Source organism: Microcaecilia unicolor, chromosome 1, assembly GCF_901765095.1.
Source record: "Microcaecilia unicolor chromosome 1, aMicUni1.1, whole genome shotgun sequence".
NCBI lineage: Eukaryota > Metazoa > Chordata > Amphibia > Gymnophiona > Siphonopidae > Microcaecilia > Microcaecilia unicolor.
The window spans coordinates 748,067,709-748,139,797 of NC_044031.1; the positions used below are offsets into that span (position 1 = coordinate 748,067,709).

The window sequence follows — 72,089 nt, forward strand, 5'->3', positions numbered from 1 at the left end:
TGGTTAGGGCTGATATTCAGTGCCACACCAGCATAGCTAACCAGGCAAAAGTAAGGCTGTCTTCTGGGTGGTCCTACATGCCCAATTAGCATAACTCCCAGTTCCTCCTCAACTCCAACCCCAAACCATTCTGGCACTATCCATCACACCAGATTTTCAGTGTTACTGTACGGTTAAGTGCCACTGAAAATCCACAAGGGGGCCTGCTCACCTTAATTTAACTGGACAGGAGTCTAAAAATGGGTGGCAACAAGGGCAGATTTAGGGGCAGGGAAAAAATTAGGAGCTTAGCAATGATTTTCACCGCTAGGTTCGTAAATTAGGCACATGAACGGAAGTCCTAAATTAAAAAAAAAAAAACTTTTATGCTCTTAAATGCAGATGAATTTTCAGCTGAACAACTTAGGTTCCTAAGTCTGGCTGAAAATAGGGCACAAATTTAAGAACGCAACCTTTATTTTCAATATCGAACCAATGTTTTTAGCAACATATGGTCCTTCTCTCTATCCCAGGAGAGCAGTGACTTTCCAAACGATCCCACTCATTTTCATATATAAATTCCTCTCTTCCCCAGACTCAAAGAGGCTAAGTAGAATTCTAATCTGGTAGAATACAATACAGATGGAATGTTTTGCCTTTTTGAATTCTTTTCCAGACAATCCGGATGACAGAATTAAGATCTAAAACCAGTGGCTGTGTCCACATCATTTTTTATACTACTACTAAACATTTCTAGAGCGCTACTAGGGTTACGCAGCGCTGTACAGTTTAACAAAGAAGGACGGTCCCTGCTCAAAGGAGCTTACAATCTAAATATGGAATGTTGCTAGTGGAATAGCAACATTCCATGTAGAATGTCAAATAGTAGCAACATTCCATGTAGAATCTCAAGTAATAGCAACATTCCATGTTCCACTGCACTAACCACTAGGCTGCTACTCCTCCACTACTACTACTACTACTACTTAACATTTCTAGAGCGCTACTAGGGTTACGCAGCGCTGTACAGTTTAACAAAGAAGACCAGTCCCTGCTCGAAGGAGCTTACAATCTATACCTAGCTATTCTCTGTCCATGTTTAACCCATCATGTTTTGCCTTTAAAAGGTACCATCTGATTGATGAGGAATACATACTAACACAGCTACATTTTTTGGCTTGGGCAAAAATTGATAAAGAGAATTGTAGCCAGATGTACCCTTAAGTCAGATTTCACTCCTGGTGACCACACGGTGAGGGACTCCCCTTGTGGTTTCCTTGGGATGATACAGAAATGGTTTGCCATTGCCTTCTACAGAAGCATGGAGGGTTAAGTGACTTCCCAAGGTCACAGGGAGCCTTGATGGGATTTGAACTGGCTACTCCTCTGCTCCAGGCCCTGGCCTACACTTCCATAATCATATGCATTAGGGATATCCCGAAAACATGATCTGTTGACAGGACTTAGATCTGAACTCCTGCATCCCTGCACTATGCAAAACAACGTATCCATCAAAGTAGAGGTCAAGAACTCTTCATATTTACTGAGAAAGAAATTAAGGAGCACAAGGACCACTAGAAAGGGAAAATTCATAGACAGATTAACAAGCCTTATGTCTTCAATATAAAGTGGAATGAAGTGAAGCACCCCTCTGCTCAAAGTAGTTTTGTCCACTCTGCTCATTAGAGCAAGACTAAAAACATGCAGCACTTAATACTGTCCTGGACGCTTTCCAGACCCTATTGGAGGGTACATGCATGAGGCAAGAAGTCTTTGAAAAAGAACAGTGGTACAGCCACATGGAATGGTCCCAATCAGAACGCAAGAGAGACTTTCAAGAGGTCTTTATGAAATAGCAACACTTAAAATCCATCAGCCCCTAACACTCCACCCAACATTTTAACACCGTGGTCAGTGTTAATATCAAACCTTGACTGCGGGATTTATATTTATACCTGGACATTCGGCTCTGGGATGCACCCAGTACACCTGGATAACTATCCAAATAACTTGGGAGGGCGCTGAATAAATCGACAAGACCTGGATAACTTCTGGTTCTCCCTTGGCTCCACCCCCAGACCGTTCCGATATTATCTAGACATGATCGAGGTATATAAAATAATGAGTGGAGTGGAACAGGTGGATATGAAGCGTCTGTTCACGCTTTCCAAAAATACTAGGACTAGGGGGCATGCGATGAAACTACAGTGTAGTAAATTTAAAACAAATCGGAGAAAATTTTTCTTCACCCAACGTATAATTAAACTCTGGAATTTGTTGCCAGAGAAAGTGGTGAAGGTGGTTAGCTTAGCAGAGTTTAAAAAGGGGTTGGACGGTTTCTTAAAGGACAAGTCCATAAACCGCTACTAAATGGACTTGGGAAAAATCCACAATTCCAGGAATAACATGTATAGAATGTTTGTACGTTTGGGAAGCTTGCCAGGTGCCCTTGGCCTGGATTGGCCGCTGTCGTGGACAGGATGCTGGGCTCGATGGACCCTTGGTCTTTTCCCAGTATGTAGATACTGTGGGGGGGGGGGGGGGGGGGGGGGGGGTCGGTCAGTGAAGATTTTCAGCAGCAAATGATCTGGATAACGCGTTTGAAAATCGGCACCTGGCCACAGTGAGCAGTATTTATACAGGCAGGAGTCAACTCTACCTAGAAAAGCACCATTGAATATCGACCCCACTGTTGATTAAGGACTGTATTCTAAACAAGACAGCCAGTGTAAAAGAGAGGACTAAATAAACACCGCAGTTGTTGAATATTATGACCTCCAGAATGGCAAAACTCCAATGACTTGGGCTAACTCTCTTTTCCAAATCCAGCTTTCAAAAAAAGCCACGGAACAAACATTAATAGAGCTGCCAATGCACCCACCTCCCATTACACGGGGTAAACTACTACTATTAAACATTTCTATAGCGCTACTAGACTTACGCAGCGCTGTACAAATCAACATGAAAAAGACAGTCCCTGCTCAACAGAGCTTACAATCTAAATTGGACAGACGAACAGACAGCTAGGGGTGGGGAAATTGTAGTGGTAGGGGTGATAAGTGAGGGTGTTGAGTAAGAGAATCATGGTTAGGAGTCGAAAGCAGTAGCAAAGAGGTGGGCTTTAAGCCTAGACTTGAAGACAGGCAGAGACTGAGCCTGACGTACTGGCTCAGGGAGTCTATTCCAGGCATAGGGAGCAGCGAGATAGAAGGAACGGAGCCGGGAGTTAGCAGTGGGGGAGAAGGGGGACGACAGGAGACATTTACCCAGCGAACAGAGTTCACGGGGAGGAGTGTAGGGAGAGATGAGAGCGGAAAGGTACTGAGGAGCTGCGGAGTGGATGCACTTGTAGGTCAAAAGGATAAAATTAAACCCTACTCCCCCTCCAAGGTAAACCCTACTCCCCCCTCTGAGGTCTCCAAGTCTATGAGAAATGCGTTTATGAAGTGCATTATTGCTACTGTAAACCATCAAAATGCCAAAAGTCTTGTAACGGTATCTTTGTTGGTTCAGAACATCAGCGGAAACATAGGATGCTCATGGAAACCCCTGTTTGTAGCCAATCTGGAAGTTCAAATGTGTCACAAATATTCAATGTGATTTACAGAGCTATAACAGCTTTTCAAACCATAGGATATATCCAGTTCATATAGAATATCCTCCACCCAGTATAGGAAGAGTGGAAAAAAGCCATTCCCGAGGTGAGATTTTATTAAAGCTTTTCTCCCAATGCAAGCGTATGAGGGACAATAAGCTTCGTAAATCAGGCCCACGGGCTTTCCAGTTTTATAAAGAGAAAATATCACCACAAGAAAGAACATTTTCATTCTCCGTCCCTTAGTTTTTTTTTTTTTGGTTGTTACCTTTCTTTTTTAATACCACTTAAAAATTGCGGGCCCGATATTCAGCCTGCAGCAGTCAACAGTTTTTAAACCCACCGACAACCAAAGGCTGAATTAAACCCAGATATTTAATGCCAGCCATGTCCGGGCTCCGACACTGAGCATCCAGGTCAGTGCAGTCACCTGGAAGTTAACCATGTACCGGCCGATATGCAGACCAGAACCTGATTACCCTCAGTGGATAAAGTTAGGAAGTCCGTTTCTGGTCTAACTTTATATACACTTAACTTAATCAGTTAGCGGGTCTGAATATCACAATTAATAGATGAAGTTTGGCTCCACCCAAGATCTGCCCCCAGAACGTCCCGGCACTAACTGAAAAGCGCTGCAACAGTCAGAGGCAATATTCGGCAGGCCTACCCATTTCCATGCTGCTGAATATTAACAGATGACCCACTCAGCAGGAGCCTCTCCTGCCTGCTTTAATCCATTAGAATATCGGGCCCTACTTATATAAGCATTCAAATATTAGGGAACAGGTACTACAGAGCAGCCTTGTCCTTTTTTGCACTGGACTTCTAGGCCTCGCCTCGCTCTCCTCTCTGCCAGGGGCGTAGCCAGACAACAGATTTTGGGTGGGCCTGGGCAAGAAGTGGGTGGGCACCAAGTGTTATCCCCCCCCCCCCCAACCACCACCAAAAAAGCGTGAAAACGCTTCTTTCCACCTTGGCAGTCTGCAGCAGGTATGCGCTGAAAAATGAGCATGCTCAGGCGCCGGTATCATGGAGAGTAGCGTTTTCGTTACCATCTAGGGGAAAGTCTTCAGCTGGCCGAGCTTGGGATCCCCACCAGCCACCACTAAACAGGTGCTACTGTTGGGTGGGCCTAGTGGTTAGGGTGGTGGACTTTGGTCCTGGGGAACTGAGTTGGATTCCCACTTCAGGCACAGGCAGCTCCTTGTGACTCTGGGCAAGTCACTTAACCCTCCATTGCCCCATGTAAGCCGCATTGAGCCTGCCATGAGTGGGAAAGCGCAGGGTACAAATGTAACAAAAATAAAATAGATACTATTGAAGATTCTACACGGAATGTTGCTACTATTGGAGATTCTACATGGAATGTTGCTATTCCACTAGCAACATTCCATGTAGAAGGCTGTGCAGGCTTCTGTTTCTGTGAGTCTGATGTCCTGCACGTACGTGCAGGACGTCAGACTCACAGAAGCAGAAGCCTCCGCGGCCACATTGGTGATCTGCAAGGGCCGACTTCTAGTGGAATAGCAACATTCCATGCAGAATCTCCAATAGTAGCAACAGTGGAGGAGTGGCCTAGTGGTTAGGGTGGTGGACTTTGGTCCTGGGGAACTGAGGAACTGAGTTTGATTCCCACTTCAGGCACAGGCAGCTCCTTGTGACTCTGGGCAAGTCACTTAACCCTCCATTGCCTCATGTAAGCCGCATTGAGCCTGCCATGAGTGGGAAAGCACGGGGTACAAATGTAACAAAAAAAATAATATGGGTGGGCCCCGGCCCACCCAGGCCCACCTGTGGCTACGCCACTGCTCTCTGCTGCGCAATAATACCTTGTTTTAATTTTAAACTTCCTCACTAGCAGAGGGTGAGGAACGTAAGCTCAGAAAATAACAATATTTGTGTAAATGTTAAATTCTCTATGTTCTCCCTGAAGCATCTTGAAAGTAAAATATAATTCAACATCTTATCTATTTAGTACAAAGCTTAGACATTTAAATAGGAGCTCATCTCCCTAGATGCACATACATTAAAAAAAAACAGAAACAAAAACTCAAAAATATGAGGTCCAGTTTAAGAGGAACAATGCTGATCCAGAGACCACAGCAATTACACTGTGGTAGTCTGCAAACAAGGCGGTTAACGATGAGATTTTCAGCTGCTGCCAAACGCTGTACAAGTAACACAGTGCACACAAACAGGTCGGTTTTGGTTTCATATGCTACAGAGATGACGGGCTCCACCTTCTCTTCACTCGTGAGGCTTCAAAATGACTCTCAATGTGGAGTGACTTTGTCTCGGTTCACTCACAGTCCAAGATATGTTTACCTAGAAAGAGAATAAAAATTATCTTTTTTTTTTCCTTTCTATCTATTTTCTTTCAAAGGTTTCTGCAGCACATTTTATTCACAAAAACTTAAGTCAACCTCTTTTGCAAACCATTTTCCCCATAACATTTTTGGGGGCTCTGAAGGTGCAGAATGCCCATGAGAAAAATACTTCCCCCTCGTTCTGTAACGCAAGCTAAGCGATATTCTAACATCTTAGCATGCACAACGCAAGGGGCATTCACATGGGCGTCTCCTGCAATTACATGCCCATGTTATAAAACAGTGTCATTTACGTGCTACAGCATCACCTTTAAGTGCACGCATTTATGCCCGCTATAGACATGGCGGAAGTGGGCATGCCTAAATGCCAGCTCAAAAATGGCAGCTTACGCGAATAAATGTTATAGAACTCGCCCTTAGCATTTTGGCACACTTCATAGAATTTCCCTTCGCAACTTTGAGCCTCCACTGAATCTGAGAAAGGTAAAAGGAAATGGGACTTGATATTACCACCTTTCTGAGGTTTTTGCAACTACATTCAAAGCGGTTTACAGATATTCAGGTAACTTATTTTGTACCAGGGGCAATGGAGGGTTAAGTGACTTGCCCAGAGTCACAAGGAGCTGCAGTGGGAATTGAACTCAGTTCCCCAGGAGCAAAGCCCGCTGCATTAACCATTGGGCTACTCCTCCACTCCTTGATATGTTGCTTTTCTGCTGTTTTTGCAACTGCATTCAAAGTGGTTTACATAGTATATACTGGTACTTGATTGTACCTGGGGCAATGGAGGGTTAAGTGACTTGCCCAGAGTCACAAGGAGCTGCAGTGGGAATCGAACTCAATTCCCCAGGATCAAAGTCCGCTGCACTAACCACTAGGCTACTCCTCCACTAGCAACATTCCATGAAGAAGCCTGCCCTTGCAGATCAGCAACGCGGCCGCGCAGGCTTCTGTTTCTGTGAAAAACAGAAGCCTGCCCTTGCAGATCAGCAACGCGGCTGCGCAGGCCTCTGTTTCTGTGAAAAACAGAAGCCTGCCCTTGCAGATCAGTGACGTGGCTGCGCAGGCTTCTGTTTCTGTGAGTCTGACGTCCTGCACATATGTGCAGGACATCAGACTCACAGGAACAGAAGCCTACGGCGGCCGTGTTGCTGATCTGCAAGGGCAGGCTTCTACATGGAGTGTTGCTAGTGGAGGAGTAGCCTAGTGGCTAGTGCAGTAGACTTTGATTCTGGGGAACTGAGTTCAATTCCCACTGCAGCTCCTTGTGACTCTGGGCAAGTCGCTTAACCCTCCATTGCCCCAGGTACAAATAAGTACCTGTATATACTATGTAAACTGCTTTGAATGTAATTGCAAAAACCACTGAAAGGCAGTATATCAAGTCCCATTCCTTTCCCTATTGCATTGCGGCTCTCAAGGACCGAGATTGCCCTCCCCCCATTCTAGAATATACTATTTCTATGGAATAACCAGCACTGCGCATCCCTTTTTCTGTCCATGAGCTGCAAGAAAAGTGTCAGTGGAACTCCAGTGAGGATTGGGTTGGGCTCTAAATAGGGAGACAAACCATTTGTTTGTAACTTTCCTCAGGTGCTGGACCTAAACCAAACTCCTGCAAAAGTAAAGTAAATTCTGACCTTTTAAATTCCAAACTTCTCAACTTTCTGGCTATAGGTGAGATACCTGATATTCTGTTTAATTTAATGCTTATTGCTTAATTAATTAATTTGCCCTGTGAAACCTCTTATTTTCTTTCTTTCTCTTCCTGCCAAGCTCTGATAGAGAGGAGAGGCTGTTTAAACTGCATTGCATTGAGGCTCTAAAGTAGAGAGTTGCACGGGGACAGAAATCTTACCCATCCCCGCCCGTCCCTGCTGGAATCTTACCCATCCCCACCCATCCCCACTGGAATCTTACCCATCCCCACTCATCCCCGCAAAAATTTAAACCATCCCAACCCGTCCCCACCCATCCCCGCAAGAATTTACCCCATCCCCACCCATCCCCATAAGAATTTAATAGTACATAAAAGAAAGTTCCAGTCAGCTCCCTCAGTCTCTTTCTGGATTTGAGCCACAGCACTGTAGGCAAGGAAGGAACGGAAGTTGGAACTTGGAACTCTGGTGCGCACATGTAAGATTTGTCTCTGATTCACTGGCAGTGTGTGCTGAGAGGCCGCCACATGCACGCGCCAGTAGGTCAGGTGACATCTGATTCTCGTGCCTGTGTCAGAGCTGAGGTCTGTGCACCAGCCTGGGAGCAAAGAGGATTAATAGTAACATAGTAAGTGACAGCAAATAGACCTGAATGGTCCATCCACTCTGCCCAATAGTCACACTCATGATCAATTCATCATTAAATCAACGAGTGTGATATTATATACTTGATTATGGTTTTTCTTTCGTGTTTCTGGAACAAAGACCACAGAAGTCTATCTGGCCCCATCCTTATGCTCCAACTGCTGGAGTTGCCATCAAAGCCCACTCCAGCCTATTCATGTTCTCATTTGTGAGACACAGACCGTAAAAGTCTGTCCAGCACTGTCCTCATGTTCCAGCCACTGAAGTTGCTGTCTAAGCCCTTTCCAGCCCATCCTACACCAGATTGCCATGTATGAGACACAGACCATACAAGTCTGCCAGGTATCAGCTCTTGTTCATCACAGCCAGAGTTGCCATCTAAGTGTCACTTGACATATCCACACACATGCAGCCATTTAAGGTTAGCACGCCTTTTTGAATTCCATCATCATTTGTGACTCTACCACCTCCTTAATGGAAGACTTTCCACATTTATGCTGTTAAAGCAAGGAAGAAGAGGAGGAGGAGGAGACAGCACTCAAATAAATTGGTATTCGGTAGATGAGAGGCTGGTGCAAGTGCAGCTTACACTTCCACGGGAAGCCCACAGAACTGGTTCTATCCCCGCGGGAACCCCACAGGAACTGCCTCCATCCCCGCAGGAACCCCGCAGAACTGGTTCCATCCCCGCAGGAACCCCGCAGGGGAATATTTAGATTTATATTACAAAAAGGAAAGTTATATTCTAGGGCAATTTTGAAAGTTAAATCAATTGAAAATTTGTTGATGAGACTGTACCATTTCTGGTCCCATCTACAGAATTGCCTTGATAACAGCATTTTAGCTGACACATTGAGACTTATAATCCCACCCACCCACCCCAGGGTTTTCCAATCATTTATAGACAAACCAAACCTCATTAACTTTACTCCTCAATCATACACAGACAGTCTTGTAGACTGTTAACCCCAACATAGTACACCTGTTCATACCCATTTCAACCAATCAGGATGACTTTTATTCTCTGCAATAATTGTGGTGCTTTTGTTTCAAGGCCAATCATCTGGAGACTTAAAGCGTGTCCTGTCTTCAGCTATCCAGTTTAAAACAAGAGCTCAGTAAAGTAATGCAAGAATTGGATGCAATTAAAGCAGCTTCTAGGACTGCACAGAATAATAACTTCTCACCACTGCCTCAAAGAATAAAACCACATAAGAACAGATGGTTCACAGTAGGCTCAGGCAGACTTCGTCAGGTGACACAGAAGCATCCACCCGCACAAGTGTTGCCACTAAAGAACTCTTTTGCTCCATTACAGCACTGTGATGCTCCTGAAAATAAAAAATTACAGCACTGTGATGCTCCTGAAAATAAAACTGAGGCAGAGGAAAAAGCAATAAAAAGTTGAAACAAAAAGATACGAAGGTACCCAAAGTGAAAAGACACCCCCAAATCACAGATGTTGAAACACATACCAGGAAATATAGATGGAAAGCGATGGCCACAAATGCTCGTAGTCTAAGCAATAAAGTTCATGCCCTGATGTTGGAGGCAGACTTAGATGTTGTTGCAATCACGGAGACGTGGCTCAATGGTTCCCATGAATGGGATGCAAACATACCAGGCTATAATCTATTTAGGAAGGATAGAGAGGGTCGAAAAGGTGGAGGAGTAGCTCTGTATGTGAGGAATGATATCATGGCGACTGAAATGACAGGGACCTGGGGAAAAGAAGAAGCGATATGGATCACCTTAAAAAGAGAGGATAGAACCTCTGTCTACGTGGGTGTTGTCTACAGACTCCCGACACAATTGGAGGAACTAGATAAAGATCTGATCGCAGATATTCAAAAATTAGGAAAGAAAAAAAAAGAGGTTCTGTTGATGGGAGATTTCAATCTGCCAGTTGTGGATTGGAAGGTTCCATCTGCGAAATCAGAAAGAAGTAGAGAGATCGTGGATGCCTTCCAAAGTGCTCTGCTCAGACAAATTGTGACGGAACCCACGAGGGAGGGAGCGATGCTGGATCTGGTGCTCACAAATGGGGACAGTGTGTCAAATGTCTGAGTGGGTGCACACCTGGGAAGCAGTGACCATCAAACGGTTTGGTTTGATATGACGGCTGAAGTGGAGGGCGGCCACTCTAAACTCAAAGTCCTGGATTTCAAGCGTGCTGACTTTAGTAAAATGGAGGAATACCTGAGGAAGGAGCTGATGGGCTGGGAGGACATACAAGAAGTGGAAGGACAGTGGTCCAGGCTGAAAGAAGTAATAAACAGGGCCACAGACCTTTATGTAAGGAGAGTAAATAAAAGCAAGAGAAAAAGGAAACCGATATGGTTCTCCAAGCAAGTGGCTGAGAAAATAAAGGCTAAAGAGTTAGCGTTCCAGAAATATAGAAAATCTCAAGAAGAGGAACACAGGGAGGAATACCGGATGAAACTGAAAGAAGCCAAGAGAGAGGTACGTCTGGCGAAAGCTGAAGCGGAAGAACAAATGGCTAGAAATGTAAGGAGGGGAGACAAAAATTTCTTCAGGTATATTAGTGAAAGGAGAATGACTAAAAAGGGAATTGTGAGACTAAAAGATACAGCGAACCGCTATGTAGATAATGATGAAGAAAAAGCCAATTTGCTAAATAGATACTTTTGTTCTGTTTTCACTGAAGAAAATCCTGGAGAAGGACCACGAGGGACTGGCAAAAGTACACCTGAGAATGGAGTGGATAGAGCACCATTCACGGAAGAGAGTGTGTATCAACAACTTGGAAAGCTAAAGGTGGACAAAGCCATGGGACCGTACGGGATCCACCCCAGAATATTGAGGGAGCTCAGAGAGGTTCTGGCGGGTCCTCTTAAAGATTTGTTTAATAAATCCTTGGAGACGGGAGAGGTTCCGAGGGATTGGAGAACGGCAGAGGTGGTCCCTCTTCACAAAAGTGGTGATAGGGAAGAAGCTGGAAACTACAGGCCGGTAAGCCTCACTTCGGTTATTGGAAAAGTAATGGAAGCCATGCTGAAGGAAAGGATAGTGAATTTCCTGGAAGCCAATAAGTTGCAAGATCCGAGACAACATGGTTTTACCAGAGGGAAATCGTGCCAAACGAATCTCATTGAATTCTTTGATTGAGTAACTGGAGAATTGAATCATCGACATGCTATAGACGTAATCTACTTAGATTTTAGCAAAGCTTTTGACACGGCTCCCCACAGGAGGCTCTCAATGGGCTGAAGATAGGTCCCGAAGTGGTGAACTGGATTAGGAACTGGTTGACGGACAGACGACAGAGGGTGGTGGTAAATGAAGTTCACTCGGAGGAGGGAAAGGTGAGTAGTGGAGTGCCTCAGGGATCAGTGCTGAGGCCGATTCTGTTCAATATATTTGTGAGTGACATTGCCGTAGGGTTAGAAGGTAAAGTTTGCCTATTTGCAGATGATACTAAGATTTGCAACAGAATGGACACCCGGGAGGGAGTGGAAAGCATGAAAAAGGATCTGAGGAAGCTAGAAGAATGGTCTAAGGTTTGGCAATTAAAATTCAATGCAAAGAAATGCAAAGTGATGCACTTAGAGAGTAGAAACCCAAGAGCGACTTATGTGTTAGGCGGTGAGAGTCTGATAGGTACTGAGGGGGAGAGGGATCTTGGGGTGATAGTATCCGAGGATCTGAAGGCAACGAAACAGTGTGACAAGGCGGTGGCCTTAGCGAGAAGGTTGCTAGGCTGTATAGAGAGAGGTGTGATCAGCAGAAGAAAGGAAGTATTGATGCCCCTGTACAAGTCGTTGGTGAGGCCCCACCTGGCGTATTGTGTTCAGTTTTGGAGGCCGTACCTTGCGAAGGATGTTAAAAAAATGGAAGCGGTGCAAAGAAAAGCTACAAGAATGGTACGGGATTTGCGTTCCAAGACGTATGAAGAGAGACTTGCTGACCTGAACATGTATACCCTGGAGTAAAGGAGGAACAGGGGTGATATGATACAGACATTCAAATATTTGAAATATTTAATCCGCAAACAAATCTTTTCCGGAGATGGGAAGGCGGTAGAACGAGAGGACATGAAATGAGGTTGAAGGGGGGCAGCCTCAGGAAAGATGTCAGGAAGTATTTTTTCACAGAGAGGGTGTTGGATGCTTGGAATGCTCTCCCGCAGGAGGTGGTGGAGATGAAAACGGTAACGGAATTCAAACATGCGTGGGATATGCATAAAGGAATCCTGTGCAGAAGGAATGGATCCTCAGAAGCTTAGCCGAAATTGGGTGGCGGAGCAGGTGGGGGGAAGAGGGGTTGGTGGTTGGGAGGCAAGGATAGTGGAGGGCAGACTTGTACGGTCTGTGCCCTGAATAAGGCAGGTATAAATCAAGGTAAGGTAGACACATATGTTTGTCTTGTTGGGCAGACTGGATGGACGGTGCAGGTCTTTTTCTGCTGTCATCTACTATGTTACTATGTATAGCCTTGTATTTAATTTAGGAGAGGCACTGAACATGTCTGTATTTGCTTCATACAAGTGGATGGTAATTTCCTGTGTCAGGAATAATTTTATACATTGTACATTGGTATTTATTATGCTTTTATTTTATTAAAATATAGACACTTATTAATCTATTACCCTTGAGCAAGGGTTGCTGTGTAATATTTTACAGCCATTCAAGGATTCTCAGAACTAGAGGAAGAAAACACAAAGTTGTGATAACGTATCCACTACTATAGTGAGCACTGGTGGTAACACTCCTGTAACCACACTCTTCCCATCTCTACCACTGGGTCAGCCTTTGATAGTGAACAGATATCAAGTGCTCCCTCCAGCTGACGCATTTCCATGCATTATCCTAGTCAAAGTTAACACGCTGTCTGTGGCAAATTAAAAATTAAAGGCAATGAAAGCAAGGCTTGCCTGGGTTGATCTTTCCTTTTCCCACACAGCGTACACAAACGCTGCAGGATCTCGAGTGCAAAGCTCAACCTTTTCTGCAAAATCTCTACTGTTTCACAGAATATCTTCTTTAGAAAACATCCGAACAAACCCAGCATCTGGCCTCTGGGCCTCACCCGTGTGACTCCACTGCACAGAATCCAGTTTCATCAATGGTATGCACCATATGCCTGAAAGTCAGCTGGCACGACATCTGTTGGAAATAAAAACCAGTCCAGTATCTACGGAAAAAGGTCACAAACCAGCCAAAACAAAAGCAGCATCGGTTTCTGAAAAAAATGAGTAAACACCTTAAACCAATGAATGCTTGGGCATGAAAACGCATTTAACTAATGCACACAGCTTAGTCTCCACCACCCAGAGACATCAAGCCCGTTCTGGTTTCACTCCCATTGGATCTAAGAACATAAGCTTTGCCACACTGGAATAGACCAAAGGACCATCAAGCCCAGCATCCTGTTTCCAACGGTGGCCAATCCAGGTCGCAAGTACTTGGCAAGATCCCAACCGTACAAAGATTTTATGCTGCTTATCCCAGATATGTAAGCCACATTGAGCCTACAAATATGTGGGAAAATGTGGGATATAAATGTAACAAACAAATAAATAAAAAAAAAGTGGATTTTCCCAAGTCCACCTTAATAATGGTTTATGGACTTTTCTTTTAGGAAATTGTCCATAAATTGTTTGCAACATGAAAACGGTAATGGAATTCAAACATGCGTGGGATAAACATAAAGGAATCCTGTTCAGAAAGAATGGATCCTCAGACGCTTAGCGGAGATTGGGTGGCAGAGCCGGTGGGGGGGAGGCGGGGCTAGTGCTGGGCAAGACTTCTACGGTCTGTGCCCTGAAAATGGCAGATACAAATCAAGGTAAGGTATACACAAAAAGTAGCACATGAGTTTATCTTGTTGGGCAGACTGGATTGACCGTGCAGGTCTTTTTCTGCTGTCATCTACTATGTTACTATGTCCAAATCTTTTTAAAATCCTACTAAGCTAACTGCTTTTACCATATTCTCTGGAAATAAATTCCAACATGTAATTACATGTTGAGTGTAGAAATATTTTCTCCAATTCGTTTAAAATATACTGCTTAGTAATTCATTGTGTGCATGTGCGACATGAGGGGAAAAGCAGCCGCAGGCCAGGCAATGCGGCGGAGAACAGCACTGGCGGAAGGCTTCTGTTGGCAGGGCTTAGGGACCCCCACCAGCCAAGGTACATGGAGTTGTGGCAGGAGGCAAAGAGGTCACACACACACTTTGGGCTCCGGCTACACGGCAGTCCTGGGAGGGAGAGGCCCAGCAGTGGCGGCCATGCCCCAGGTCCAGCTCAGTCTCTCGGCGGCCCTGCCTCCAAGATGCCAAGATGTGCCTTTGTTCAGCTGTCAAGAGTTTACATACACTGTAGGTTGAACTGGTCCGTGCCTTTTCTTTGCATTAAGCCAATGGGCTTTGATGTTACAGAAGTTCCACACAGAACCAATGGAGTCTGCTTTCTTTAAAGCTCACACCCGATTGTGTACATGGATCCCCTCAACAAAAGTATCACGGCCGGTATTCTCATGGACCTACTGACATGTCCTTACAACGTGCTGTGGGTAGGCCAACAAACACAAAACTTTATCTGGGGGAGGGGGTTAACACAATATACATACACTCAGATAAAGTGATCTCAAAGCCTTCTTCATGGTCAGAAATTAAGATTTAAATCAGACTCAGGTTTTTATCTATTTATTTATTTGCTTATAACTAGCTCCCAGGTATTTGGTCTCGGCCTTGACTCGCGGACTCTTACTATCTATTAGAGTTCATTAAGGTGGGTTTCCCTACTGTTCATTTATATAATGGAATGTTTCGTTATATTACGAGGCATTTACAACCTTCTTTTACCCACCAGATTCAAGGCAGACAACACGAAGTAAAAGGGTTACCACATCCCAGTTTCTAGTTCTACACAAGATATACCCGTTTAATTCTGAAATGAAACGCAAACAAAAATCAGACTAATATTTCCATTAATAAAACCTAACGGGGCACTGGAAAGAACCAGCGGCTTATGCCATGCTCATCTTTTTTTTTTTTTCTTTTTTTTATTGATTTTCAAAAATATACAACAGCGCAATATCACCAACCAAGTGCAGACATAATCCAACAATATTTCAGCAACATACAGAATAATTATCTCCTTTTACCTTTTCTTTTCCTCCCTCCCTCCCTCCCCCATCCTTCCCTCCCTCTCCTCAGTCATACTTTAGTTTATTATTATTATTTTGTTTTTATTTGTTTTTTTTTATTTGTTTTTTGTTGTTTTTGGTTTTTCTTTTCACAGTCCTCTCCACTGCTCATACACACCCCATATTTTTTGAAACTTCTGGAGTTGCCCCTTTCGTATTGCAGTCAATTTCGTCATTTGATACAAATGGTGTAGTCTACCCTCCACCACCTGTACTGCAGGGGTCTCCCTTCTGCTTCCAAGCTTTGGCCAGCGCCAATTTAGCCGCCCCAAATACCTGTATGGCCAGCTTGTGACAATGTATTGGGGTCTTCCTGGGGCGTATGTGTAATAGACAGTGTTCGGCCTGTCTTGGGTAATCTATCTTGATCAAATGCCATGCTCATCTTGAATACAGAAAAGCACCGAGTATGCAGGCAGCTCAGTATTTCTGGTAAGAACAGCAACAATATTTCCAACGGGTTGCAAAAACACAATCCATGCCTCTTTCCCTTTCCACACGCTCTTCTTTCCAGGGCAGGGAGGCCATATTTTCCTCTCCAGCTGTCATCAGTTCATTTTCCATCTGCTGCCTTGTCAGAATAAAATCCCGCTGCCTCTTCACAGCTGGCTGTACCGCTGGGATGTCAGACACGGGCAGCTGAGAGCACAGAGATAAAGCATCAGCAACGACACCCCGAGTTCCTTTTTTTTTCAGCTGTGACCATGCTATCAGCAGGACACAGCTCACTTGGCAAAGCAATTACCATAAACCTAATCTTATTGTGTCTGCCTTCTGTGCAAATGCGCTTACAAGAGTCGAGCTACAAAACGCACGTCTGTAAAATTTGTTTGGTCAAAGTCAAGATTTCTGAGCCATCTTACTCATCCTCCAGCTTTTCTGGAAAGTATTTTAATTCCCCCAAATCTGAGTTGGCCATTCCTAATGAAAATAACACGGTCATATCTACTCTTGCAAATTAATTGCTTCACAATACATTCTGCAAATCCCGACAGGATGGCTATCCTCCGAAGAAGAAGAAGAAAAAAAACACGCTCAACACAGTACACACACGCTTTCTGACTGCAGTCATAAAGCTGGATGATGCCTCTGTGGGTGCCTAAGCTTAATCGATTCTCCTTTTAGGCGCTCTGCGCCGACACGATCAGATGGGGGTTACAAATAAAAGAATGGCAGAAAGCAGCAGCAGCCGGAGAACAGGGAATTTTTAGGCGATATCTCTGACTTTTTTTTATTTGTTTAAAGGAGGCCGTAATTTGGTTTTACGTTTCATGGGATGGGATTGCGGGGCTGGTTTTATTTATTACTACACACTTTGGTATTATTGGTGAAGCGAGATAGCAAACCATGTAAAGTAAAGAAAAAACATCAGGCAAAAAAAAGAATTTTTTTAAAATACAAAGGGGCAATATTAAAACCCACGGCAGGCGTATCGAGATAACCAGATAAGGTAGGTGTCTACCATTATAACCAACATTCAGCAGCGCCATCCGTTTAAAGTAGGGCTGAATTTCCAAAGTAGACTGTGAAAACTGTAAGGGAGGAGTGGCCTAATGGTTAGTGCAGGGGGCTTTGATCCTGACAACTTGAGTTTGATTCCCACTTCAGCTCCTTGTGACCTTGGGCAAGTCACTTAACCCTCCGTTGCCCCAGGTAAAAAAAAAAACTTAAGATTGTGAGTCCTCTAAGGACAGAGAATCTGCATATAATGTGTACAGCACTGCGTACATCTAGTAGTGCTATAGAAATGATCAGTGACGTTCCTTGGTCGGCTGTCACCCGGGGCGGATCGCCACTGCACCCCACCCCCCCCCCCCCCGGGGTGCATTTCTAACTGCTGGGAGCAGCCGCACGGCTGTCGGCTTCGCTGGTTCCCTGCTCCCTCTTCCCCGGAACAGGAGGCCCGTTCCGGGGCAGAGGGAGCAGGGAACCAGCAGAGCCTTCTGCACCCCTCCAGCGGCATGCACCCGAGGCGGACTGCCCCCACTGCCCCGCCCTTTGTACCTGGGGAAACGGAGGGTTACATGACTTGCCCAGAGTCACAAGTAGCTACAAGGATCAAAGTCTGCTGCACGACACACACACACACTAACATTTCTGCAAGGACTCCGGTCACGTGTCCTCTTCACTACCGTTTACCAGCATAAAAAAAGATGGAGACACTGGAAACAGAAGCTTCTGGCAGGTAAATACTGAATTAAAAGTAGTCTCTTCGTACTCTACCTGTATCTATATTTCACATCAAACACTGTTGAGTCTTCATCATCTTCGTTGTCTTCATTGAGAGGTGCCATTTCTACTCTCTCAGCTGGAGTCGTGATGATATCATATTTTCGTGTTTTTCTCATCTTTTTTCCAGATCTTAAAAAAAAAAAAAAATTAAAAATTAAATGGATTAAACTGAACACTGCTATTAACACATACCAGGAAGGCTCAATCATCTATAGCAATGTGGCTCTTACTCAGTAGATCCAATATTTCTCTCCCTTTTCATTTGAGCTACCAATTATGCTCTGCTCTAGTAAGATCAATTTCTTGTCAACTGCAATCCAAATCCATATCAATCTTTCAAGACTGGGTTATGGACCTATGATCTTTTGGTGTCCAGGGTCAATGAACTGGCATTACGGATGAATGAGTCTTCCAACTGTCCTTTCTAATACAATAATCCAGATGTTCAATCAATGCAGGAACTTGGTGTGTTGATAAGTCATTTTCTAAACTGATTGAAAGTTATCATCTAATTCTCCCTGCAGATAATAAGGTACAGAACAAACAGTGGCAATTCACGGTCAACAGAGGACAAACTGAAATGGCAAAACAGAGCCCTCTCAGTTGACGCTATGCTCCAGTTGCTTGCACTGTCAATGTAGACCATAGACAGGGACAGCATAACACCTTTTTCCTTGGTGGGGGGAAGAGGATAGGAACCCAATCTCCACCCCCAATCCCAGCAGCTCCTGTTCCCTTTCCTACCATTCCGTAGCCCAAAAATCATCCCCTCTATGTCCCCTGCCATGGCATCCAGCATTTCTCTCCTTCCCGACCTCTCAACCCCCACTCCTCATGGTGTCTAGCATTACTCTCATTCCCCCCTACCATGGTATCCAGTATCTCTCCTTCATTCCACCTCTGCCCTCCCCTGCGTATTACCTCTCTTCGCTCGGAGCAGCAAAGCTACAATCAGCATTACAAAAGACACATCAAATCGTGGTTGACCGACACAAGACCTACAACATCCACACATGTTAAAGGCCTGCTAGCTCCCACCACCTCCAAACTTCCTGTTTCGGAAGGGGTGGAACTCAGCAATCCTTCGGCATGCACAGATGCTCAAGGCCCAGCACTTGAGTTACCATTTTGAAGCAGCGCCGGCAGCGAGCAATCAGCAGCAGCACCGCGCAGGGAAGAGGGGGGTTCTTTCCTGCCCCGAAAAGGCCATTAGACCACCAGGGCACGATAAGGTAGGGGAGATGAGGGGATCTGAATGGAGACATGTGGGTAGAGGGTGGAGGGGTGGAGTTGTAAAAAAAAAAGTATGGAGGGAGGCTGGAAAAAAGATTTGGAGGGGAGGGAGGGAGGGAAATACATAGAAGGGGATAGAGGGGGATGTGCTGCTCATAGATGGGAGGGAAAAGAAAGGGGGACTTACTCGTGAAATGTACATTTCTAAGCATTTCATGAGCATGTCATGTACATCTTTTCATTCTGTATTTAGCAGGGTCTGGAAGAAAATGCATTTCTGTTACTTTACCGGTATTTTCACTGCTTATACAGTGGTGGAAATAAGTATTTGATCCCTTGCTGATTTTGTAAGTTTGCCCACTGACAAAGACATGAGCAGCCCATAATTGAAGGGTAGGTTATTGGTAACAGTGAGAGATAGCACATCACAAATTAAATCCGGAAAATCACATTGTGGAAAGTATATGAATTTATTTGCATTCTGCAGAGGGAAATAAGTATTTAATCCCTCTGGCAAACAAGACCTAATACTTGGTGGCAAAACCCTTGTTGGCAAGCACAGCGGTCAGACGTCTTCTGTAGTTGATGATGAGGTTTGCACACATGTCAGGAGGAATTTTGGTCCACTCCTCTTTGCAGATCATCTCTAAATCATTAAGAGTTCTGGGCTGTCGCTTGGCAACTCGCAGCTTCAGCTCCCTCCATAAGTTTTCAATGGGATTAAGGTCTGGTGACTGGCTAGGCCACTCCATGACCCTAATGTGCTTCTTCCTGAGCCACTCCTTTGTTGCCTTGGCTGTATGTTTTGGGTCATTGTCGTGCTGGAAGACCCAGCCACGACCCATTTTTAAGGCCCTGGCGGAGGGAAGGAGGTTGTCACTCAGAATTGTACGGTACATGGCCCCATCCATTCTCCCATTGATGCGGTGAAGTAGTCCTGTGCCCTTAGCAGAGAAACACCCCCAAAACATAACATTTCCACCTCCATGCTTGACAGTGGGGACGGTGTTCTTTGGGTCATAGGCAGCATTTCTCTTCCTCCAAACACGGCGAGTTGAGTTCATGCCAAAGAGCTCAATTTTTGTCTCATCTGACCACAGCACCTTCTCCCAATCACTCTCGGCATCATCCAGGTGTTCACTGGCAAACTTCAGACGGGCCGTCACATGTGCCTTCCGGAGCAGGGGGACCTTGCGGGCACTGCAGGATTGCAATCCGTTATGTTGTAATGTGTTACCATGGTTTTCGTGGTGACAGTGGTCCCAGCTGCCTTGAGATCATTGACAAGTTCCCCCCTTGTAGTTGTAGGCTGATTTCTAACCTTCCTCATGATCAAGGATACCCCACGAGGTGAGATTTTGCGTGGAGCCCCAGATCTTTGTCGATTGACAGTCATTTTGTACTTCTTCCATTTTCTTACTATGGCACCAACAGTTGTCTCCTTCTCGCCCAGCGTCTTACTGATGGTTTTGTAGCCCATTCCAGCCTTGTGCAGGTGTATGATCTTGTCCCTGACATCCTTAGACAGCTCCTTGCTCTTGGCCATTTTGTAGAGGTTAGAGTCTGACTGATTCACTGAGTCTGTGGACAGGTGTCTTTCATACAGGTGACCATTGCCGACAGCTGTCTGTCATGCAGGTAACGAGTTGATTTGGAGCATCTACCTGGTCTGTAGGGGCCAGATCTCTTACTGGTTGGTGGGGGATCAAATACTTATTTCCCTCTGCAGAATGCAAATAAATTCATATACTTTCCACAATGTGATTTTCCGGATTTAATTTGTGATGTGCTATCTCTCACTGTTACCAATAACCTACCCTTCAATTATGGGCTGCTCATGTCTTTGTCAGTGGGCAAACTTACAAAATCAGCAAGGGATCAAATACTTATTTCCACCACTGTAGATGTCAAGACTCTTGAGGCTTGATAACTAGAGGCCCCAATATCTTGGAGTATAACCTTGGCACACCAATCACCCGAAGTCTCTTTTATTGAATAAATCACAGATAGTTTACTCACAGATAGATGTTCAGAGGTGCTGCTCCAAGACACAGAGACTCCTTAATCTGAGAGCTGTTGGGGGTGGAGATCTGAAGAGAGGTAGATATATTGCAGGGGGGAGGAAGGATAGTTGAACAGGAAGAAATGGTCCAAAGCTGGGTGACTGGAATGTGCAATATCTCATTAGAGAGGAGATATTTTCAAGGTAAAAAAAACCAGGTTCGTTACAGGGAGTTTCAGCAGGACAGAGCTGTCTGGAATAAGATGGTACATGCTCCATGTCTCTGGCTAGGTGGTGGGAAAGCCTCCTGGCTGAAGGGACAAAGAGGTGTCGAGGTTTCACGTGGGTTCAGGGAGGAGCAGATAGAGAACAACGGGGACAGAGCCTGCCATCGGGTAGCAAGGGGTGGTCCTAGAGGACGGCTCTCGATCGGAGGGAAAGGTCATACCTGGCTGACCTCCCAGGACAGAGATAGTGAGAATGACCAGGAAATGATAGCAGCAAAACAAAAGAGCCAAGCTTGGCAGAGAGAGAGAAGAGGTCTGGGCAGCCTCACAACCAGTGGTAACAGTTCTTAACACAGCCAAGCAAGTGTGGTTGCACTGCCTGTGAACTACATTACCCACAGTGCACTGCTCATGTATCTTTGCAGTGAGAAACTGCAGCAATGATAGTCCTTAGAACTGAGAATAACAGTAAAAGCATTACACACATTTTAGGATCACGTTATAACTAGTGCGAGGCTGTCGGAGGACAGAACAACCGATTCTGGCTTTCTTGGGGGGGGGGGGTGTTTCAAGGTGACTGTGTGGCGCAGGGAGGGGGTCAAGATGACTGTGCAGCGCATGGACGTAGTGGGGAGGCGAGGGGCATGGCGAAGGTGGGGCTGAATTTTCTTCGGTGTCCTCTTTTTTTGTCATGGCAAATATGGTTACCCTACCCAGCAACAGTCAGTTGTAATGCATTTTCTGTAATGCTGATTGTAGCATCACTGCCAAAAAGTAGCACATATGAGTTGATCTTGTTAGGCAGACTAGATGGACCATGCAGGTCTTTTTCTGCCGTCATCTACTATGTTATATATGTTAATGCCCTGGTGGAAGGGAGGTAAGAAACTACAGTAGAAGAAGGGAAGGAACATTTTGATGGTGCCACGGCAGCCCTGCATCTCCCCATTCTGATGCCTATTATGATGCTTTCTCTCTTTTGCTCGCCACAAGGAAGTCTAGTTGTATACAGAATAATAAATTCCAAAGGGACTACGTAAGCTTCAAAACAAAACCAGCCTAGAGTATGAACAATTGGAATATTCTTAGAAAAATTAGAAGCAGGCCTGAAAGAGTTTCTCTCCAGGATTCAGGCCATAACTCATCATGAAAAAGCAAAGCCTGTCTCTAACAGCCTGTCCAGTCTCAGGATACAGGAAACAGCTTCAGTCTATCAAACTTGTTTACAATGCAGGGAGTTAACAGGCTTTCTGCAGCTAGGAGAGGGGGCTGTTTGGGAGAGGTGCTGTTTTGAATCCTGGTAGCCCTCTTCAGGGTTTTCTTTAAAACAAACAGTTTCCTTGCACAACTTTTTTTCGTTTTCATTTTTACAACAATTAATCAACAGAAACCTTCCCTCACAGATACACACACACACAGCCAGCAGTTATATATTTTGTACCATGCTAAACATGTAACTGCTTTCTTTTTAAATATCCAGAGACCTTATACATTATGCAGCGGTATTTTATTTCCTAAAAAAGTAAATAATATGGTAGTGTTTTCAGGTTCACGGGTAAGGCATTCCAATAACATGCACCCAAGAAAGGAAAAGAACCCTCAAACATGCGTGGGATATGCATAGAGGAATCCTGTGCAGAAGGAAGGGATCCTCAGAAGCTTAGCTGAAATTGGGTGGCGGAGCAGTTGGGGGGAAGAGGGGGTGGTGGTTGGGAGGCGAAGATAGGGGAGGGCAGGCTTATACGGTCTGTACCAGAGCCGGTGGTGGGAGGCGGGAAATACTGCTGGGCAGACTTGTATGGTCTGTGCCCTGAAAAGGACAGGTACAAATTCAAGGTAAGGTATACACATATGAGTTTGTCTTGGGCAGACTGGATGGACCATGCAGGTCTTTTTCTGCCGTCATCTACTATGTTACTATGTAAATTGATTTTAATCTAACGCTCTTCAAAGATGGAAAACCCAATCCTAGGGGTCCATTGAAAACACGAAGTTGTCCCAGAAGACGGCATTACCGATAGATCGCTCAACTCTGCTAATTTAGCCAAAGAATTATAAAATTAGGCATAAAATTTAATAAAATTTTAAACCTAATATATTGCTGGATGGACCACCAGTGGAGATCTCTCAAGATAGGGGACACACTTTCCAAATGGCTTGATCCAAAAATTAATCTGGCAGTAGTGTTCTGCAAAAGCTGACAATGCTTACTCAATTAGCTAGTTACCACAATAATTCAACTGAGGCAACAGAATTGCTTGTGCCAAGACCCTGAAGTCTTATCGCAAAGATGATCTAATTGCCTGCAATTGCCTAAGCCTAAGAAAAAAAACTTTACTACTACTACTATTTAGCATTTCTATGGCGCTACAAGGCGTACGCAGCGCTGCACAAACATAGAAGAAAGACAGTCCCTGCTCAAAGAGCTATGTAATAAAAGTGAGCCAAGTATAGGACAATCAAGCCATTGTGACATCACTGATGAGGTTGGCTCTTATTGGTGGACTGAGGCATTATGACATCACAATATTAGCTCTGGTTACAAGAGACTACTACTACTACTTATCACTTCTATAGCGCTACAAGGCATACGCAGCGCTGCACAAACATAGAAGAAAGACAGTCCCTGCTCAAAGAGCTTACAATCTAAAGGACAAATGTACAAATGTCATCCTATTCTCTATTTAACACCGACTATATATTTACTCTTGAATGGCGAATGCCATAACGGAACATTGTAAGCCACATTCAGCCTGCAAATAGGTGGGGAAATGTGGGATACAAATGCAACAAATACATAAATAAAAACAGGGATGGAGAGAGTGGCGGTGAGCCTTGAGGCATATCACACCCAGGATTCCAACTAGATGATTTCCCATTATAACCTTTGACACTATAAGATCTATGTCTCAAAAAAACATTTGCCCGACAATCCTAAATTTGCTTTGGGGCCCTTTTACTAAACCACATATGCATCTACAGGTGCCCAATGCACTCCAAAATAGAGTTACTGCCCGGCTACCGTGTGGCTCTTGCGGTAAATTTCATTTTTGGCAAGCGTCCGATACGCACTTCCAAAAAATTATTTTTTATTTTCAGACGTGCGCCGCCAAGTGGCATTTGACGAGCGTAGGTCATTACCGACCGGTTACCGCGCGAAACTTTACCACTAGGTCTATGGCTGGCGGTAAGGTCTCAGACCCAAAATGGGCACGTGCCAATTTTAATTTTGCCACACACATCCATTTTCGGCAAATATTTTCAAAAGGCAGTGGAGTTCCTACAGGGGCTGACACCCGGGGCGGATCGCCGATGCACCCCGTCCCCCCCCCCCCCCCGGCGAAAAAACCCCGATCCCCCGGCGAACGCCGCTTGGGGGGGTGCCGCGCGCCTGCCGGCTCTTCGTTTTCATGCTCCCTCTGCCCCGGAACAGGAAGTAACCTGTTCTGGGGCAGAGGGAGTATGAAAATGAAGAGCCGACAGGCGCGCGGCACCCCCCCCAGCAGCGTGCACCCGGGGCGGACCGCCCCCACCGCCCCCCTTGGTACGCCACTGTCAAAAGGCCTTTTTTTTTATAGGCGCAATGAAAAATGGATCGGCACGCACCTGAAACCCGCGCCTACACTACCACAAGCCATTTTTCAGCGCACCTTAGTAAAAGGACCCCTTAGTTTGAGAAGAAGTATTGAACGATTTGTAGCATCAAACGCCGCTGATACATCAGATTGCAAAAGCACAGCCTGTTGCCCCTTACTCAGGGCTAGATGCACTAAAGTCCTCGGAACAGCCGTTCCCTTACCGAACCGGTAGGGAACGGCCACGCATCAAGGAAACGGAATGCAAATGAGCTGCTCGTTGTAGCTCACCTGCATTCTCTATTCCCTCGGAAACCAGTCGGCCGGTCGAGCATGCACAGAGCAGCCGAGCATTATGCCGGCTGCTCTGCGCATGCCAAAGACGTCCAAAAAGGATGTCCCTGACGAGCACTTGTCAGAGCTGCGAGCCACAGCGCAAGCTGCAGCCGCCGGTACAGCCGGTGATCCCTGCCGCCCCACTCTCGGAAGAAGGGGGTGGATTGCGGCTGACCGTGCAGACCCTCCTCCCCTTTCTAATGAGATTAGAAAGCATCTCATCTTTGTTGTAAGAACTGTACCTCCGTACTGTGTTTGAATCTGAATCTATGTTGTGAACTATGCAGAATATTGAATGATTCTATATAATTTTTTTTGTTACATTTGTACCCCGCGCTTTCCCACTCATGGCAGGCTCAATGCGGCTATATAATGCTGAAGTTAATCATTTACCGAAAATTCTAGCAATTTTGTCATTCAGGGGTACACTTGCAACAGGGTGATAATTTTCAACCTTTGTCAAATCGGCACTTGTAGAATTTGGTAAAGGAGTTAAAAGTTATTTCTGATAAAGACCCTGGATAGCAGCCTGAATACAATTTCTCATTCACAAACTCAGTTCGCCAGTGTAGCACGCCTGAGGGCACTTCCTTCAACAGATAAGAGGGACATTTATCTAAACAACATGATTTCTTTTGAAAGTCTAGATAAAAACTTGCTAACCTTCACAGAGGAGACCCTAACAAAACTTTCCCACATTCCATCAACAGGGACGCTATCAACTGGATAATTTAATGATAGTCCCACAGTATTGCATAGATCAACCGGTAAAAAAAGACCGTCTAATTTTATTCACCTTATCCTGAAAAAATTGAGCCGATTCTTCAGCCTTAGGTGATAAGATATAAGGAATTATGCAAAGCCAGTGCTGGGCAGACTTCTACGGTCTGTGCCCTGAAAATGGCAAGGACAAATCAAGGTCAGGTATACATATGAAGTATCACATGCAATGAGTTTATCTTGTTGGGCAGACTGGATGGACCGTCTTTATCTGCCGTCATCTACTATGTTATATTACTATGTAGCATCTGTGTTAACCAAATTATTGAATACTTTTAAAAAGAGTTTTGGAAGTATTGTCCGAACTCTTAATTTCCTGACTGAAAAACTCTTGTTTTGCTTGAACTATACAATGTATATAGCTCCTCACTTCCTTCCTTCAGTTAATATACGATTGCTTATCTCTCTTTTTCTTTTTTCCATACTCGCTCCAGTCTTCTACAAGAACGTTTGACAATTGTAAGGGATTCACCAAACCAAGGATTTTTCTTCCTAATTCTTTTTTCCTTAAAAGGGGCTATATCATCAAGAATTCTATTAACATTAGCATCCCATAGTTCAAAGTTTTGGGATTCACTGTCTAATTTTGCTAAAACCATATTCCAAAATTTGGATGGATCGACCTTCTTTCTCTGCATCTTAACTCCATCAATGTCCGCTGAACAAGAATTTACACCTAATGTTTTTAAATAAAAAGAGAGCAGAAGGTGACCTGACCAAATTATCTTTTCCCATTTCAAATGATCCAGACTAATCCTCTCGGAACTAACAGAGTAAGCTAAGAAATCCAATTTATGACCCTTTTCATCTGTTGGAATAAACGAATCTAAAAACAAGTTTAAGGACCTTTATTGCAAAAACTGTAACACATTTGGATCAGAAGGATCTTCTAAATGTGAAAAAAAGATCACCCAATATAATCAGGTCTGTAAAATGCATGGAGCAATAGAAGATTCTCTCAAATAGTTTTCTTGGGCTTGTTGCCACTGTTTCGACGGTCTATAAATCAGCAGCAGTCCAAGAGAACTATTTTTGACCAGTATAAATCCACTATACGTGTAGTGCTCTACGCAGAGCACTATATGTAAAACAGAAGGGTCATGGCAATGGTGCTCTGGGTTGGAGCTGCATATGCATAAATTATACATAAAAGTGAGACTATTTGGCCCTTGCACAGATTGACTCAGTCACGAGAAAACCAGGTATATCTTGGTCCATCTGAATTAAACATGCAACATGTACAACACCAATATTTGGGGGTCATGTATATCTCATCCTATATAATAAAAAGCACCTCCAACATTCTGAAGCTGACTCCGTGGCACTGTGGCAATGTAGGGTTCGTAAGTCTGTAGTTCAGCATTTCATTGGCTCTCACTGTCAACAAAGAACCAATCAGACAGAACGGAACTTGGAGGAGGGAAGTGGAGTGGATTGAATCTCTAACAAACAATCATATACAGGGAGGTACGAACATCAGTGGAGGCAAGTGCACGGAACGGAAGGGAAGACAAACATTTAATCACTTTGTCACTCACACACATCACACACACACACACACACACACACACAATCACTCTGTGTAGAGAGATCTCTTACGCTGTCTGTAAAACACACTGTCACTCTCAGTCTCTCACATGGGCAACTGTATGTTGCATTCTCACGAGTAAGGAGCTCTTCTGATGTGATTGTTAAACTGATTGAAGGGCCTGAACAAGGAAAACTTTTACCACATTGTAACACAGTTTACACAAAAAATATTGTATATAAAGAAATCTTACACATGTAAACAACAATTATATTCAGAATACAACCGTGGAAACATTAATGGCAAGAACTCATTACATTGCTAGCGCCCGTTTCATTGCGTTAAGAAACGGGCCTTTTTTACTAGTATGTATATATTTCAGGATATCCACAATGAATATGCATGATCTTCATTTGCATACACTTGCCTCTATTATATGCAGATCTTTCATGCATACTCCATTTTGGATGTCCTGAAATCCTGACGGGCAAGGGATACCAGCAACATAACGTAACCAAAGACCGTAACTGGACATATCTTAATCCTTCCTCTCCCTGTTCCCCTCAATGGTCTTTACCGTACATGTACCTCAATATCACCTTGTTCATACCGGAATCGGCTAACGCTGTTTACGGTACTATGTAAGCCACATTGAGCCTGCAAAAAGGTGGGAAAATGTGGGATACAAATGTAACAAATAAATAAATAATTATCTTATACAAATAACCCCAGATATTCAGATATTCTATGTTTATGTATATTTACACATAATTTGCAAGCCCAAAATTTAGCCCGTGGTGATCAGCAGTTTGCTGACCACCACCAGCATTAACCCCAGAAATTCAATGCCAGACCATGTCCAGGTACCGCTATTGAATTACCAGGTTTGCGGAGTCAGCTAACGCATAACTGGTTAAGTGCAATATTCAGCACTTAACTGGCTATGGGGGTACCGCATAAAGAAAGGACCGCTAGATGACCGATGAGTAAAAGAGACAATCAGGGAAGACAAAGCCGTAGCAGAGAGATTAAATTAATTCTTTGCTTCGGTCTTCACCGAGGAAGATTTGGGTGGGATACCGGTGCCAGAAATGGTATTTGAAGCTGACAAGTCGGAGAAACTTAATGAATTCTCTGTAAACCTGGAGGATGTAATGGGGCAGTTCTACAAACTGAAGAGTAGCAAATCTCCTGGACCGGATGGTATTCATGCCAGAGTACTGACAGAACTGAAAAATGAGCTTGCGGAGCTATTGTTAGAAATATGTAATTTATCCTTAAAATCAAGTGTGGTACTGGAAGATTGGAAGGTGGCCAATGTAACGCCAATTTTTACAAAAGGTTCCATAGGAGATCGGGGAAATTGTAGTCCAGTGAGTCTGACATCAGTGCAGGGCAAAATGATAGAGACTATTATAAAGAACAAAATTACAGAGCATATTCAAAAGCATGGATTAAAGAGACAAAGCCAACATGGATTTAGTGAAGGGAAATCTTGCCTCACCAATCTATTATATTTCTTTGAAGTGGTGAACAAACATGTGGATAAAGGTGAGCCGGTTGATATTGTGTAACTGGATTTTCAAAAGGTGTTTGACAAAGTACCTCATGAAAGACTCCAGAGGAAATTGGAGAGTCATGGGATAGGAGGTACTGTCCTATTATGGATTAAAAACTGGTTAAAAGATAGAAAATAGAGAGTAGTGTTAAGTGGTCAGTATTCTTAATGGAGAAGGGTAGTTAGTGGGGTTCCCCAGGGGTCTGTGCTGGGACCGCTGCTTTTTAACATACTTATAAATGACCTAGAGATGGGAGTAATTAGTGAAGTAATTCAATTTGCTGACGACACAAAGTTATTCAAAGTTGTTAAATCGCGGGAGGATTTACAAGACTGGGAGACTGGGCATCTAAATGGCAGATGACGTTTAATGTGAGCAAGTGCAAAGTGATGCATGTGGGAAAGAGGAACCCAAATTATAGCTACATCATGCAAGGTTTCACGTTAGGAGTCATGGACCAAGAAAGGGATCTAGGTGTCGCCGTTGATGATACGTTGAAACCTTCTGCTCAGTGTGCTGCTGGTTTATGACTAAGAATCGGTTTTGTTTGAGCGATATCTTATTGATTTGTATTATGTAGGTATTTAGATTGCATGTAAAGATTTGTATATGCTAATGGAGCTTTACCTCTGGTGTCCATTAAGGACAAGTGAGATACTGCATAATGTTAATAAACTGTCATGTTGACCTCCACTGTAATTTTATCATGGGAACGTGCCTTTGAGATATCCGCTATTGACAAGTTTTTTCTGTAAACTCTAAACATTGAAGAAGTGTTTTCCATTGTAGCCTTTTAAAACCAACTTTTCTTTTTTGTTATTAAGGTTATTGTAATTGAGACCAAGCATTGAGAGATTTTTGCTCTTCATTATTTTTTAGGTATTTATATGACTACTATTTGTTCCTTACCCCTATTAGGTATGTGTTAAATAATGATCTCATATGGGCACTTGAACACTTTGTGATTGGTTATGACTTATTATTATTAGCTTGCCACTGTTACTTTTACACCGACTTCTCTGTTTCCCTTTTCTATGTTTGTTTTAATCTTCTCCCTGGATGTTTTTTAGTTTTTTATTAAAGTTATCATTTGATTACATGCACATTTTATATCATGGTTTACAATATAATTTATATGTTAATTGATTATCATGTTTTATTATACTTTATTAATGTGAATTAATGTATTACATTTTATTATGATTTTATAATTTTATGGAATTTGTTTTTTATTATCTTACATGATCTAATGTGATGTTCATATTATGGTGCATTTATTATGTATGTTTTTATTTTGTAGTTCTTTTTACCCCTGACGCAGCCTGAGGGCGAAACATGGCCACGTCGGGTAACTGTTGTAATAAACCACTTCTCGTTACCCTCTTGTTTTTGTTTTTTTACTTTTTGATTTGCTTTTTTCTTGTTTGTGGCAATACTTATGTACTTATTTGCCTGTTCTGTTTTTCCTCATGGCACATTTAACCACCACAGAATTATGAGGAAATTGCTGAATGCCATGACCTAAAATTTCTTGAATACGGTATTGCCACAGACTGTCACGGAGTCAGGAGTAGTGAGCCCTTGGGCCACTGCCAGTGACCGGCTGCAGCAGGTGAACCACCCAACAGGAAGCGAGGCTGAACACAGACAGGCTGGTACTAGCAGGATGGGAACTGAAGCTGTAGATGAGCAGGGCTGGAATAAGCAGGACTGGAACAACTGGATTCTGGAGCGGGCTTGGCTTGGATGGAACAGGATTCAGGATCCTGGAACTGGATTCAGGATTCTGGAACAGGATTCAGGATTCTCAAACAGGCTTGGCTGAAATGGAAGCTGAAAGCAGACGGAGTTGGAACAAACTGTGGAGGAGCTGAAGGCAAACAGGGCAGACACAAGCAGGATTAGAACTGAAGCGGAAGACAAACAGGGCAGACACAAGCAGGATTAGAACTGAAGCGGAAGGCAAACAGGGCAGACACAAGCAGGATTAGAACTGAAGCGGAAGGCAAACAGGGCAGACACAAGCAGGATTAGAACTGAAGCAGAAGGCTTGCAGGGCTGGAACAGCAACAAACACACACAGATGAAAACTCATCAGAAGGCCTCTGTTGCAAAGGCAAGCCTGAAAGTTCCCAGGTGCTTAATAAAGGCTATTACAGATGAGGTCACAAGTAAGTCTGGAATACTGGAACATCAGAATAGGACTGGAATGGGCTTGACTTGGCTGGAACCGGATTCTGGAATAAACTCTGGAACATGTTTGGGAAACAGGAAGCAGACAGTCTACAGCAGCCATAGGGCCTGGTCACCAGGAAGCGAGGTGAGTGTAGGCATGGGATACAGTCACAACCGTGACAGGTATTTGTCATCAAGGTTGTGTGTTTACGGGTGAATCGAGCAATCAGTTGCCCAAATTTGTCTATGTTGCTTCTGAAGAATGTCATCCATGAGAAGCAGAATACTTTTTGTTCAGTTTAAGATATTTCAACACTGAACATTTAGAGGCTGTTGTAGAGGAAGACTGAAATGGTAGTGTCAATGCCAAAGCCTGAACCATTTTCAGGAGAAACTTGGGATAAAAGAAATCCTCCTGAGAAGTTTGCTCATCCATTGTATTAGAGGAGCTAGTATGAGGCACTTGACCACAAGATTTCTTTGCTGAAGAAGCTTGAGATATCAGAGATGGGGATCTATCAGGGTGTCAAAAGGTGTCCTTGGATGGTAAATTCACCTTTTGTGAAGTTGTAGTGGACACTGACCAAGCCCGCTTGTTGGACTTTGGGGAGGGCTTTTTGGACTCTTGAGGCTAGAAGAGGAGCTGAGGCTGGTTGCTGAACAACAGGAGGTGCTAGAGGAAGTTGGTGAGCAGGTGTAAATTGCTGCTGATGCTGCTGCAAAGACAGTAAGATGCAAAAACCACAATGAGGCTGGATCCATTTGTGTGGCCTGCTGCATATGACCAGACTGTAGAGACAGTGGTGGAGGTGAATGAGTACGTGCCAAGATCTGAACGACCTATCACAACGGCTTGAATAGGTGGTTTTAGATGACCTATCGTGGGTTGAATGGCCTCGATGATGCCAGTGATGTGGGGACTGGCAGCCTTGACGACATAGGCATCGAGAGCCTGATCGGCTTCTAGGCCAGCTGCAGTGTGATGACAATCCTGACATTGGGAAGCTGACCTGCTTCTGGATCAACTGGGTGAGTTGTAGCGGAGGAAGCAACACTCACTCCGCTCCTGCCCAATGCTGAGGATCTTTGTCTATGTTGCTATGACATCAATATCGGCATCACGGTGCCATCATTAAGCACAGCAGCAGCACCGTCTCAAGAGGGCCACGCACCCTGCGTGTCTCCTCCAGCCTTGACGTCGACGGCGTGCACAGCACCAGACATACTCTGAACTGCATTGGAAACTTGATCCGGACCCTTTGGCGGTATCACAAGAGGGGTAGCAGAATCGGTCACATTAATCAACTCCATCTATTCATTTTATACAAGAGAAAGACTGTCTCCCTCAACCGGGAGTATTTTAATCAGTTTAATTACTGTGATCGGGCTCAGGTGGGCTCTATTTAACTTATTATGGGGGGGGTCAAGGCAATTTTTGGAAACAGCTGTCTTGGGTTTGCTATGACAAAGGCCGTGAAGGTTTATGCAATTAAGAGTTGTTGGTTTCTTATTCTCAATTCCTTTTTGAATATTTTTAAAGTTGATCTTTCATGTTGAAAGCTTAGAGCATGTTGTGTAGATTAGTGAAAGAAACTCCTAGTTTAATTCATTTTGAACTGTATTTTTAAGACAGCAGAATGTGAAAAATGAACAAAAATATATAGAGAAAAAAAGGAGTGACAGAAATACATACATTCACTTAAACATATAAGCTCTTACAAGCACACACCAAAAATGCATTAATTTACCACTAAAAACAAAGGCCCAGGCATGGAATTTTAAAATCCAACAAAAAACATATAAACTACTTAACATCCATTGCTTTACATGTCTGAGCACCATAGCAGGACTTCCAAGGCTGCACCTACAGAATCTCCAGTGTCACCTCAGTGTTGGTCAAGTTTTATTCTATAATGGAAATCAGACAATCTGTTGAGATCAGATTACGGAATAATCAAGATAGTAAAGGAGCTCAAATATTTTTCGTAATGAGAATGCTGATAACCCCTTTTTTGCACTGTCAACCTAGTAGACCTGAAGGACAAACTAGCACCCACATTTATAAGTGTCTGGCATTTGAAAATGAAAGACACCAATCCACGTTGTAACTGAACTCTTCAGAGCCAGTGCAACCCGGTAAGCACAGTATGCACGGTCGGGTGGCACAGACATTTGAGGGAGGGCACCAGCAGCTGCCATGAGCACCGCTGCAACCAATCAGCAGTTGCCATGAGCACCGCTGCAACCAATCAGCAGTAATAATCATCAGGTAGCCTTCAAGCCCATATGCTCATAAAGGCCATACCCCCTCTGACACATTCACCCTTTCCTTTCTGAGCACACTACCAGAACCCTCATCCACACTCTTATCACCTCTCGCTTAGACTATTGCAACTTGCGTCTCACAGGTCTCCCACTTGGCCATCTCTCTCCTCTTCAATCAGTTCAAAATTCTGCTGCACAACTAATATTCCGCCAGTGTCATTATGCTCATATTACCCTCTCCTCAAGTCACTTCACTGGCTTCCTATCCATTTCCACATACAGTTCAAACTCCTCTTATTGACCTATAAGTGCATTCACTCCACAGTTCCTCAGTACCTCTCCACCCTCATCTCTCCCTACACTCCTCCCTGGGAATTCCGTTCACTGGGTAAATCTCTCTTATCTGCACCCTTCTCCTCCACCGCTAACTCCAGACTCCGTTCCTTTTATCTTGCTTCACCATATGCCTGGAATACACTTCCTGAGCCAGTACGTCAAGCTCCGTCTTTGGCCGTCTTCAAATCTAAGCTAAAAGCCCACCTTTTTGATGCTGCATTTAACTCCTAACCCTTATTCACTTTGTTCAGATCCCTTATTTTATCATCCTCACTTTAATATTCCCTTATCTCTTGTTTGTCCTGTTTGTCTGTCCTAAGTAGATTGTAAGCTCTGTCGAGCAGGGACTGTCTCTTCATGTTCAAGTGTACAGCGCTGTGTATGTCTAGTAGTGCTATAGAAATGCTAAGTAGTAGTAGTAGTAGTCTCTGGGATTCCGGAATCTTGGTACACTTTGGGATTCTGGAATCTTGCTACTCTTTGAGATTCTGGAATCTTGCTACACTTTGTCCTTATCTCTTGTTTGTTCTGTTTGTCTGTCCTGATTAGATTGTAAGCTCTGTGGAGCAGGGACTGTCTCTTCATGTTCAAGTGTACAGCGCTGCGTAAGTCTAGTAGCACTATAGAAATGATAAGTAGTATTAGTAGTAGGAACACATCGGAGGTGGTGGAACTGGCAGGGCCCTCATGAGTGCATAGGCTCGAAAGCTCCCCAGCATTTATTACTGCTGATTGTTTGTTTGATCGCTGCCATGAGACCCAGAGGTACAGCAGTGCCAGTGACCATTGCAGAACAGAGATAGGTCTGAAGGGACATAACTAGACTGGCACAGAGGAAGGGGAGAGAAAAGAGATGCTGAATGGGTGGATAAGAGGGAGGAGAGAAAAAAAAAGAAGGGGTCATGCTGAACCAAGGAGAGGGAAGAGAGAGGGGGTGATGCTGGACAGGGAGGAGGGATGAGAGGGGGTGATGCTGGACCCGTGCAAGACAGAGAAGGGGGAGTTACTGAGAGACCAGAGAAGGACACAGCAATGAGGAATTGGAGGGCTGGGGTGAGGGAAAAAAGATGGAAGTCTAAATAGATGCAGTAAAAAAAAAAAAAAAAAAGACGACTGATGAAGCCTGATTGATATGAAGGAGTGTGAAATCTGGATAGAGAAGCAGAAAATGTATGGGAGAAAGCTGAAAAAAAAATCAACGTTAGAGATGGATGTAGGGGGAATATGTGAACCAATCACCAAAACAGTCTTCACTATAAGCACTGTGTTCAGTCTTCTATACTCTAAAAAGTTAAACATGTTTATATATGAAAAATAGGAAGGAAAAGCTTCAGATTTCTGACGGGTGCCTTTATACTTTTCTACCTGTTCATATATCCATCTCAGGCATAAAACCTTCCAACCTCCCTAATTTCACTCAAAACTTTATTTTTAAATTTACATGTTTCAAAAAAAAAACCTTCATTTAAATTACACTTGGCTTCTCAGCTTAGTTTCATGGTTTGTGGGGAATAAGTGAAGACAAGAGGAGATAAATTGTCAATTAACTGGGACCCTGGAAACAATTAGGAAAACACAGAAGAAAGCTGAAATCAGAGCATGGAACCAACACAATTAGAAAAACAGACTGGCCAGACAACAAAGCTAGAAAAATATATCTTCTATTTTGTGACTGAATATGTCAGTTTTTGGAATGCGTATCGGCCAGGGCTGGTGTTAGATGCGGCTGTGGCCCAGGACAGAAATGTGGGAGGGTACTCCAGCAGCTTGAGTCTTCTTCAGCTTTAGGCAGGCTTGGGGTCCTCTCTGCCCAGGAGCCACAGAGTGGTTGCCCTGGTTTCACCCTCCCCTAATGCTGGCCGTGACATCTGCTGTCTTTATAGTTTGAGAGAGATTGAAAGAGATTGAGTGAGACTGTTTATGCGGCTAGGGCTCTTCAGCTTGGAGAAAAGGCGGCTGAGGGGAGATATGATAGAGGTCTATAAAATAATGAGTGGAGTTCAACGGGTAGATGTGAAGCGTCTGTTTACGCTTTCCAAAAATACTAGGACTAGGGGGCATGCGATTAAGCTACAAAGTAGTAAATTTAAAATGAATCAGAGAAAAATTTTCTTCACTCAACGTGTAATTAAACTCTGGAATTCGTTGACAGAGAATGTGGTAAATGCAGTTAGCTTTGCGGGGTTTAAAAATGATTTGGACAGCTTTCTAAAGGAAAAGTCCATAGACCATTATTCAAATGACTTGGGGAAAATCCACTGTTATTTCTGGGATAAGCAGCATAAAACTTACCTTTTTGGGATCTTCCCAGGTATTTGTGACCTGGATTGGCCACTGTTGAAAACAGGATGCTGGGCTTCATGGACCTTTGGTCTGTCCTGGTGTGGCAATACTTATGTACTTATTGCTGTTTTTATATTATTTTTATGTTAGCCATTTTGGACCTTTGAAGGGAATAAGTAGTTGATAAATACTGAGATTAGATTAGACTGTTACTCAATACAGGTTGAAGAATGCAACTTTTTGTACACCCCGCTCCCGATGTCACCTGCAGGTGCTAAAGCCTCCACTGCTACCATCACTGTAGTTATTTTGGGAGGGGGGGAGGCAGAAGGCAAGCTTTTCCTCTATAAAAGTAAGCAACCCTAGCCCTCTGGCAAGTGGAGACTGCAATTTGGATAGTGAATTTGAAAGGGATGGGTGGCAGACGAAACACAATGGCAAAATGGTGAGGACTCATCTTCTAAGGAAAGACAGCAGTAACCGTCTGGGAGAAGGGAGGGGAGAGAATGAAAGAGGAGGGCACCGATTTCGAGGTTGCAGGAGGCACAATAAACCCTAGTACCAGTGGTGTGCTGGAGCCAGCTCGCAAGATCCGGTTGTTAAATTTGGCCGGACTTGCGAGCCGGTGTTGGAAAGGGCGAGCCGGCTCTCCCTCCCTCCGCCCTCCGGATCCAGTCCCTCACCGATCCTACCTTGACTATCGAATTCTTCGGGGCAGGCAGTGTTGCCTGCCGCTGCTATCCTCTGCCGCCTGTTTGCGCTTTAAAAATGGCCCCGAGACTTCCAGAGGCGGCCTCTCGCGAGACTTCTGTAAGTCTCTGCGGCCATTTTGAAGCGCGATCGGGCGGCGGAGGAAAGTCAGCGATGGCAGCAGGCAGGCAACACTGCCTGCCCCGAAGAATTTGATGGCCAAGGTAGGGTCGGTGAGGGACCGGATCGGGAGGGAGGGAGGGAGGAAGCAGGAGAATTTGCAGAACAAGTCGAGAGGGGGTGGCAGGGGAGAGGAAGGGAGCTGCTGGCCATGGGTGGATGGAGGGCAGGGGAGAGAAGGGTCGCTGGCCATGGGTGGATGGAGGGCAGGGGAGAGGAGGGGAGAGAGAATAAATGCTGGACATGGATGGAGGGGAGGGAAGAGTGAGGAAGGAGATAAGATAAGGGAAAAGGAAGAGAGGAGAAAAACTGCAATGGATGAAGAAAATAGGCAGAAGCTGAGGACCAGAAATGAAGAAGAAAGGAGGAAAAGAAAGAAATAAATGGAAAGGAAGCCTGGAAACGGAGTTAAGAGGACAGATAGCAGCAGAATCGGATACTGGGCCCAGCATGATCAGAAAAACAGTCACCAGACAACAAAGGTAGAAAACATCATTTTATTTTCATTATAGTGTTTGGAATATGGTCCCTTTGAGAATCAGGTGCTCAACATTAAAAGTTTATATTATTTACTTATTTATGGCATTTTATCCCACATTAAACATGAATTAGACTGGAACCTGGGATCATTTAATTTTTTTTTCCTGGAGAGAGTAATGCATTGCCCCCCCCCCCCCCCCCCCCACTGGCTGTAGCCAGCTCTGCAATTTTGGGGGGCGCCGAGGTGGACTGGGAGAGAGCCTGTTAAACATTACCAGCGCAGCACTGCCTAGTACCCTAGGGCCTGAAGATTACAGGCTTCAAAACGGGATTTCCCAATCTTCTTAAAGCCTCCTAAAACAGTGGGAGGTGCAAAAACTTGTAGGCCTACAGAGAAGAACTTAAAAATTTGTGTTGCTTCCCTTTTACCATGCAAATCATGATCTATTTAAGAAAACGTATGTGAAAAGTCTGTATTTGAGGAGACCCATTCTGTTTAGAATTGGGAATACGATAAAGGTTTGCATTACTACTACTACTTATTTCTATAGCGCTACTAGACGTACGCAGCGCTGTACACTTGAACATGAAGAGACAGTCCCTGCTAGACAGAGCTTACAATCTAATTAGGACAAACAGGACAAACAAGAGATAAGGGAATATTAAGGTGAGAATGATAAAATAAGGGTTCTGAACAAGTGAATAAGGGTTAGGAGTTAAAAGCAGCATCAAAAAGGTGGGCTTTTAGCGAAGACGGCCAGAGATGGAGCTTGACGGACCGGCTCAGGAAGTCTATTCCAGGCATATGGTGCAGCAAGATAAAAGGAACGGAGTCTGGTGTTAGCGGTGGAGGAGAAGGGTGCAGATAAGAGAGATTTACCCAGTGAACGGAGTTCCCGGGGAGGAATGTAGGGAGAGATGAGAGTGGAGAGGTACTGAGGAGCTGCAGAGTGAATGCACTTGTAAGTCAATAAGAGGAGTTTGACTGTATGCGGAAACGGATAGCTATATCATTTAATATGAGATAAATGACTAAACTAAAAGAAATTAACTGTTTCATGCGTTTGATGGGGAAAAAGGAAGACACCATTTAATGTTTCTACCAGCCAGTAGCTGTTTTTCTTTCTCATTTTTACCCAAGGGTGTTTTGGCCAAATCTCTAGGTCATATGCAAGTTCTTCATGTTCTGTTCAGAAGCATCATGTGATAGAAGAAACTCAGAAAATCAATTCACTGGCTTCATTATCCACTTTCTGGCGCCAGCCTATTTTTAAATCAGCAACAACAAGGCTACATACCTCTACGAATCCTCGTGACAAGGGCCCAAAGACACGGCTTTTGACACACAAAGCCTGCAGGAAAGAGGCTCTTCCACACTACCCTTCCTCCTTCCTAATTACACTTCCCATTCCCGGAAAAACTTGGTCATTAGCTACAAGTACAGCTTTTGTCAACAGACTTAGAACCTGCCCACCACAATAATTCATTTCATGCCTTCCTCACTTAGATCCTAATTTTAAACCATTACATTTTACATAGAGTCCATAACCGAGACAAGCTCCAGTCACGTAAACTGTACAACCAAGATTTGATGTACCAATGTGGAATCGCAGCTCTTCAGACAGGCAAGTTTCTCAATGCAGACCATTCATACCCACACGGAATACCTATTTCTTCCACAGTTAACAAAGGAAATCGGATCTATGGAAATAATAAATGGGAGCAAGGAGGAGTCTTATCTGTCCATGTACTCAGCTCTCTACGAAACAAACTAGATACACGGCATTCTTGTCATTCTTATTGCAGGCCACAACGCATGCAACTCAAATGATCGCCAGATGCCAACCTTGCTGGTATCGTATGATTATTGTGTATCCTTTTATCTCTGGTAAATATATCCCAAACTATCTCATCAAAACCAGGAAAACATTAGCCTACCGCTAATATTGTAGTTTCTAATTTTTGTTGAAGAGCACCCTCAGATATTCCCACTATAATAAGCACACAGTATATCTATAGCTTAGTGGTGTAGCACTTCATTCATCGGGTTGCTCTGCCTTTTTTTTTATTATTTTATTAGAAACACATGTCCCCAATAAAGTGCTATCACACTGGTGCAAATATCAAACATATAAACGGCGAGTGACCGAACTCACTCGCAAAATGCGCAGTAGAGACTTCCCTCTCTGTCCCGCCCCCGTGTCAATACGTGATGACGGGGGCGGGACAGAGAGGGAACTGCACTCCCCCCCAAGGTCGCCGCCACAGTAAACCCCCCCCCCCCCCCCGAGTCGTCACCGCCGCCACCCCTCCACCCGGCCCGGGCCCTCTGATCGCAATTAATTCAACTCACATCTCGGCAGCACGCACATCAGCTGAGCTCCTGTCGGCCTTCCTTCCCTGCCTGTGTCCTGCCCTCGCCGACGGTACGTCACACGAGGGCGGGACACAGGCAGAGAAGGAAGGCCAGGCCGACGGGAGCTCAGCTGATCTGCGTGCTACCGAGATGTAAGTTGAATTAATAGCAAACAGAGGGCCCGGACCGGGTGGAGGGGTGGCGGCGACTCCGGGGGGGTTACTGGTAGCGACGACCTCGGGGGGGGGGGCAGCGGTGACCTCGGGGGGGGGGGGGACTTGGAAAACCCCCTTCCAATAGTGGCCCGTTTTAACGGGCTCAACGGCTAGTTTTTATATGTTTTTTTCTTGTAAGAAATTCTTATGCCCCACCAGTCCAAAATACGTGCCTCACTGCCTCATTGATTAATGCTGTTATCTCAACACGTATGATGGTATAAGGCAGCTACTATTTAAACATAAGCAATCACTTATCTAAGTCATGCATCTGGAGCTTCTTATCATGGCTGCATTGTTGTCGCACTATATATCTCCTTATTCCCACCATATAACTGGGGATCACGTTTTAGTCCTTCGCCTTCCCCTGAACGCGCCCATTGCACATGTGAAAATGTGACAAATATATGGGACCTTTGATTACACCAGTGGTATACGAATCTAATATCATTACCAGTCGGTTTCTGAATGTGGTGGTCTTTGGAGCTAAACATACTGTATTCTAGGCCTAATAATATAAGGGGAAATGTGTAACATGGGGAAGGGTCTAGATATTTTTGGTCTTAGTTTTTTTGTCCCCCAGTGAGGTTGTTTATATGTATCCTCTTTGAACACACATTTTTTGGCATGAACTCTGAAGTTAAAATAGCAAAATCACCAACAGCTACTACATTACTTAAATACTCCATCCAGGGGTGAAGCCCAACCCAGTATTTGGATGGGCCCTTCCACACCCCGCCCCCCCCCCCCCCACCCCGAGATACAAAAAAAAAAAAGAAATGACAGGCTTTGTTTTTTTTTTTGTTTTGTTTTTACACTTACCCCACATCCACTCTCCTCCTTTTCTTCTGTGACAATTAATTTTGTTAAGCAGTGCTGCACATATGAACAGAAACAGGCTGCTTCAACCAATTCTGGGGCCTTCCTTCAGCCCTCAGGGCAGAACATGCTGAAGGAAAGCCCCTGGGGATTGGCTGAAGCAGCTTGCTCTTGCTGGCATGTGTCAGTACTGCTTAAACAAATATCATGGCAGCAAAGGAAAGGAGGTACGGGGGGAAGGAGACAGCAGAGAGGTGCTGGTTCAGGTGGCGCAATGAGGCAGGCGTCACGGTCTCAGGTTCAAAACAAACAGTCATTAGAACGTGAGCCCTTGGGCCACTGCCAAGGAGCAGCAGGCAAGACCCCCAGCTGGGGGAAGGGGAGAGGGACAGATGTGCTGCATCAAGAGAGGCAGGGAAGGAAAGTGGTGCTGCATGGGGGGAGTGGTCACAACACGAGGGAGACAAATACTGCATGGGAGGGCAAGGAGGGAGAGACGTGCTATATCAGGAGGGGTAGAGAGGACAGAGGTGCTGCATTAGGAAGGGCAGGGAGGGAGAGTGGTACTGCATTGGGGGGGGGGGGCAATGAGCAAGAGCATGTGCTGGACAGGAAAAAAAAGATCATTGAGGGGAATAGGAAGGAGAGGGCAAGAGGTGGTGGACTTGGGAGAGAAGATAGATGGTGGGCAGGGAGAGAAAGGAAGTGCTAAATGTACTTTTGCCAAAAGTGTTAAGAGAAGAAAGAGGAAAGCAGAAAGAACTAGAGACTGGAACCAACACAGTAAGGAAAATAAATGACCAGACAACAAAGGTAGAAAAAAGAATTTTTTCTTCTATTTATTGATTAGAATATGTCAGTTTTTGGAATGTGCATCTGCCAGAACTGGTTTTAGACATGGCTGGGGCTCATGAGAAAAACCTCACTTATTTGTCTTCAATCTCCCAGCACAGTTGGTGGTAAAGCTTCAGCTTTGAGATGGGCCACCCCTTGGCATCTCTGAACTCCTTTACCTTTGCTGGCAGGGATACCAAGCCCGCCAGCCAAAAAAATGGACTGCCACTGCTCGTGTCTAGTTCTGAGCAGCATGCCAGGACTTCTCATGCAAGTATGTGAGAGAATTCTTGGCATGCTGCTCAGAGCTAGAAACAAGCAGCGGACAGTGGCAGTAGCCAATTTATTTGGCTGATGGGGCTCAGCATCCCCACCAGCAAAGACATGCCTGCATGGGGGGAGGGGGCAGAGAGAGTAATGCATTGCCCCTCTAGTCCCCCCCCCCAAAAAAAAAAAAATTAAGGGCTGGTTACACCCAGAGAGAGCACCCTGTTAAAAATTTCCAGCAACACCACTGTGAGTGTATCAAAATTTCCATCCTATAGGAACATAGTAACTGATAGCAGATAAAGACCTGAACGGTCCAGTCTGCCTGCCAAACAAGATATAAAAGTATTACATAACATGTAAAAATGAGTTTATGTATACCCGAATTTGATTTCCGATTTGACGAAGAAGGGCAACCTTCAAAAGCTAATCAAGAAATGTATTAAGTTATGTTCAATAAAAAAAGGTATCATCTTATTTTCTTTTCCATGTTTTATTTTGTTTGATTTCTATTGATTACCTTTAAAAGTGGACTAACATGGCTACCACACCTCTCTACTCAATGGAATGAAGATAGCCCCAGCAAATCAAGTGCAGCCAGCAGAGGGCGTCTGGGGTCTGTTAAGGAACAGTTAACTGGCAACCAAAGAAAGGGAAAGAAAGTTCAGGAAAGATCCTGGTCGTACCGCCCAATGGGAGTAAGGCTTTTTCAGAAGAGGGAGGGCTACATAACTCCTATCACCTGGGGGGGGGGGGGGGAGGAGGAGTTTACCCAGCCCATGGAAGTGGATGAGTTCCCTGTGACAGAGGAATTATGTGAAAAGCGCAAGGAATGTGAGAACTCAATTCCTATTCTCCCTGAGGCAGTGGCGTAGCCACAGGTGGGCTGGGGTGGGCCAGGGCCCACCCACATAGAGCTCAGGCCCACCCAACAGTAATACACATTTAGTAGTAGCTGGTGGGGATCCCAATCTCTGCTAGCTGAAGACTTCCCCCTGATAGTAATGAAAATGCTACTCCCACGATATCGACACCTGCATATTCTAGGTTTTCAGCGCCTGCCTGCTGCAGACTGCCATGGTGGAGAGAAGCATTGGTGCCCACCCACTTCTTGCCTAGGCCCACCCAAAATTTGCTGTGTGGCTACGCCCCTGCCCTGAGGCAAATGAGGAGACGGAAATAGCAATACACACTTAAGCAGCATCTGATAAAGTGAAGAGCTGATCAAACAGTTACCTTGTAAGAGGCTTTTGGTTTTTGCTTCTATGCTAGCAGAATTGGGGAGGGTGCATAATGGAGTTCCAGGCTGCTTCATTAGGAGTGTGTGTGGAGGGGCCAACCTTGGTTATCTGAGATATTTTGTTTTTCTTTGAATGCTGAGAGTTTTTCAAGCACCTATGCTTATTTCTTATTTATGTTTGAAATAAGACTGTCTAAAAAAGCAAAGGATTAAGAGGATTCTCCATAGTACTAAAAACTGTATCCCAGGGGTGTAGCCACGGGCGGCCGCCCACCCAATTTCGGGTCAGGCCCGCCCAGCAGCAAAGTTCCTGACGGCGATTCCAGTCGCAGGCTCCGCTCGCAGCGATTCCCACACGCTGTCTGCCAGTGCCGGCTGCCACTCAATCTCCTTGCGCTACTAAGCACTAACCCGGAAGTCTCTCCTCTGCAGGAGAGACGTCCAGGTTAGCGCCTAGTAGCGCAAGGAGATTGTTGAGCGGCAGCCGGCAGGCAGCGTGTGGGAATCGCTGCGACTGCGAGTGGAGCCTGCGAGTAGAATCACCGTCAGGAACACTGCTGCTGGCCGGGCCTGCAAGGAGGGTGAGATGCTGCAGCTGCACGGGAGGGGGGGGAGGGAAGACGGGGGACACAGCAGCTGCACAGGGGGAAGGGAAGATGGAAAGAAAGATGCTACACAGGGGGGAGGGAAGATGGAAAGATGAGGCTTGGTTGGTGGGTGAGGGAGATGCACGGGGAAAAAGGGAGAGATGCAGCAAAGGGGTGGAGGGGTGAGGAAGGGAGGAGTCTTGGCTGTGTATGAGGTGGAGGGGAGGGACACATGCTGCATACAGAGGGGATAGGTGGGGAGGGGGAGAAATGGTAGGCATAGGGGTGGAGAGGAGGGAGAAATGGTGGGTATAGTGCTGGAGGGAGGGCGGAGCAGAGAAAAATTTGTGCCCACCCACTTTGGGCTCAGGCCCACCCAAAACTGGCTGTCTGGCTACGCCACTGCTGTATCCTAAATTGTTGCCCAGATAAACTGGGTTATAAGAAGAAAAAAAAAAAGTGAGGGCTTGCTACCAAAGTAACTCATTTGCATAAAGTTCCCATGATCCTTGTTGGAATATTTATTTTTCCTTTTTCTTTCGAGACCATATGGGATAAGAGATACTGAAGATGATGATTCAGTAGAAAAAGGGCTAGTGGCCTCTCACTTATATGTTTAATCTTCACAAGTGGTTAGGGAAAGATTGTTTTTCTTCTTCACCTAAAAAAGGAGCCTAAAAGACTGGCACTGAGGAGAAGGGGCAGGTTTAGATAATGACCTAATTAATATTCAAATACACTGAAGTTTCTACAGCCTGAATCTTTGAATAACTTATATCCGCCTAAATGTTCAGCACATTTACATCTTTGCATTAAATTTCTCTTTCATCAGGAATATTTTAATCCACTTAATTAATGTGATTGGAATCAGATGGGCTCTATTTAACTTATCATGCGCCAAGTCAAGGCAAATTTTGGAAACAAAGCTAATTTGGGTTTGCTGTGATCTCCCAGATGTTAGTAGTCTGTTTCTAGCCAGTTGTTATGTTTACAAATGAGCTCTGCAGCAACGTTGTGTCAGATATCAGGCTATGGGACCCCCATTAATGTACAGTTATCTTTTTTGTGAAAGTCTGAGATAGAAACAGAGAAAAATGACGGGCAGATAAGGGCCGCATGACCCATCCAGTCTGCCCATCCTCAGCCACTAACTCCTCTTTTTCCTAAGAGATCCCACGTGTCTGTCCCACGCCTTCTTAAACTCTGACACAGTCTTCATCTGTACGACCTCCACCGAGAGGCCATTACACGCATCTACCACCCTTTCTGTGAAAGAGTATTTCCTCAGATTCATCCTAAGCCTATTTCCTCTTAACTTCATCTTATGCTCCCTCATTTGAAAAAAACTCACCTCTTGTACATCAATGCCACCGAGGTATTTAAACGTCTCTATCAGATCCCCTCTCTCCCTCCTCTCTTCCAGCATATACATGTTTGAGGTTCATGTCCCTATATGTTTAATGACCAAGACAGCTGACCAGTTTTGTAGCTGCCCTCTGGACCGACTCCATCCTGTTTATATCTTTCCGTTAAGTGCGGTCTCCAGAACTGCACACAATATTCTAAATGGGGCCTCACCAGAGACTTGTACAAGGGCACTATCACCTCTTTTTTTCCTGCTGGTCATCCCTCTCCTTATGCACCCGAGATGTCTTTGTAGACCGGGTTTTACAGAGTTCTGAATTAATAAGCTGCTTTTCCCGACACTGCATCACAACAGTGTGAGAATTATATTAAAGTAAATTATAGGGGCCGATATTCAGTGGGAGGAAACCCTGTAGGAGAGGGCTCCCAGACTCCTACCATGGTAGTACAAGAGGTTGAGGCAGCCCCCACTGCACCACCAGGGATCTGAGCTAGGTCTGGGGGGGGGGGGGGGGCTACTAAGACTGGGAGGAGGAAAAGTGGGAAGGGTTTTTAAAAGGTAACGTTTATTTAAAATATAAAATGAACTCAATGTAGTCCTGTGTTTCGGGGCTGAAGGCGCCAACTTCAAGGGTCAAACAATTCAATTCAGTGGACAAACCCCAAGATTTAAAATTAAAAAAAAAAAAGGTCAATAATCCAGAGAATGATTGCCAATGTACCCAATAACTTCCAATATCGAAACCATATGCTAAGATTATGGCAGCTAAGACACAAAAGTCGCTGTCAGTTTGTCCACTGGATTGAATTGTTTGACTCCTGAAGCAGGATTGCAATCAGTGCTGAAATGCAGGATTACATAGAGTCCTTTTATATTTTAAATAAACGTTTGCCCTTCTGTTGGAATCATATTGGCCCTTCCCTATTCTTTTGTATTTTTCATTTGGTGATGCATTTGGGGGCTTTTTTTTTTTTTTTAACAAGGGTTTCTTAAGTCATGGGCTGGAGGGGAGAATTGGAATGAGGGGATGGGAGGGGGCTTGGAGAAGTAACAGAAGGATTTCAGAAACTACATGGGTGCCAGCCGATAGTCAGGGTCCCCAGCCTCGGCTGAATATTGGCTGGGCCCCGCATAACCTACTCTATATGTAACACTAACTGTTAGCTCTCATTCTACTACTATCTACTAACAACGACACACTGTAAGCCACATTGAGCCTGCAAAGAGGTGGGAAAATGTGAGATACGAATGCAATAAATAAATAAATAAATAATAAGCTCCGACAGCCAGCAGTGGGACAAACTAGCCCCAGAAACTCAGTCTGGTATCAGCTCGGGCCTGGCACTGTATATCCAGGGCTCATGTAACCAGCAATGGTCAGCATTTAAAAAAAACACTGATTGCCATCAGCTGAATATTAACCCAATTTTATTTTAACCAAATTGCTTCTTAAAAGTTCCCTGCAAAGGAAGACAGCAGCATCCCTACCGATCAGACCTATAATCCTGGCTTTTTCTTCTGTTAAATAATTTCATCTTTTTTAAATTGTTTTTATTATTGTAAACCATTCTGACATGATTATCAAAAAACAATATATCAAAGCATAATAAACCATAGCCAGCTTTTCCATTCGCAGCAAAATGTATTTTGCTACCTTTCCTCTTTCACGTTAAATATATATATATATATTTTTTTTTTTTGTTACATTTGTACCCCACGCTTTCCCACTCATGGCAGGCTCAATGCGGCTTACATGGGGCAATGGAGGGTTAAGTGACTTGCCCAGAGTCACAAGGAGCTGCCTATGCCGGGAATCTAACTCAGTTCCTCAGTTCCCCAGGACCAAAGTCCACCACCCTAACCACTAGGCCACTCCTCCTAGCTATGTTTATATATTTTTTTATCGTCCTGTTTCTCCAATGGCCTATTTAAAAGCCTTGTTTGCAGAAAAAGATGGGTCCATTTTTGGACAGCTGTTATGTAAGGCAGGAAGGCCTATTCCAGGCACTGCCCGGCATTAAGTGGCAAGTTATAGCTGGAGTTCAAAAATAGATTTCAGTACGAGTTAAAAAGAATCAAATCCGAATTTTTTTTAATGGACTGATTTTAGGATTACAAAAATCTGGTGCCATATAAAATATTAACAGCCGGCCAGGACATGTCAGAATGCTTCCGAGACAGGGCTCACAGGCACTGTGCAAAAGTGACACCAAGTGGCTGGACTGAGGGCCCAGGATTGTGGGGTTTTCTGAAAGGAGCCCAGATGTGTTGGCCCCACAGCCCAGAACTGGCACTACAAGGATGGGCCTAAGTGAGTTGGGGTGGGGGATACAAATAGTAGGAAAAACTCCCCTCATAGTTGTAAAGGAAGGCTCAGGTTTCCAGATCTCGGCCTTGGTGGTTCGAAGGTGAGGAAGGAAACTGACAGGTTCACCTCCATCAAAGACAAAAACCTCAGAAATAAGACATAGATGGGGCATAATTGAACGTCGCTGGTGATCTATTTTGGCGGCGGCGCTACAGATGGCCGGAACCATATTATTGAAAAAGATGGCCGGCCCGCTTTTTTTTTTCGATAATACGGTTTAGCCCGGCCAAATGCCAGAGTTAGCCGGGTTTGAGATGGCGGGTTTTGTTTTTCAGCGATAATGGAAAAAAATGCCGGCGACATCCAAGGCATTTGGTCGTGGGAGGAGCCAGCATTTGTAGTGCACTGGTCCCCCTCACATGCCAGGACACCAACCGGGCACCCTAGGGGGCACTTCTAAAATTTTTTTTTAAATATACAAATACCTCCCAGGTGCATAGCTCCCTTACCTTGGGTGCTGAGCCCCCCAAATACCCCCCAAAACCCACTCCCCACAACTGTACACCACTACCATAGTCCTTATGGGTGAAGGGGGGCACCTACATGTGGGTAGAGTGAGTTCTGGGGGGGTTTGGAGGGCTCAACACTTACCACCACAAGTGTAACAGGTAGGGGGGGATGGGTCTGGGTCCGCCTGCAACCAACATAAACTGTTCTAGGGACCTGCATACTGCTGTCAGGGAGCTGGGTATGACATTTGAGGTTGGCAAAAAAGGTTTTTAGTTTTATTGTTTTAGTGTGGGAGGGGGTTGGTGACCACTGGGGGAGTACAAGGAGTTCATCCCTCATTCCCTCCAGTGGTCATCTGGTCAGTTGGGGCACCTTTTTGAGGCTTGGTCGTGAAAATAAAAGGACCAAGTAAAAGCGGCAAAATACTGATTAACGCCGCTTTTTTTCCCATTATCCACAAAAGCCGGCCATCGGGTAGCCACACCCATGCCCGCCCATGTCCCGCCTTCGCTTCGCCGCCGGGGGTTGGTGACGGGAAAGCGGCGATGGTGTCAAAAAAGCAGCTTTTGATTATACCGATTTCGCCTCTTTTGCGAGGTCGCCGGCCATCTCCCGATTTATGTCGGAAGATGCCCGCCGATCACTTTCGAAAATAAGCCTGATAGACATTCTGGATTATGGTCCTCACAATTAGCGAGAGAATCTGTGTGATGCTCCAAGAAAGACCTAAATTATGTATCCAGTAGAAGAAAAAGGAAGGGGTGTTATCACAGAAGCAAGTGAATAGCGAGATGTTACTAAGGAACAAAAGAAAAGAAAGAAGCACTTTTCACTACAAAGGAAGTTCAATGATGAGAGGTCATAAGAGAATCAGAATAATATTATAAAGTATTTCTTCATGGAAAGGGCACAGATAGTGGAACCAGTTCCCAGGAAAAGGCAACACCAATAACCGAAGTCCAGCAACTCCTCTCTCTCTGAAACACCCCCCCCCCCCCCCCCCCCCACAAACACACACACATACACTCACTACCTCAGAGCCCTCACCAGAAGATGCAAATGGAAGAAAAGAACCAACAGGATAAAATTGGGGGAAACAAGACATTTTTTTTTTTTTTTAGATATGTAAGTGATGGAAGAAATTGCCAAAACAGAATTGAGAAGCTCAAGGTTGAAGGAGAGGAACTTACGTGTTCACAGATGAAGGACCAGAAGTAGGACCGTGGAAAACACTAATGGGAACGGATGTCTGACAGACCCAGACCGGTTCTCAGAAGACTGAGGAGCTAGCTAACCTAAAAGTAGCCAAAGTGATGTGGCCTGAGAGGATGCATCCGAAGGTACTCAAGGAACTTAAGGAAGTTCTGGCAGCTTTACTGTTCAACCTTTTCAATGCTTTAGTCTGGTGTGGTCCCAGAGGCCTGCAGAAGGGTGGATGTGGTTACTCTCCACAAAAGCAGGAGGTTGAGAATTACGGGCCTGTTAGTCCGACCTTTGTGGCGAGCAAATTAATGGAAACACTTCTAAAGCAGAGGATTGTATCTAGAATCAAATGGACTACAGGACCCAAAGCAACATGGTTTCACTAGAGGCAGGTCTTGTCAGACAAACCTAATTAATAACCAAAGTGGACAGCCAAACAGTTTGGATTTCGAGGAAGCGCTAGATGTGAAGGACTTAGATTTTAGCAAAGCCTGTAACGCACTTCCACACAGGCTCTAAAGTGACTGACTGGGTTAGAAACTGGTTAAGTGGAAGGAGACAGTGAGTAGAGATAAATGGTTCACTCCGAGGAAAAGGATGTTACCAGTGGTGTGCCCCAGGGATCGGTCCTTGGGCCGGCTCTTTGTAACATCTTTGCAAATGATATTGCGAAGGTCTGTCTGGTAAGGTTTGCCTCTTTGCAGATGATACCAATCTCTGTAATAGGGTAGACTGTAACCAGGTACCTCTAGGTGCAACCAAGGATAGAACAATCTCCTCCAGCCACAGGCTCCCGGTACAGTCAAGAAATAAATGCCCACCAGCAACTTCAATCTTAAGGACTTTCTTCCATGCAGGTTTCTAGTAGACCTGATACACAGTTCCAACAGCAGCATTCACCTTCCATCTTAAGCACATATAAGCCACCTGAAAGTGTGTGGCAAATAGTCCCCTTTAAGCAGTAGGCTATCAGCACACACCAGGATTCAATACAGGCTCACAGTCAGCTCCAGTCTGGGCTCTTTATCCAGTGCACAATAAACAGTAGTTCAATTCCAAATAGAAGCAGTTCATTCAGTTCATCCTCACAGTTAAATCACAAAGCAGCAGTTTCTACCTTCTACTTTCTTTACCTTCAGGAGAGTTCAATACTTTAGGGACTCCTCATACCCAAGGATTTTCACCCTGCATCAGATTCACTGGTAAATTCAATACTTTAGGGACCCCCCGTACCCAAGGATTTTCAGCCTGCAAATACTTTTGGGACTTCCTCACACCCAAGGGATTTCAGCCTGCTTCAGTACTTTAGGGACCTCTCTTACCCAAGGGTTTTCAGCCTCAACTGCTTCTCTCCTTCTGCTTCTCCCTCCTGGGACTCCTTCCCACCTGCCTAATCAATCCCTGGCTTCTGCTCTCACAACCAATCATTCTCCTTCCATTAGCTTCCCCCAGAGCTCTTGCACCCAGGGTTTCCTATCTCGCTTCCCCCTAGTGGCAGCCAAGCTACACATCCTGCCAGCTTACACCCATGTCTTCCCCTATTGCAGCTAGGAGTCCAGTCCGGGTTCTTCAACTCACCCCCTGGCTCCTTGCCTGCAATGCCTTCTGGGACTTGTATTTCAGACTGAAGCGGCCTTAACCCAACTATCCTGGATGTGATTCTATCACAAGACACATCAGAAAGTGTGGATAACATGAGAGATCTAGCAAAGCTTGAAAAATGGTCCAGAATGGGCAACTAAGATTCAATAATAAAAAAATGTAGGGTCATGCACTTGGGCTGCAAAAATCCAAGGGAGCAGTACCGTTTAGGAGAAGTACTTCTGTGCACGAAAGAAGCACAGGATTTGAGAGTGATTATATCTGATAATCTTAAGGTGGCGGAACAGGTAGAAAAGGCGATGGTCAGCGCCAGAAGGATGCTCAAGGAGAGGAACGACTAGCAGGAAAAAAGAGGTGATAGTGCCCTTGTATAAGCTTCTGGTGAGGCCTCACTTAGCATTCTGTGTGCAGTTCTGAAGACCACAGCTATAAAAGATATAAACAAGATGGAGTCAGTACAGAGGACAGCTACAAAAGTGGTCAGTGGTCATAAAGCGAATGGGGACAGACTTATAGACCTAAATATGTATATACTGGAAGAAATGAGGAGTGAGCAGTGGCCTAATGGTTAGCGTAAAGGGTTGCAGACCTGGGGAACAAGGTTCAATTCCCTCTGCAGCTCTGTGTGACCCTGCGCAAGTCATTTAACCCTCTGTTGCCCCAGGTATAATAGTAGTACAGTAATACCTCGGTTTTCGTTGACTTTGGTTATCGTCGGTTTCGGTTTTTGTTGATTTTTTTCCACGAAAAATTTGTCTCGGATTTCATCGGCTCAGATTTCGTTGGCGTGCCCACGTGACCTCGCTGCTAATTTTGTGAAAACAAAGGGCGACCCACGCGTTCTCCTGCTCAGTGTGGCGTTGTTTCTCATTGTGTGAGCACCACCCCGCGCATCTAGCCAAACAAATCCATATGGAAATAATTGCCTCGGTTTTCGCTGATTGTTTTCGGATGGATTATCAACGAAAAACCGAGGTATCACTGTATAATGTACTACATAGATTGTGAGTCCACTAGGGACAGTCCCAGTACCTGTAAAATTAAACTGTAAACTGCTTACCTCTAAGCAATATATAAATACTCTGGAAGAAAGGCGGGAAAAAGGGAATATGAAAGAGACTATTTAAATATCTCTGTGGCATTAATGTACAGGAGGTGAGTCTATTGCAAATGAAGGAAAACAATAGAATGAGAGGACACAGGATGAAAAAGTTAAAAGGTTGTAGGCTCAGGAGTAATCTATGGAAATATTTTTTTACAGAAAGGGTTGTGGATACGTGTAAACAACCTCCCAACAAAGGTGGTACAAACAAAGTGTCTGAATTCAAGAAAGTGTGGGACAATCACATGGGATCACTTAGGGAGAGGAAGAGATCGTGGATGCCGTGAATGAACAAACTGGATGGGTCATTTGGCCTTTATCTATCAACATGTTTCTCTTATCTGCTGCCTGTATTGGCTGCACAGACTTCCTTTTGCTGCATCCTGCCAGTGAGGAAACAGGAAGTGATATCAGCAAGGGTAGAACCAATGTTGCCAGGTGGGCGGTTTTACTGCCCAATTGGGCGGTTTTCCGCGACCTGCCGCGGGAAATTTTTGCCCGCGGCGGGTTGCGGTTTTTTGGGCTGCTTTTTGGTCTTTTAGGCTGTTTTTTGGGCGTTTTTTCCGGCCGCGGGGGGCGGGGTTAGTGACATTTTGGGTGGGGCTGATGACGGGGGCGGGGTGATGATGCGGGGGTGGGGGTGTCAGGGGCGGGGTTTGAGTTTGGGCAGGTTTTGGGCTGGATTTAGGCTGGTTTGGGTGGGAAAAAAATTTTCCACCTGGCAACCCTGGGTAGAACATAACAGGTGTTAAATGTACACTTACCCGTGTCAAGAGCAGTATTCTATAAATTTAGGTGCACATATGGTACTTAAATTTAAGCAACCTCTTACAGAATAAGGGGGTATGTTCTTGGAAATCCCCCACCAGCAACCTGTCCCTCCAACATTATGTCTGCTGAAAAATGTTGGTAGGAATGCACTTTTCCAGTTTGAGTCTTGCCTGAGTGGCCCACACAGCATCAAAGACCCTGGAAAGTTTGTATCATAGGACAGCCTCTGGGCATAACCATGTGACCATTAATGATTCACTTTTCAGCCTAGATCAACAATGGAAGGTCTGATACATGAACGGAGCACGGTCTCCTCTTGGCATGCAAGGAATTATTATAAGACACTTTGAATGGATTTGCTCATTGACGGTGGTATATACTTTTTTTACATATTAACATCCTGCTATCCTGACCCTACTGTGAACACAAAAATAGGCCAAAAGAGGAGAATTAAACCTCACACTAAAAAAAAAATAAATAAATAAGCCAGAAACCATTCTTCAGAACTGGAAAACCTTCCAGATCTCAGGACTCTGAACCCCTAATGCAAGATATCCAACTAAAAAGTCCACAGATACATATAGGAAAATAAATAATTAACTTTTTGGACGTAATTTCAGAAAATCATTTTCACATATACGGCAACATACACATGTAAATTATGCACTTGTGAGCTCCATCCACATAAGTATTGCCATACTGAGACAGACTGAAGGTCCATCAAGCCTAGCATCCTGTTTCCAACAGTGGCCAATCCAGGTCACAAGTACCTGGCAAGATCCCAAAAAAGTACAATACATTTTATGCTGCTTATCCTAGAAATAAGCAGTGGATTTTCCCCAAGTCCATTTTAATAATGGTCTGTGGACTTTTCCTTTAGGAAGCCATCCAACCCTTTTTAAACCCTGCTAAGCTAACTGCTCATTCTCTATTCTCTAGCAACGAATTCTAGAATTTAATTACATGTCGAGTGAAGAAGCTTTTTCTCCAATTCATTTTAAATTTACTACTTTGTAGCTTCATTGCGTGCCCCCTAGTCCTAATATTTCTGGAAAGAGTAAACAAACGATTCACATCTACCCGTTCCACTCCACTCATTATTTTATAGACCTCTATCGTATCTCCCCTCAGCTGTCTTTTCTCCAAGCTGAAGAGCCCTAGCCGCTTTAGCCTTTCCTCAGAGGGATGCCCAGATGTAAAATACATGCTCTGCGAGTTAAAGAAAGTATTTACAGAATTAGTACTTAACTGGAATTTTGGTATGTGTGTGCATACGTTGACACATAAATGCATACCTGTATATGTCATTATTCTAAACGTACACATAATAGGAGCATTGTTTATGCTACAGAATTGTACCCACAGGTTTTGAAAATTGGGCCAGCATATATGTGAAGCTGCACTTTTTTATATGCATACTTTTTTTTCCATGCAGGAGTGTCCCCGGATGGTGCGTGCCCTAAGTGTCTAGCCCAGGGCGCTACTCTGGGCCATATGTTTTGGTCCTGTCCCAAGATAACAGCCTTCTGGTCTAATTTATTAAAGTATACCTCGACATTGTGGCACACATCATGGAAACGCACTCCCCTTCTATTGTTTGGAAAACCATTACTGACCATCCCCATACCAGCAGGGTACAAAGGATTTGTACGCAGAGCAACTACAACAGCTAAAGCAGTCATATTGAAAGAATGGATCTCCTCCAAAAGCCCTACAATCCAACAATGGCGCAGTAAAATGATTGACTATATGAAGTTTGAGTGGAGAGTGGCTAGGTCTGATTCAAAGTTTTCAGAATCTGCCTTCTTTCGTGTTTGGACACCCTTATGGCAAACGCTCACGCCAGCAGGGAAAGGACACCTTATGAACATGTGAAACCCTGTGAGAAATTTAGTGTATATGTTTGCTAACATGTATCTCACTATTAAGGGAAGGAGGGAGGGGGGAGGTAGGGAGGGAGAAAATGTGAGCAAAATTCCTTGCATTTAGCAGAGTCGGTAGATATGTGAGAGTTTAAAGTATATCCAACATACGTTGCACTGGTTGTTACAACAAGTTCAAATTTTGTATAATGCTTTATTTCTATATTTACTTTGCTGTAATTGACTATATGACTCACAATAAACAGAAATTGAAATAAAAAAAAAATAAAAATATGTATACTTTTTGCAAAATTGCTCCATGCCAGTAAACCTTCATGTGAAGTATCTACTGGCATCCTTACACGACATACGCTTCACAATGCTTCGTGTTTTACAAAGCACTGAGCAAACGTGAACCTCGCAACCTGACTGACCTATTTCCCCATATGCAGAGCCCCTATACAAAACGGAGCTTCGCAGCTCCCTTAAATTTAGTCTTCTACCAAGAGGCACAGAAGAGCCATAGAAGAAAATGTACGATTCTCTGTAACAATGTATCTATTGACTGGAACTACCAAGCAGTTGCTGTAACTATTATAAAACAAAAATGTAAACAAATATTTTTTGCATTCCAATGCCGAGTCCAAAAAGTCTGTTATATAAACGGCACTGTTTACGATACGGAGGGTCTGATTCAGCGCGTTTTCTTCTTTTCTGCAATTGTTCAGAAGTTCCCGATTTACAACATCCCTGATTCATCTAGCACAGAGGTCCCAAAACTGCAGCATGCAGGCCACACCTGACCCATGATTGAGTTTTAGCAGGTCCACAGTGGCAGAGAAAGAGCTGAGACAGGAGGAAGAGGAGGAGGAGGATAGTTGGGTTGGGATAGAGGTGGTTGGGAGGCGGGGATAGTGCTGGGCAGACTTATACGGTCTGTGCCAGGGCCGGTGGTGGGAGGCGGGGCTGGTGGTTGGGAGGCGGGGATAGTGCTGGGCAGACTTATACGGTCTGTGCCAGAGCCGGTGGATGGGAGGTGGGGCTGGTGGTTGGGGGGCGGGGGGCGGGGATAGTGCTGGGCAGACTTATACGGTCTGTGCCAGAGCCGGTGGTTGGGAGGAGGGGCTGGTGGTTGGGGGGCGGGGATAGTGCTGGGCAGACTTATACGGTCTGTGCCCTGAAGAGCACAGGTACAAATCAAAGTAGGGTATACACAAAAAGTAGCACATATGAGTTTATCTTGTTGGGCAGACTAGATGGACCGTGCAGGTCTTTTTCTGCTGTCATCTACTATATGAGGAGTCATGGAAGCTGGTTCAGCCATTGCTACCTGTTCTGATATCAACTACCTATACTGGTACCTTCCTCTCACTGCTGATCTTGTGATGCACCAGATCAGAAGTGTGAGGGAGTAACCTGAGATTTCTGCACATGCTCAAAGTACCCACATGAGTAGCTGGAATCAGTGCAGGTGGCAACAGCTGATTGAAACAGCAAATAGGTAGAACTGGGCGAGGTAAATTGCCCAACACACACACAAAAAAAAAAAAAAAAACCAATGGAGGCGACACAATGTAACTAAAGACCGTAATGGACATTACCTGACTCTTCTTCCCCCTTTCCCTCCCTAAGTTCCCCCCAATTGTACCTGCCATACATGTACCTCATTCTACCACAATATCACCTTGTATACCTGTATATGCCATTATTCTAAACGGGCACAAAATAGGAGGGTTAAGTGACTTGCCCAGAGTCACAAGGAGCTGCCTGTGCCTGAAGTGGGAATCCAACTCAGTTCCTCAGTTCCCCAGGACCAAAGTCCACCACCCTAACCACTAGGCCATTCCTCCACTGTTGCTACTATTTGAGATTCTACATGGAATGTTGCTATTCCACTAGCAACATTCCATTCCATGTAGAGGTCGGCCATCACCAATGTGGCCGCGCAGGCTTCTGCTTCTGTGAGTCTGACGTCCTGCACGTACGTGCAGGATGTCAGACTCACAGAAACAGAAGCCTGCGCAGCCTTCTACATGGAATGTTGCTAGTGGAATAGCAACATTCCATGTAGAATCTCCAATAGTAGCAACATTCCATGTAGAATCTCCAATAGTATCTATTTTATTTTTGTTACATTTGTACCCTGCGCTTTCCCACTCATGGCAGGCTCAATGCGGCTTACATGGGGCAATGGAGGGTTAAGTGACTTGCCCAGAGTCACAAGGAGCTGCCTGTGCCTGAAGTGAGAATCGAACTCAGTTCCTCAGGACCAAAGTCCACCACCCTAACCACTAGGCCACTCCTCTACTAATGCACGCAACACTGGAACTACAACGCAGTTGAGTGCCTGTCACAGATGAGCAATGGGGAGGGGTGCAACAGTGCTTTGCAAAAGCTTCCTACCCCCTCTCGTCCCCTTTCTTAACCCTTTAGTGTCCAATGTTCCCATCAATCTGTTCCCACTGGTGTCAGCTAAACACGCTGTGATTGGCTGAGAGACACCTGGAGGGGGCATAATCGAAAGGGACGTCCAAATAGTTTTGATTTGGGCGTCCTTGCACATCCCGATCCCCAATTCTCTCCGGCGGTGGTCATTTCGTAAGAAAAACACGTCTAAGAGAAGGACACCCATCACAAAATCTGAAGAAAAAAAACGTCCAAGTGCTCGTCAGGGACGTCCTTTTTTTTTTTTTTTTTGAGTGAAGGACGTCCAAGTGTTAGGCACTTGAAAGGATGTCCCTGACGAGCAGCTGGACGTTTTTTGTTCTTCCAATTTTTGCGATGGGCGTCCTCCTCTGCATGCATCCCACGCAGCCCCAACGAGAGGTGCAGACCTCCCGTTAGGTTTTCTACAGTGCATGGGGTCGGAAAACCTGTCCTGTTTGTCTGTCCTAATTAGATTGTAAGCTCTGTGGAGCAGGGACTGTCTCTTCATGTTCAAGTGTACAGCGCTGCGTACGTCTAGTAGCGCTATAGAAATGATAAGTAGTGGTAGTAGTAAAACGGCTGTGCATCTGCCTTGCATGCGCATTATAATACTAATTAGCTCATTATAATAACCTGTATATCATTTGCATTCCCTTTTCGTTAGCTGCTACCGTGTGGCTGGGAGAACCCTCGCTAGACTGGCTAGAACTGGTTTAAAAACCACGTTGCTGGCTGGTTAAGTTTAGTGCACCTGGCCCTAAAGGGTAAATGCTTCAGTCTGCATCGTACTGTTCCCACCTTCAATCGAGCCACACACAGGTGTCCCCTTCTTACATTCTCACTCTCATAAAACAAACATAGAAAAGGGAAACAGAGAAGTCGGTGGAAAAGTAACAGTGGCAAGCTAATAATAATAAGTCATAACCAATCACAAAGTGTTCAAGTGCCCATAAGAGATCATTATTTAACACAAACCTAATAGGGGTAAGGAACAAATAGTAGTCATATAAATACCTAAAAAATAATAATGAGCAAAAATCTCTCAATGCTTTGTCTCAATTACAATAACCTTAAAAACAAAAAAGAAAAGTTGGTTTTAAAAGGCTACAATCGGAAAAAAAACACTTCATTCAAGGTTTAGAGTTGACAGAAAAAACTTAAGTCAACAGTGGATCTCTCAAAAGCACATTCCCATGATAAAATTACTTATGTGAAGCACTGGAGGTCAACATGACAGTTTATTAACATTATGCAGTAGTCCTTAATGGACACCAGAGGTAAAGCTCCATTAGCAGATAAAAATCCTCACATGCAATCTAAATACCTACATTATACTGAATTTATTTTCTTAGTTCATTGTAAGCCGCTTTGGGGCCGCACATCTGTGGCAAAAGGCGGGATATAAATGATCTCAAATAAATAAATAAATCCCATAGAGAGCCACAGAGAGCATGGGGTAGTGGGGGCGGGGCTGATCTGTAGCCTCCACCTGTGGCAGCTGACACGAGGACAGAGGTACCTGCAGATCCGGATCACCAGGCAAACCACGAGCAAGGAGCTGAAGGCACACACAACGATCACGGTGACTTTGAGGGTGAAGAGGTCCAGCAGGGAGCCGAAGTAGGTCATCAGAGTGTCTTTGGTGGCAGTGGTGGCGTTCTTGCCCGTCGCATCCGTGCTGGAGTTCAAAGCCCCAGGGGCAGCCAGGCCCAGCTCGGGTTCGCTGCTCTGCTGCTCCCCGATCGCCGCTGCGGAGTGTGCCAGCAGCGTAACCAGCAGTGCCACCAGCAAAGCGGGCATCTTCCAGCCACGGGCTTCCACGCAAGCCACGATTCCTTCCAGCAAGCAAGATCGCTTAATGGCCAAGGCTGGGAGGTAGAGGTTGCCCAGGGCTCTGTAGCCCTCTGATCCCTCTCTCTCGCCGCCTCTGAGTCTCCTGCACTGTAGCTTTGCAGAATGTGTGCAGGAAACAGGACTCCACACCCGGAAGGGTTTTTGCTCCACGTAGTGATGAATCATTTGATCAGGGATTCACAGGGGAGTGGTGTAATCTGGAAAGGGAACAGCAGCTGTTCCTTTCTTTTACAAAATGAGATCGAGATCTCTTCCTCCCCGCCCCCCGAGCCAGGTGCCTCCTGCTCTACCCTCCTAGAAATGTACAAAGATTGTGCATGCATGTCACAAAAATTAAGAGAAAAGCACAGCGACATTATTCCGGAATATTTATGATCTGGGGGAGGGGAGGGAACGATCAGTGAAATTTCAGTATGGGAAAGTTTCTTAGTTCCAAGGACTGGAGCTACTGTTCACCTGTTAAGTTTCAAACTTTTGATTAACTCAATCTTCTTTGTCTGTTACCTTGCAGTTCTCTGCTATGCTGCAGGCTGCTACCTTGCTTTATTCTCAAAATAAGGTTATCAATAGAAATCAAACCAAATAAAACATGGAAAAGAAAATAACATGATACCTTTTTTATTGGACATAACTTAATACATTTCTTGATTAGCTTTCCAAGGTTGCCCTTCTTCGTCAGATCGGAAATAAGCAAATGTGCTAGCTGACAGTGTATATAAGTGAAAACATTCAAGCATTACTATGACAGTCTGACAGGGTGGGAGGATGGGGGTGGGTAGGAGGTATGCATGGGGACATCAAAGCATATCATTGATATTCTAACAGGATGGGTGTGGATAGGTGAGGGGTGGAGAGAAATACAGCTTTATGGTTTATAAAGCGCTAGGAACCCCAGATCCTTGTTAAGTCCTTTCTGTTGGGTGTTAAAAGGACTTAACAAGAACCTGGGGTTCCTAGCCCATTATAAACCATAAAGCTGTATGTCTCTGTTGATCACCCCACCCCTCACCTATCCACACCCATCCTGTTAGAATATCAATGATATGCTTTGATGTCCCCATGCATACCTCCTACCCACCCCCATCCTCCCACCCTGTCAGACTGTCATAGTAATGCTTGAACGTTTTCACTTATATACACTGTCAGCTAGCACATTTCCGATCTGACGAAGAAGGGCAACCTTCGAAAGCTAATCAAGAAATGTATTAAGTTATGTCCAATAAAAAAGGTATCATCTTATTTTCTTTTCCATGTTTTATTTTGTTTGATTTCTATAGATTCTACATGGAATGTTGCTATTCCACTAGCAACATTCCATGTAGAAGTCGGTCCTTGCGGATCACCAATGTGGCCGCGCAGGCTTCTGCTTCTGTGAGTCTGACGTCCTGCACGTACGTGCAGGACGTCAGACTCACAGAAACAGAAGCCTGCGCAGCCTTCTACATGGAATGTTGCTAGTGGAATAGCAACATTCCATGTAGAATCTCCAATAGTAGCAACATTCCATGTAGAATCTCCAATGGTATCTATTTTACTGTCATAGTAATGCTTGAATGTTTTCACTTATATACACTGTCAGCTAGCACATTTGCTTATTTCCGATCTGAGGAAGAAGGGCAACCTTCGAAAGCTAATCAAGAAATGTATTAAGTTATGTCCAATAAAAAAGGTATCATCTTATTTTCTTTTCCATGTTTTATTTTGTTTGATCTCTATTGATAACCTTAAGAGTGGACTAACACGGCTACCACACTCCTCTGTTTATATCAGAAACGTGGCTCACAGAAGCTGATAGTTCAATATTGCCTTACATCTATCCACCCGGTTATTCTTCACTCTCCAAGACAGGGTAAAAAAAAGTGGCAGACTTTCTCTTATATTTAAGAGTTTTTTTTCCATGTGTCTTTAGTTAGTTCTGGAGTTTTCCCTGAACTGGAATATATGCTGTGCAAATTCTGCAATGATTCAAAAGAGGCAAATCAAATTGCCCTACTCCTCATTTACTGACTGTATTTTTAGATTGTAAGCTCTATTGAGCAGGGACTGTCTCTCTGTGTCAGGTGTTCAGCGCTGTGTGCGTCTGGTAGCGCTATACAAATGCTAATAATAATAATAATACTGTCCTCCGGGAGCTTGGTCCAAGGCAGAATCTCGACTTGTAGAGATTACTTCCTCTGCCACGTCCTAATTTTCTAGGATTATCTTCCTGGGAGACTTAAACCTACACTTGGAAAATGATGCGGACACCAATGTCCAGAAATTCAAATCGTTCATGAAGGGCTGCGAACTAACTACGTTCTCCGAGGGTGCGACTCATGAAAAAGGCCATATATTAGACTTCATGACTTCCTATTCTAATAGCTTGATCAGTTCATTCAAAAGGAAGCCAGTACCATGGTCTGACCACTTCCAACTGGATTCCACCATTGATTTCTGTACGTCAAGCTTAACCATGCATGAGTCCTCCAAACCAGTAGTGTAGCCAGTGATTAATTTTTGGGTGGGCCTGGAGGTGGACTGGGTGGGCACAGACCTCTTTCCTCTCCACCGTCCGCCGCCACCACATTTTGTGTCCACCCGTGACCGCCCCGCCCGCAACAGCCCCCTGCACTGACCTGAAGCACGTTCTCCCTCCAATCCAGCACCGGCGATCATAGCCAGCCTTCTACCACGTCCAGCGCGCGTTGTCGGAGCTTCTTCTCAGGCGCGTCCCGCCTACTCTGCAACTTCCTGCTGGACGTGGTAGAAGGCTGGCTATGATCGCCGGTGCTGGATTGGAGGGAGAACGCACTTCAGGTCAGTGCAGGGGGCTGTCACGGGCGGGGCGGGCCTGTAGCAAAAGTGGGTGGGCCTGGGCCCATCCAGGCCCACCCGTGGCTACGCCCCTGCTCCAAACTCGTCTCCACCAGAGGTAAAATCAATGAGGTCACTTTCTGGTCTGAGCTAACAGATTCCTTCACTACCTCATCTTGGTACCACATGGTTCGATCAAATCTCACTGGGATACCAAGGTGAAAGCCATACTAGACATAATTGCTCCATTTACTACTAAAAAGGTCAAGACATGGTTTACAGAGGCACTATCCATCCTAAAAAGGGAATGTTGCCTTGGAAAGCAATGGAGAAAGAACAAAGATACTATTAATAAGTCCAAATGGAAGTCAGCCTTCTGACGCTACAAAAAGAAGGAAGCTAATTCAGAATGTTAGTACTATAGCAGCCTAATAGGTCAAGATGATCATCAGCCTTATTTTCAAAAGTGATGGGCGCCCATATTTCGACCCAAATCGGGAGATGGGTGCCTTTCTCCGGTGGGCGCCCAAATCGGTATAATCGAAAGCCGATTTTGGGCGCCTTCAACTGCAGTCTGTCGCGGGAACGAACAAAGTTGATGGGGGGGGGGGGGTGTCGGAGGCGTGATGAAGGCGGGAATGGGGCATGTTTATCGGCCGAGCAGAGATGGGCCCCTCGGCCGATAATGGAAAAAAGAAAAGTGTTTTTAGCGAGAAGTTGGGTCACTTTTTCTGGACCCTTTTTTCTCACGAACAAGCCCCCCAAAAGTGCCCCAACTGCCCAGATGACCACCGGAGGGAATCGGGGATGACCTCACCTGACTCCCCCAGTGGTCACTAACCCCCTCCCACCAAAAAAAAAGAACTTTAAAAACTTTTTTTGCCAGCCTGTATGCCAGCCTCAAATGTCATACCCAGCTCTATCACAGCAGTATGCAAGTCCCTGGAGCAGTTGTTAGTGGGTGCAGTGGATTTCACCCAGGTGGACCCAGGCCCATCCCCCCCTACCTGATCCACTTGTGGTGGTAAATGGGAGCCCTCCAAACCGCCCCCCAAACCCACTGTACCCACATGTAGGTGCCCCCCTTCAGCCATAAGGGCTATGGTAATGGTGTAGAGTTGTGGGCAGTGGGTTTTGGGGGGATTTGGGGGGAGCTATGGACTTGGGAGGTATTTAACTTTTTTTAAATTGTTACAAGTGCCCCCTAGGGTGCCCAGTTGGTGTTCTGGCATGTGAGGGGGACCAGTGCACTACGAATCCTGGCCCTCCCACGACCCAATGCCTTGGATTTGTTCGTTTTTGAGCTGGACGCCTTTGGTTTCCATTATCGCTGAAAAACAAAACTGCCCAGCTCAAATCCGCACACATCAGATGCATTTGCCCGGCACAAACCGTATTATCAAAAAAAAAAGATGGGCGCCCATTTCTTTCGAAAATACGGTCTGTCCCGCCCGTTCTCGGACATAGGCGCCCATGGAGATGGGCGTTCGCGTCCGATTATGCCCCTCCACGACAACAAAATTCTTTTCTCCTTTAATAAAAAAAACTAGCTTCCACTAAGAATGATGAACATTTATAGAAAACATGCCCCACCACCCAAGACCTAGCTGATCATTTTGCCAATAACATCCTCCAAATTAGGTCGGAACTATCTAAAGCTACTCCAACAGAGGAAAGTAGTCCAACCTGTAATTCAGCCTCAATCGCCGGAGATCCTACAATCCAAGGACTCAAAACTGACCAAAATTCGGAATCTTTTAAACCACTAACAATTGAGGATGTAAGATCACTGCTGTTGAAATGTTCCCAAGCCAACTGCTCCCAAGATCAGTGCCCACAATACCTACTCAAATCCATCCCTTTGGAAGCAGTAAACTGGTTACTCAGTGATCTCAATGAGCTGTTAAAAACTGGCTCTCTTCCTCCTGATATGGGCAAAATTGTTCTCACTCCGCTGTTGAAGGGACCTGGCCTACAACATCGCCTGCAAACTACCCTCCGGTGGCAGGCATACCTGTTTTTACTAAAGTATTAAGTAGAGGAGTGTGGCAGCCGTGTTAGTCCACTCTTAAGGCTATCAATAGAAATCAAACAAAATAAAACATGGAAAAGAAAATAAGATGATACCTTTTTTATTGGACATAACTTAATACATTTCTTGATTAGCTTTCGAAGGTTGCCCTTCTTCCTCAGATCGGAAATAAGCAAATGTCTAATACTAAAGTATTAGAAACCTACATCAGTAAACAACTCTCTTTATATCTGGAAAACTTTTCTCTGTTACACTGGTCGCAATTTGGCTTCAGATCATCCCATAGTACGGAATCATTGCTGCTAGTTCTAACTACATACTTTATTTATTTTCTGTCTATTAGATTGTAAGCTCTTTGAGCAGGGACTGTCTTTCTTCTATGTTTGTGCAGCGCTGCGTATGCCTTGTAGCGCTATAGAAGTGATAAGTAGTAGTAGTAGTCTCTTGTAACCAGAGCTAATATTGTGATGTCATAATGCCTCAGTCCACCAATAAGAGCCAACCTCATCAGTGATGTCACAATGGCTTGATTGTCCTATACTTGGCTCACTTTTATTACATAGCTCTTTGAGCAGGGACTGTCTTTCTTCTATGTTTGTGCAGCGCTGCGTATGCCTTGTAGCGCTATAGAAATGCTAAATAGTAGTAGTAGTAGTAGTAGTACATATGTCAAACAACACCTATGCAAAGGCGACCAAGTAATTCTTCTCCAATTCGATAAATCGGCAGCGTTCGATGCGGTTGACCACACATTGCTACTTGAACGACTGGATCAGATAGGAATAACATTTAATAACAATCTAATTTTTGTACCTGGGGCAATGGAGGGTTAAGTGACTTGCTCAAGGAGCTGCAGTGGGAATTGAACCCAGCTCAATGAGGATGAAAGCCCACTGCACTAACCATTAGGCTACTCCTCCACATAAGTTACTGCTAGCAGAGCTCTCGGTGCCGTTCTAGAATTCAATCATTTAGCATGTAAATATAAGGGGTGTTCATAGGTCTGATTTCTGGAATACTGTAAGTTACATGTGGCACTTGTGACATTTAGCTGTGACCACATACACCAGACAGTGGCATAGCCAGACCTCAACATGGAGGGGGGCAGTCCACAGCCCAAAGTGTGTGGGGGGGGAGCACATTTTGGCCTGCCTCCCTGCCACTGCCTCACATACCTTGGCTGGCAGCGGGTCCCCAACCCCTGCTGGCTGAAACATTTGTCCAGTGCTGGTCTCCGCTTCATTGACTGCCCTGCGTTTCCCCTCATGTTGTGTGCATGCTCTTTTTAGTGAAACTGAGCATGCACAACACTTTGGGAATGCTCAATTTCATTGTAAATCCAACGTAAACCCCCCCACACCAGGCAACACAGCAATACCAGTGATCGTACTGGACAATACACAATCTCCACTCCCTTTGACCCTCATGATGCCTGATACACATCTTCCTCATTCGACCACAATATAACCTTGTATTTGTTTCTTAACCGGACTTGGCGAACGCCTTTACGGTACTATGTAAGCCACATTGAGCCTGCAAATAGGTGGGAAAATGTGGGGTACAAATGTAACAAATAAATAAATAACAGGGATTGTGATCAAATGGCTCAGTGAATTCATTTCAAATCGAAGCTATTCTGTCCAGCAAAACAACCAACTTTCCAGCTACTGGTCTCCTAACTGCGAGGTCCTGCAGGGGTCTCCCCTCTCACCTATCCTGTTCAATCTGTTTATGTCATCCCTTGCCTCAGTACACCCGGGTCTTAATGAACTACTATTATCCTACGCGGTTGACATCCTGCTTCTCTTACCAGTGACAGCATCAAACAAAGATACAACTCAGTCTGTAGCGAATGGCATGACTGCTGTTAGCACCTGGACTCTGGCCAATAAACTGATATTGAATGAACAAAAAACCAAGGTCCTTTGGTTCCGAAATCAGGGAGTTGAGATCCCATCATCAATATCTTTGTCCCATGGTCAAAGCTTTACAGTCGAGTCTGAAACCAGAGTACTAGGGGTCTTGCTTGATTCTTCACTCACCTTCTCTTCCCATATTAACCAGCTATGGAAGAAAATACTATTCAAAATGAGACAGCTACATACTACTACTACTACTTAACATTTCTAGAGCGCTACTAGGGTTACGCAGCGCTGTACAAATTAAACAAAGAAGGATGATCCCTGCTCAAAGGAGCTTACAATCTAAAGAACGAAATGTCAAGTTGGGGCAGTCTAGATTTCCTGGGTAGAGGTGTAGTGGTTAGGTGCCGAAGGCGACATCTAGTCAGATCATTCTTTGACCAAAAAGCCTTTGCACTATTAGTCCAAATGTTAGTCCTACCTCACTTGGATTACTGTAACGTTCTATTTCTTGGTATTAAGTGTCAGTATCAGAAAAAACTGCAGATCATACAGAATAGAGCTGCTAGACTAATAACAGATATACTAGCGTTTCAACTCAGCTTAACAAACTGCACTGGCTTCCCATAGCAGAAAGACTCAGGTTCAAAGCTACTTGTTTAGTTTTTCAAATTTTACCGGGTTTCACCTCTGAACTGCTGACTAAGACCGCTTCGCTATGTTTGGTCTAGTCTAACAGACTGAAAGAACAGCTGATGCTAGCATCACTGTTTCAAAGAGACAATTCAAAATCAGAAGATTTCAGCTCTCTATTCCCTGGAATTAAAATATGGAACTTTCTACCTATTTCCATCAGAACAGAAAACAGCTATCTTAGCTTCAAGTATGAGGCTAAAAACCTTTCTCTTCCCCAAGACTGCTTCACAACAATCCATTGACTGCTACCTCTTAGTATCATCAATTATCCATTCCTATAATGTTTTTGGCCTCATTCTTTACACCACTGGTCTCTAATTGTTCTCATACCTCACACTAACATTATCGGCTTTTGTCTCACCTAGACTGTAAACCGCACTGAACCCTGGTAACGGGATATTAGCAGTATACAAGAATTGATTTGATTTGATCTGCAAACCGTGTCTGTGATTTGAATGAGAACAGATCCATCTCTAACAAATAGGTGCACAGACAGAAAGACACATTCTTATCTACACTAGCCGTTCAGCCCGTAAAAACGGGCTAGTATGGGGGGGGGTTGAAAGGCCCCCGACCCCGCCGCCGAGTTCGCCACTGCTGCTCCCCCTCCGAGTTTGTTCACCCCCCCCCCCCCGGAGCCGTCGCCATCCACCTTCCACCCGGTCGAGCCCTCGCTCCGCTATTGAAACAGCGAGGGCACACAGCACACAGCTCTACTGCTGAGCTGCCGTGGCCTTCCTTCTTCTCTGCCTGTGTCCCACCCTCGTGTGACGTAACGTCGTTGAGGGCGGGACACAGGCAGAGAAGAAGAAGGAAGGCCGACGGCAGCTCAGCAGAGCTGTGTGCTGCATGCCCTCGCTGTTTCAATAGCGGAGCGAGGGCCCGACCGGGTGGAAGGTGGGTGGCGGCGGCGACTCCGGGTGGGGGGAGCATTAGCAATGGCGGTGTCCCTCGCAAATGCGCAGTAGAGACCCTCTCTGTTCTGCCCTCGTCACCACGTATTGACGCGGGGGCGGGGCAGAGAGGGTCTCTACTGCGCATTTGCGAGTGAGTACAACACTCGCCATTTATATATATTGATATAGGGCTTTCAGGAACACAAAGATATAAAACTCATGTATCAAAGATCCTTTTTTTTTTTTGACTGTAATAAAGGAATCGCAGCCCATGATGACTCCAGCTTTATCCAGGACCAATATGCCAAAAGTGCTCTATTCCCCTTTACACTGGTCTTTCAGATTTCTCACCTAATTTACCCCTCCCTCTTCATGTGAGACTGTCATTGGAATGCTTTTGTGTTTCACTTATATATTCTTTTTCTTATGCCCCTGTATAAGTCGTTGGTGAGACCCCACCTGGAGTATTGTGTTCAGTTTTGGAGGCCGTATCTTGCGAAGGATGTAAAAAGAATCGAAGCGGTGCAAAGAAAAGCTACGTGGATGGTATGGGATTTGTGTTACAAGATGTATGAGGAGAGACTTGCGGACCTGAACATGTATACCCTGGAGGAAAGGAGGAACAGAGGTGATATGATACAGACGTTCAAATATTTGAAAGGTATTAATCTGCAAACGAACCTTTTCCGGAGATGCGAAGGCGGTAGAACAAGAGGACATGAAATGAGATTGAAGGGGGGCAGACTCAAGAAAAATGTCAGGAAGTATTTTTTCACGGAGAGAGTAGTGGATGCTTGGAATGCCCTCCCGCGGGAGGTGGTGGAAACAAAAACAGTAACGGAATTCAAACATGCATGAGATAACCATAAAGGAATCCTGTTCAGAAGGAATGGATCCTAAGGAGCTTAGCAGAGATTGGGTGGCAGAGCCGGTGGTGGGAGGCGGGACTGGTGGTTGGGAGGCGGGATAGTGCTGGGCAGACTTATACAGTCTGTGCCCTGAAAACGACAGGTACAAATCAAGGTAAGGTATACACAAAAAGTAGCACATGTGAGTTTATCTTGTTGGGCAGACTGGATGGACCATGCAGGTCTTTTTCTGCCGTCATCTACTATGTTACTATTTGCTTATTTCCGATCTGACGAAGAAGGGCAACCTTCGAAAGCTAATCAAGAAATGTATTATGTCCAATAAAAAAGGTATCATCTTATTTTCTTTTCCTTGTTTTATTTTGTTTAATTTCTATTGATTACCTTTAAAAGTGGACTAACACGGCTACCACACCTCTCTACTTATATCTTATATAAATAATTCTCACCTCCAACGTTCAGAACCTCACTGTGTGGCAGGGAAACACTGAAGCCCTGTAGTCTTCTAGGCTGTCAGCACCACTCACTCTCACTCTCACTCATAGACCCGCCCTCAGCCACGCCCCATCCACACATAATTCACAACCCCAACATTCTAAATGCAAATTTGTAGTTGCAAGATCCCATGAGTGTATGCCCCGCCCTCGCGTCACAACGTGATGACATAGAGGGAGGGGCTATGACACCCAGCCAATCGCCAGTTCCACCGCCCTCTCACGGTACCCCCCCCCCCGACACATTGCGAGAAACAGCGGACTATGCAGGGCCTCCACCCCCCCCCCCCGACGCTACGCAGGGGGAGGAGTGCCGTCCGAACACCTGAGCCGCCGGGAACCCGAAGCTGCCGCCCGCAAAAACAAAACTACCCACCTGCACCCTCCCCACGCTGCCGTCCTGCGCCCTCCCATCGCTGCCGCAGGTAAACCTTGCTAGTGCTCGTTTCATGGCTCACAGAAACGGGCCTTTTTTACTAGTATTCTGATATTTGTCAACATTTGCTTATTTCCAATCTGAAGAAGAAGGGTTACCTTCGGAAGCTAATCAAATAGTCCAATAAAAAAGGTACTGTCTTATTTTTTTTCTATGTTTTGATTAATTCACATGAAGGTGTTAGTGGCTGGCATGTGAGAGAGAAGAACCATGTTTTCAGACTGGAAGAGTAGCCTAATGGTTAGAGCTGCAACCTGAGAACCTGGGGAACTAGGTTCAATCCCCACTGCAGCTCTTTGTGACTCTGGGCAAGTCATTTAATCCTCTACTACCTCAGGTACAAAATAAGTATCTGTATATAATTTGTATCAAATTATATCAAATCCCATAACCTTTCCCTTTCATCTTCAATTATAGATACAGCTGAAACCAGAAAAGCACTGGGATTATGACCTAAAAAGAATTATGGAGAATGAGGAGGTTGGGAATGGGATCACCGACCTGGGACATTCCCATTCTGAGTGATAAAAAGCTTGATGCAAGAAAATTGGAAATAGCAGGGGAAGGAGAAAAATATAATAATGGCATTGATAATATACAAGGAGGTTAGATTGACAGGAGATGGCATCCCTATGCAGCAGCTGCCATCTTGATACACTCAAAATACATTACTTTGGCAGCAAGCTCCGCCTACTGGCTTCAGGCCAGATGGGCCAAGCATGCTCCTTCCATCTCCTGTCAATTAAACCTCCTTGGTAATAGAGCTGTCAATGCCAAATGACTATTTTGGTGAATTCTGTGGAGATGGAGAAGAAGTACCAAGAAAAGCAGTCAGAGACCAAGAAAATGTGGCAGAAAGAAGCTCTCTTTGACACAATGCAAGTACTATGCAGTAAACTTAAGAGTCAGAGATCATACTCTACACTACACACTGCCACCCAGTCTGTGATGGAGACAGATACAAAACAGAATTGGTGTATAATGGTGGGGGGGAAGCCTAGGGAAACATGAAAAACAAACTTGTTCCCTTTCTTTGTAGCTGAGGCAGTTGTGTGTTTGCTTGGATCATTTCCCATTAAAGCTCATTCCTTCCTATATATCTAGGGCAGTTGAGGTGGGGGGCAGGAGAAGAAGGTGATCCCCAAGGCAATCTGTGAATGATGTACTGTTTGAAAATAACAGTCATAGACACTGTTCCTGCCTCTGATAGGAAATTATGCAATCTGTTTCTGTAGAGGAGTGGCCTAATGGTTAGTGCAGTGGGTTGCAGGCCTGGGGAACTGGGTTCAATTCCCACTGCTGTCTGATGGTCAATAGAGGGGTTGAGATCCTGAGGATCCAGGTTTAATTCTTTCTGCAGCTCCATGTGACCCTGGACAAGTCAGTGAACCCTCCGTTGCCCCAGGTACACAGTAGTACAATGTACTTGTCACGTTTGTGACTGCTTTCCATGTGGGTGCTATCCTTGCCCGCTGGTGGCCAGAACTGGTGGCTGCTATGGACTGTTTTCTGCTGTCTTCCACGTTCCAGACTTCAGTGAGTCCGGTCCAGATTTTCCGGGTTGCCAGACTTGCTCTGCTGGTTTGTCCTTGAACCGCAACCTTACTTGGCTGGTGATGATTGCAGCTGATGGGCTTATTAGCTTCTGTGAGCCTTGCTTGCTTTGCGTTGGTATCAAAGGTCTTCCCTGAGTTCCTGTTGGTTTGTTCGAGTTCCTGCTCTGATAGTTTCCTGTGTGTTTGACCCTGCCTGTTCCTGGACATCTCTTGATTTCTGCCTGCCTAAAGACTCTGGTTAGTTTATGGATTACCCTTGTTTGCTGCCTGCCTAGAGACTTTGCCTGGACCTGATTATTGCTTTTGTTAGCCACCTGCCCAGAGACTTTGCCTGGATGTGCTACTGGATAATGTTTACTGTCTACTATTAAAGCCTCCTCTAGTTATATTCTGTGGTTCCTGCCTGTTGTGTTCAGCACTGCTTTCTGCTTGGGTGATTTGCCTGCCGCTCCTCGGCAATGGCCCAAGGGCTCACAAACCTAGTTCCTGCTTTGAGAATGTGACAGTACTACTTAGATTGTGAGCCCACTAGGGACAGACCCAGTACCTGTAAAATGAAACTGTAAACCACTTAGGTCTAGTAAGCAGCGGCATAGCAAGAGCTGGGCGGTGGGGGCGGTCCGCCCCGGGTGCACGCTGCTGGAGGGTGCAGAGAGCAGCCGCACGCCTGTCGGCTCCGCTGGTTCCTTGCTCCCTCTGCTCTGGAGGGAGCAGGGAGCCAGCGGAGCCGACAGGCGCGCGGCTGCTCTCTGCACCCTCCAGCAGCCAAGAATGCACCTGGGGGGGGCTTGATGCGCCGGGGAGGGGGGTGTCATTGCACCAGGGGCTTGTCGTGCTGCACCCTGGGGGGATGGATGCTGCTGCACCCGGGGGGGGAGGGGTGCACAGCGACGATCCGTCCCGGGTGGCAGCCAACCTAGGATCGCCACTGGGTCTAAGTAGTATATAAATAGTGAAATGAATATTTCTCAGATCTTGCTTGGCCTGGTATGTCTCTTGCCATTGTATACGAATGTGGGAGTGAGTATGCAGATGTTTGAGATTCTGCCTTCTGTGGCATAACCACAGTGGTTTGCATATCTGATTCAGGTACTTTCTCTATCTCTAGTAGGCTCACAATCTAAGTTTTGTACCTGGGGCAATGGAGGGTTAAATGACTTTACCCAAGGTTACAAGGAGCTGCAGTGGGACTCAAACCCAGTTCTCCGCCCACTACACTAGCCATTAGGCTACTCCTCCATGCCTTTGGGGATAGCCATGTAAAAAGACTAGGTGATGTCTTGCAAGAATATAGAAACCCAAGTTTTGGAGAGAAATTTCTCTTAAGAAAAGCCAGACTGAATGGAGGTTTTTGGATATGCCACAGAAGGCAACTCTTCCCTGCTACAAGAGTTTGTTACAAGCCTTTGAAGAAGAAAGTGGAGGAAATGCGAAGTAGGCAATAAGTTCTGAGGATACGTTGAATTTGATTCGAGGTTTGGAAAATTCACTTACAGCAGAGGCATCGAGAGCCATTCTAAGCGACTTTTGATTTAAAACAGGTCAAGGGTTTGGACTTTGAGGCTGTATTTCTGTAAGAGAGAGAAATTGTCTCTAGGCCAAAAGGTGTGGATTTTTCCAGATGTTTCCTATACAGCACAAATGAAGAGGAAGCGATTTTTGTTAAGGCGCCAACAGATGTTTACTTGTGATGCTAGCTTTTTTTCTTCTGTTTCCAGCTAAATGTTTAATTAAATTTGGTACTAATCATTACACCTTTATGATGCTAAACAACTTTATCATTTTTTGAATGATGGAAGGAAGTCCACCACCCTAACCACTAGGCCACTCCTCCACTGTTGCTACTATTTGAGATTCTACATGGAATGTTGCT

At 45.0% G+C, this 72,089-nt stretch overlaps 1 protein-coding gene across 1 annotated transcript; it reads right to left on the minus strand.

Moving 5' to 3' along the window:
• Nucleotides 1–5,339: 5,339 nt before the first annotated feature.
• Nucleotides 5,340–58,535, minus strand: LOC115460679 (membrane protein FAM174B-like). Its single transcript, XM_030190445.1, has 3 exons — nt 58,248–58,535; nt 17,602–17,739; nt 5,340–5,899 (listed from the first exon to the last, which is right to left on the minus strand). The coding sequence occupies exons 1-3, from the start codon at nt 58,526–58,528 to the stop codon at nt 5,896–5,898; spliced, it is 423 nt and encodes a 140-aa protein (XP_030046305.1). The 5' UTR covers nt 58,529–58,535; the 3' UTR covers nt 5,340–5,895.
• Nucleotides 58,536–72,089: the final 13,554 nt, after the last annotated feature.

What these genes read in the sequence shown, in the direction of transcription:
- LOC115460679 (XM_030190445.1), bottom strand. Translation starts at nt 58,528, where the DNA reads ATGCCCGCTTTGCTGGTGGCACTGCTGGTTACGCTGCTGGCACACTCC. An exon ending in CTGGTGATCCGGATCTGCAG is followed by an intron (nt 17,740 to 58,247) that starts GTACCTCTGTCC and finishes TTTTTTTTTAAG; the next exon opens with ATCTGGAAAAAAGATGAGAA.